Source organism: Eschscholzia californica, unplaced genomic scaffold, assembly GCF_041429995.1.
Source record: "Eschscholzia californica isolate CP2 unplaced genomic scaffold, dmEscCali1.0.p SCAF_1, whole genome shotgun sequence".
Lineage (NCBI taxonomy): Eukaryota > Viridiplantae > Streptophyta > Magnoliopsida > Ranunculales > Papaveraceae > Eschscholzia > Eschscholzia californica.
This window is the reverse complement of record NW_028238198.1, coordinates 69366615-69430970: the sequence shown is the minus strand read 5'-3', so window position 1 is coordinate 69430970 and position 64356 is coordinate 69366615. Positions and strand designations below refer to the sequence as shown.

Genomic DNA, 64356 nt, shown 5'->3' with positions numbered 1-64356 from the left:
TTTTTTTTTTGAAAAAAGTAAGTTGAAGACTTGAACTGAAAAAGAGCAACAAGGAAATAGTACGTACATTTCTTAAAAAGATAACAAAATACTTAGTTATATATGTTAGCAAGAATTGTTCCATCACCATAACATCCTCAATCTAAATTCAAATTGGTTGTGTTTATTAGCAAGAGTCACAAAAAATATCATGAAGTCGGTTGTGAAACAATGTAGCAAGTGCTTAAGTTGATAACCACAAAGCAATAACTTGACGGACACTAACTACTCAAACATATGCAGCATTTTAAGCTGTAGAAAATATTAATAAACCAATAGTTTCATCGGCACACCAAAAACATTTTCAGATCACGAGTTATATTTTTGACTGTTAAGACCAAACGTGAGTTTGTCTGGTACTTTTTCTTCAAATGCCTACATAATAAAAGACAACATTGGTGTTAATCAAAAACCTCTCCAAACTAATTTAAGGAACTCTATTTTTATCAACTTGATGAATGAAGAAACACATACAATATTCATGTCTAAATTAAAACAAAACTTTGAAACCTTAAACGCAAGTGATATGATGAATGAGAACTGAGAAGGGCCATAAAGTCTTCGTCATATGTTTGAGATAATCGTTGATTTGTCTTCCTCTATCTTGTAAGAAAGAATTATGTTGAGATATGGACATATCTCAATAAGTTAAAGAAAAATTAAGAATCTTGATAAAAGGGAGTTCAAAATGTTTTAAAAAAAAAACAAATGCCCTAAACATGACCCTTATACAATCAAAATAACATATATTTTTTTAACGAAAACACATATTTGACCAACATTAAAAGACGAAGATAACGTTGTCAAAATACCTATGATTAGAAACGGGATATACACACGAGAGCATACACTATATACGGATACAGTCTGAAATACATACCTCACACATAACAATGGAAGATACAAATGTTCATATACGAATCAACCTGCAAAAATGTGAACCGAAAGATAAACAAATATAGATTCGACCAAATAAACAAATAAAAAATTAGCCAAAAATTTGATTTTGTATTTTGCAATAAAATAAGAGGAGATTGCAATAAACACCAAAATCATAGAAATAAAAATAAGAAAAGATATGAAGTAAAATGTATAGAAGAAAATATGAATCAGCAGAGACCAAGAAATATAATCAAAGGTATCTTCAACACATGCGAAATAGAAAATAAGGTAATCAAATTAAAGAAGTTACTTTACTATTATGTTAATCCATCATCAGCGAGCAATAATAGACTCCGAAATAATCAATTGAAAATGCGGACCAAATAGAATAAATTATTTACCTTGTTATACTTTGTACTTGAACACCTTGAATATGTATACAAGTAACTCCTACTTGCAGTAGCTAGAGATGGTTGGAATAGAGGAAGGTTCTTCTTTTTCACCCTTCTGTCTAAAACCTCTTCCACCTGCTCTTTCTTCGTCGGGTATGCAAAGAGAGTTAAGAGGATTGTGTGTAAGGTTGACTCTCTTGCACTCAATTTCAGTTTTCTATTTCCAACATTTCCCAAAGAATGTCGTGAGAGAGTGGTTGGAATTTTTGGGTGGTAATTTTAGACCTCAATTTGAAGAGAATGAGTATGAAAGTTTTTGAAAACTTAAATAGCATATTGTTTTCGACTTTAAAAAGATAGGGAATGTTCAAACTAAGAAGTTACACACCACAACGGATACTGAAATATTACATTCAAACGAAAAACATCAATGATCAAACATTACCTTCCAAAGAAAATTGTGCATAAGGTAAAAGGCTGTGTCCACGTTGGATTCAACAACACTGATGTGGAGCAATTCCTTATCCCTATTTGTACCTAACCCATCTGCAAACATAAAAGAGAACAATAAGAGAGCAATTCCTTCTGCACAATTGAAGGATGTGAACGTAATGAACATTCTAAGCACCTCGGCAATCTTCATTATGTGATCAAATTTGAATTCTAATAGATAAATTACCCCTGGTTATGTAACGAATGGCCATAATATATGTTGTGTCCATGACCATGATAGAGGACTCCACATATTAAAACAGAAAGAGAAACATGAGGTTGCACGATTCATTTTTCAAGTTTATTATATCCAAACAGTTAGAGTCCCTCCGAACTGCATCATAATTCAACCTTTCTTATGTGCATTTAAGATTTGAAATACTTCTTCAAATGGGATGTATTTCTGGAAAAGAGAAACGATAGTTTATACCCAGAAAAAAAAACTGAGATAAACATTAATGAAGAATAAGAACCAAAGTTGGTATTTATAGTAGTAAGAAACAACCAATCAAAAGCCTTGATAGGGTTTTATTGCTTACATAACCGATACGGGGCTCAATGGAGCCATTTTTAATAAGATTCCGGCAACGTGCTTCCGCGTGGGTATCTGGTAACCATATATGTAGAGGTATAATCGGTGATTTGACAGCATAATCAATAAGAAACCCAAAATAGAATATTAAATCAAATGCTACAGGATACGATTGATTAGCTGATGTTTACATTGGTTCATTAGAACCATATAAACACATGCCAAGAACTCCCATTAAGAGAAAAACGAAACCTGAAGAAGTGTACAAAAGATGTAGGTAAACATGAATTAATTAGAACTCTCACATGATGAAAAAAAGTAAAAGATCGCGAGAAGAAAATGATCCATTTGACTGCTATACATTGCTAACATTAAGAAATGGAACAATCGGGAATCTTGAGTAACTGGCCGAGCCGCCAAAGTAGCTAAAGAGGTGACGAATCCCGTCACTAAACTGGGTCGTATGGAAATTCCATCAATCCCTAGCCTCTAGTGAAAATTTAAAATATTTATCTGTATATAATCCTGTTCTGATTGGACTAATGAATCATCCAATTGGAAATGATATAACCCAAAATGAACACAACCCAGACCACCAAAATCCAGAGAAAGATAAATACCAGTGAAGGTCTGGATTTCATCAGCTAAGAAGAAGACGCCTTTCTGCCATGATTGGATTTGTTGGCGGCCTTCATCACCTTCTGAGACTTACGTATAACATGTAAATAGAGATGGATAGAATGGTAAGATTAAAATCTCATTTATTTTGCATGCGGAGAAATAAATAAAGTAAAGATTAGTTAGACTAAAACTACGTATTTTTAACTCAAAATTGTGATATTTGATTATAACACTTAAAAATCAATCCAAAATTACATATTTAAATTTTTCGAATTACTTGATGCGTAGATTTTTTTCCTTCCTTCTCTTGATAAACTTCTTATAAAGGGAAAAACAATTACATAAGCAAAAAAGAAATTAAAGAAGGGAATAACCGAAACATTGATAATTCAAACCTCCATGAAACATTTTCTCAAACAGTTTGTGGCCAGATAAAGTGTAGTGGTCAAAATCCAATTAACCTGCAGAATTTTAATACTTTGATACATAAACGTATTCAATGAAATAGTTGAAGTAAGCGATCCTCCATCGTCCATCTAACCCCACATCTCTTTATCGTTATCATCCACACATCTCACCACTACCACCATCACAATAACCATTCATCAAACCATATTGAATTCAATGCATGTGATCCCAATCTATATCAATGGCTCATATTCCCTTTACTATGGTTAATTTATGACATCTTTGTTCAGGGACTTTGAAAAATATCAATTATGTAAGTTGGATGTATGCTGGATTTCAAATAAGTCTTTTCATTATTTGAAGTAATGGGGTTAACGATTCACAAAACAAAATTCCATACAAAAGATAGGATCAACTTAATTTGAAGAGACGATATTAAGTGTTCAGTATAAAGTTTAACTGGTTTTCAAACTTCATTCATGAGTAATGTATTTTTCTCCGAACTGAAATTCCACCAAGATAAAAAGGGAAATCGCATATTACAACAACCTTTGTAGTCTCGGGATTAACTTAGATTTTTCATTAGGATGAGTAAATGGTCTGCCATCTCCATCCTTGTTCTTTATTTTTCCTCAAAAGATCAAATACCCTACCCCTGTATTAAAGCATCATATAGTTCAAAATCCTAATTTTTTTCAAGAAACAATAACGATTCTAACTCAGCCATGGAGTCATAACTAATGAACATAGGACTCCTACATTAAGCTCAGTTTTCCTAACTCAATTCCCAAAACAGTATTATATAAAATCAGATAATTGGATGGAACAAATTCGTAACAAATGGAAAAGGTACAAAAGTTATATAAAAAAACAAATTTAACCATGAAATCTCCCCAAAGAGTTATTTGGTACAAAAATCACGTTTTACACATAAATATTAAAGTGATTGTAAAAATATTTATCGCATCTTTCTTGAAGATCAAAAGATCTTCAATTGAGATGTAAAACTGTACGAAGAGTTTATGTCTATTTATATACTTACTAAGGGGGGTCATGGAAAATTTGAACGACATTTTGTTTAGATAGGTAAAAAGTTCCCAATTACCCAACATACCTTTGAAGAACTTGTTTGATGCTACGGTAAGCACAACCTTCAAGGCTTGCAAAATGGTACTATAAAAGCATTCCTGAACATGTTAGTGTAGTTTACGAGATATGAACCTCTTGAAATAAGTAGGAAAGTATAAAATCAGATGATGAATTGGCAAAATAATCACTAACCATGTTAAAAATAACTGTGAAGAGTTGAGAACAATTCTAATGAAGATCGTAATGCTAATGGTCTGTGGTGAGTCATAAGATTCTCTGTCTTCAATGCAAGTCAGATTGGATGCAAGGCAATCCATGAACATACATAAAGACACTGAAAGGCAGGTTTTGCAACCTTAAAATTCTGTCTCAATGCAAGTCAGAGTGGATGTAAGACAAATTCCGCCTATGCTGCCTCTAATATGTTTTCAAGCACTTACTATAGCGGTAGTAATAGCTGAACCAATGCTTGCGTTATCTAAAGTATGTGGAGTTGGTTAGGAGCCCTCCGGAGTAGATTCAACAGCAACAGTAGTGTTACCTGGACTGAATTATAGGAGCTGAAGCACGGAAGAAAAATGAATCACCAGTGAGTCAATGACCGACAACTTAAGAATAATCCAAGAGGACCTAGAAAACATGTAGCGGTCGATACCTACCATTGGAAGAGCAAACTTTAGAGCAGTTAGAGAGAGAGAGAAAAAAACAATCCATGAGGGACAAACTCCATTACAAAGAGGTAATATAACTAAGCAAAAGTATAAGAATATACAAACAAAATACTGAAATACAATATTCACCAAAATCAAGGAAAAAAGAGCTTCGAGTCTATATAAGCAAGTCATATGTACAATCTGCAAAATATGTAACACAATGAAGTTTATCTGTATAAGCTACATCTACCATTTTAGTCATTGCTTGACGGTTTACACTTCAGGTTGATTGATCTTTTTTTATATATCTACAACAAACGCAAGCAAGAAAAAGTAGATATTGGGTAATAATCAATTCCAAACGAATTGGTAGCAGTAAGGCTCAAAGAAAGAAAAACACTAACAAACCAAATTTTAACTAAATAGTTGTCACTGTCACTAAGATATCAAACAAAATAACACTGTAACACCAAAATTACCCACCAAAATGATATGTAAACTTAGTAAGAAATTCGGAACAATATTGAGTGACTTTGATCATAAAATATTTCAAAGATCATAAAATAATTTAGATCAAATTAAAATTGATAGATAGTAAAGATGATTTACTATTTAAGGATGCTAGATGATATGAAGATCGTAATGTTAATGGTGAGTCCTTACATTTTATGGAGATGAATCTGTCCAAAGAGACGAATATCGTGCGTGACGATTGTAGACTTTACTTCAATCCATACCTTAGTTCAAAGATTAACTCATATAAACGGAAAAATAAATTCACACCTACATCTGCACTATGAAATATCATAGCATGAATACTCAACACTACCATCATCTTCCACGCTCTTCTAGACGAATCTGCACAAGAAGAAAAAATGTAAAACTCATTACCAACAAAATTTGTTGTCGGAATCAGTGAAAGGAATGCTTCAATAACAATCAAATAAATCAATATAATAGAACACAATTTATTATAATGGTCTAATTTGGTTGAGAATTTTCGTCAAACAACAGGAGGACACAATTCATTAAGCCAAATGCGATCATACAAAAGATCCGTTCTTTCCCATGGGAAATGAGAAAAAGGAAAAAACTTACGAGTTTGTTTGCAAATAATTAAATCTTTGAAAATCCTTTGATATTTCAAATTCTCAATATATCTTCCCTCTTTATGTAACCAAGTATTAGAAATCTCTCATAGATCATGGCTATAAATTACTTGTTCTAGACTGCAAACAATGAAATTAAATAAACATATAAATTATTTGTTCTACCTTCTACAAACAATGAAATCAAAATAAACATAGAAAACTAAACCAATTAGATTCAAATCCAAATAGATTAATAAAAAACTCTCTAAACCAGAGTTTTTACCAGATAAACATATAAACCAGCGTTAAGGAGTTGTGGGATTATTCTCCATACTTTGAACGAAATGAACCTATATTTTAGGGACTATTCGAGCTATATGAAAAACCAACCCCGTCAAAACTCAAAACAATAACCCACTGGACTCTTTGATTTCACTTGTATATCCAATTCCATAGATAATAGTAAAAAAGAAAAACCTAGACCAGAAACAACAATTTGAAATTGAAAACTGATGAGATCAAAGCCAATCTTACCTTCAATGTTGGCAAAGACATGAGAGATAAGGAAGAGAGACAAAAAATTGAAGATGATGAGACTCTATTACATTGAGTGTGTTGCAGAGAGAGATAGAGAAGAATAAAGTCGTGAGAGGTTTAAGGGGAAATGGAGGGTTTGGCAGCCAAACGGACATTGGGGGCATGGACGGTCAGATTCAAGAAGAGAATGGATGGCTGGATTAATGTATATTAATTTTATCCTAGTCACACTGCCAAATCAGATTAATGTATATTAATTAATTTTGTCCTAGTCATAATGTATATTAATTTTGTCCTAGTCACAAGGATCTGTTTTGTATAATAGATATATATATATATATAAAGAAAAATGTTACTACTAATATTTTTTTCTCTGGGGGATCAAGGGGGTGCGCCCGCACCCCCATGGATCCGCCCCTGCATGTTGTACTCAAATGAGTCAAAAGTCTCCAAACCATGTAATGCATTGGATTTAATTCCTACGTATGATGAAAGTTGTGGTTTTATCAAAAAAAAAAAACACCATACTTTTACTTATTTTATTGTTTAGGAGAATAAAATTTTGAGGTAACCTACTTGCAACAAAATTCGAACCGTCCAACTCGTGACTGGGACTTAAAAAAAAGAAATTTTGGGCTTATAGTCCAAAAAACGGGCCCTAAACACACATTTAGTCCCCTCTAATCCTATAAAGGGTTTGTAAACCAAAATATTAATGTAAATGGATATCTAGTCCATTTATATCCATCTCGAGAGAAAACACAAATCCCTATAATACATATTAAATCATAATACCTAAACTAACCTTCCTTATATATAAAAACTGACTTACCTTCAAAATTCTCAATTATCTTTTTCCATTTTTATCTCCCACCTTTTCTCTCCAATCACGTTTCTATTCAAAGTAACCATTATCTTCATTATCCTCCTTAACGGAAACCTGTTTATTTTCTCTCTCTAAAATCGAATCATCTAATAAACCTCGATTAAATTCAGGAATCTTGTTTCATCTTCATTAGAGCAGCTGAAACTTCCATCGTTTATCAGGTTTTACATTGTGAAAGTATTTGTTCGTACCATTGATAAGATCTAATAATGCTTCTCAGGTTAAAGTAACAGATTCTTTCTCTCTAAAATTAAACATAACAGATTTTGATTTTGTTCTCAAAGATTTGTTTACTAATTCATTAAATTCGAATGTTTGAGGTTTATTTTCTCTCTCTAAGATTTTCATTACTGTTTATAATCTTGATGTTTAATCTTTCTTTACTGATTCCTTCAAATCGAGTATCCAATTATCATATCATTTTTCTTTAGATTTAGGTTTAAGCTTCTTGATTTTCTGATATTTCTTCACATCAGATATTTGTATCCGTACAATTTTATGAACCAGGTGTTATTCCATACGGTTTCTCATAATAGAATATACAATATAGGTAGTTTACAATACATTTTCATACTTTCTAGTACATTACGCAAACATCTTCTGTACGATGTTTTTAAAACAGAATGTAAAATATATGTATTTTGTTACAAATTATACATATTTTATAAATAATATCAAAAACACCTTATAAATCTGCGTACATTATATATAATTTATTCAAAATTACGCATATTTTTTTCCCAAAACAGATGTCGTTTATAGTACAATAAATGTTCCAAAAATTATATGTAATTTATTGCACATTATACATATTTTTTCACATAACAGTGACCATATGATTCAAACTAAAGTTCTGTTTGTCTCCTAACACATTATGAAGTTTAACAAACAGTATGCATAATTTATCCCATTATACATGTCGTTTCTAGTAAATTATATGTTTTGTTGACAAATGTATATGTTTTCTTTTTGTAATTTTGCTATTACTTGTGGAATTTCCTACAGAATCATCCAATCTAAGTAAGACCATAAAACTAAAATCTGATGGTTGGGATAAAATATTTACTGAAGTTGGTCAGTTGTTTCCTGGTGGTGCAAAAACATTTCGATATGCTCTTCGACAATATAGTGTAACTGTTGTTTGTCCTGCTCAAGACTACAAATGGAGCATGGGCGGAACTATGTGGAGACCAGGCCGGGCAGCTGCCCGGCCTGGTCTCCACAAATATAACTAAATCTACCACTGATTACAGTGGTTTACTGTTAGCTCTAGTGGTGAGGCCATATGCTTCCAACCCACAGGCACAAGTTCAAATCTTGCTGCCTCCTCCCTTTGATCATTTTGAATTGGTTTTCTTTTTAATTTTCATTTTGGTTTCAAACAGGGATCCTAAATTAAGTGACCAATTGTTAAAAAAATCTTGTTTTTCTTAGGTAATCTAGTTTTGCTCGGATACACTCTCGTTTAAGTAATATTTTCTACTTCAAGTGTCATTGAATAATTATAACACGACGACTTTAGATTAATGAATAATAAAATTATGTGACTTCTTTGTTCATATTTTAGTACTCAATTGGATTATCCAATGTTACGTTAATTTGTAAATTTAAGTCAAAATATTACTTCTGTTGTTTTGTTTAGATTGTTAAGATAAATGTTGAAATCATGATATGAAAGGATGTTCTTAAAAGAGTTATTTTGTGTTGTATCTTGTAAGGTCATACGTATTATATGTAGAAGTTTACTTTATAGAGACTTTGGGCTTGCCCTCTCTAGTATTAAATCTTGGTTCCGCCCCTGAAATGGAGAGTACATGGGTGGGCACCATTTTTGAACCAGAGAAGATTTTGTCTTTTTTTGTAACAGAATGTAAACAATGTGTAATGTAAAAGAAATTATGTGTATTTTATTGAACATGACACACATACAGTTGATATTACGTTGTATACATAACAAATGATGGTTTCCTCGTCATAAATAACACATAATTTACGTATTTGTTTCATAATTTGTATTCGATGTGTATTTATGTATGAGTAAAAACGAAAACAAATGTTGTTGTAATGTCCCCGAAAAATATACTATTTCTAAATCTGAAAATTAAGTGAGAGAAAGTGATATATACGTTTTGTATATTAACCCCCAAATCACGCTAAATTGATCTCAGAAAATATATTCTTTCCAAATTTGAAAGTTAAGTGAGAGAAATTTGATTTGAATCGAAAAACAATTACATAGTAAAATATAGAAAATTGATTTGAAAATATTTGTGGTGATGGCGTTTCGTTTTGGTTAGGATTTTGGTTTCTGATCGATTTGGGTAATAGGAAAGAGAAAATTTGATTTCTAAATCTGTTTGCAGGAGAGAGAAATTATGATTTGTTTCTATCTGTTTTTTGCTAATAAATCCCCCAAATCATGCTCAAATTCGTCTTTTCAGATTACGTCACCATCCCCCCCCCCCTCCCCCCCAAAATTCAAAACGCGCGAAATTTGAGCGTGGGAGATTGACGCCACTCTGTTTAGAAAGTGAGGGTTTTTATGTCCATATAGTAAAAGGACTAAAAATCCATTTTTTGGGAAGATTGGACCTTAAACCCTTTCTGAACATTATTTTGGATTATATACCCATGGACCTAAAAAAACATATACCCAACCAACTGAACCAGTAGTGAATGTGGGAACTTGTGAATTTTGGATAGGTCATATCATATGTGATGTTGGGGGTGGGGATCTAGCATTCTAGCCTGAGAGCATCTCCAATGCAAAACTCATAAAAATCTCTATTCATCCTATGTGTCAAGTTCCAATTGAGTTTCTCATTCCTAAGAGCATCTCCAATGGGACACTCTAATAAACACTCTAAAAATCTAGTTGTCAAGTGTCAAATAAAGATTCTCTTTCCTAGTGTCAATATAGAGACACTCTACATTTGTTTGGTCTCCAATGGAGATCTCTAAAATCTCTTACTTAATACACATGTCCCTCTTCAATTCAATAGATAAAAAGTAGTTGAAAAGCAAAGTTTTCTATTGGTTGGAGTTATAAAGTAACACTTAGAGAGTCTCAAGTAGACACTCTCATTTTAGAGTTTCTCTCTCTAGACACTTTATAATAAATGTGTCCAACTCATAATAGAGTGTCTAACAAAGTGTTCCATTGGAGATGATTTTTTAACAAAAACTCCTAAAAGTCATATGTGGCACTCTAAGTGTTAGAGATTGAGTGTCCCATTGGAGATGCTCTAAGTGGCCTTAATAGAGATCCTCAATTTTTTTGTCTCCAATGCAAAACTCTAAACTTATCTTATTTACTTATGTGGCATAGTTATTTTTGTCAATAAATAATTAGTTATTTTAGAAAATATAGAAGACTCGATTTCTATGAGTTGAAAATCAAATATTGATGAGTTAGACAATTAGAGATATCTTTAGAGCGTCCTCTTGAGATATCTCTATTCCACCGTCGACACGTCATCTTAGAGATCCAAATAGAGTGTTGCATTAGAGAGGAGTTTTAAGAAAAAACTCTAAAAATCCTAGGTGGCACTCAGAGTTTCTAAGATTGAGTGTTGCATTGGAGATGCTTTGATAGTCTGCTCCGAAACCACTTAAAATTCTCTTACATTAGCAGTGAGTGAGCCCCTTTACCACCCTCAATATATTATATGTATATGGTAAGTTGGTCTACCCATATGGGATGAAGTTTACTACCCAAAGCGTCCAAGCCTTAACCAAAGATACACGTGACTGTCTAAGTCTGACCCCATTCCCACGGCTATGTGGCGGGACTACCCATATGGGACTTTCTTGTTTCGTTTTTTAACAGTAAAGGAAAACTTTCCTCTTATGAAAAGTAATTCTTCCTTCCCTACTGGATAAATCAATATATTTTGTTCAAGAAATTTCTATTACTATTTTGAGAAACTATTGATTCTTTCCTCAATTCCGAACCCCATTTTTTAACTGGTACATGTCTATATATATATGTACATTACTCTCTTCTTCTTTAATATCTCATCTTACTTAATAAAACATCTAAAGGTACGTATTTCTTTGATATTCTGTCTGAAATTTAGAGTTCTAAAAAGTTTTAAGTACTCTTATGTGGTTTGTGTTTTTGTTGAATCAGTTGTTTCCATGGCGTCCAAACGTATCCAGAAGGAGTATATGGACTTGAAGAAGGATCCTCCAACTTCATGCAGTGCTGGTAAGTAGTCATATCTACTAGTTGGTTTTCGGTTTAGGGTTTAGTGTTTAGGAGTATACGTATCGATGTGGGTTTTCACAATTCAGAGTTTATTTCGTCGTTATCAGGTCCGGCTGGTTCAGACCTATTCCATTGGCAAGCAACAATCATGGGACCTAGTGATAGTCCATATGCTGGTGGCGTATTCTTAGCTACTATTCACTTCCCTCTGGATTATCCTTTCAAGCCACCTAAGGTACTTTTGTCAAACCAAAGTCCATTAAAAGGTTGGATCATCATGGTCTGAAACGACATAAACGAAATTCAAATTTATAAAAAGTTACGTCTTAAAGGTTCATGATGCTTGGATACTACTATAGCTTTGTTCATATGAAACAAGATAAACGGAATGTCCGAGTAGCTAGGAAGCTCTCGACTTTAAGAACTCTTATTTTTCAATGGAGTCCCTATTACTTAGTCGGTATATCTACTTTGGAAGTGCTCAATGGGAAGAATTAGTTCTTTATGTCTATAAAATCGGCATTAATTGTTTAACCATTGGTTGAGTAAAAAATTGGGCTGGTTTATGTTATTTATCCATTTTTAACATGATTTGCGTCGTTTGAACCTTGGTTGGGGCCTTCAGCCTTGTGCTTATTTAACATGGATATGAATGTCAGCACTAATTAATGATACATGTACTTGTTATTTTCTTTTGAACTAAGGAATTATGAATACAGATTTAGAAAACCGTAACGTGTAGTAGCAATAAGTTCTTTTCAGCTTCTAGACGGATACTTCCAATGAATGTCACCATATTCGATATCAATCAATAAGGTTATAATTCACATTTCAAATTACACCCCTGATGCTCATATTTGGTATCCTCTCTACTTATCTTGATCTTGTTTTGGCAACTCTCACTACTTGACAATGAATCTCGTCCTCTCTAGTAGTCTAGTTATCATTGTCGAAACTGATTTTCAACTATGTATTTTTTAATACTTATTTACCGACCTTCACCTTTTTTTAATCGAATCATGTGGTACAGAATGTTCATAAATCTATTTTGTATCTGATAGGAGATCTGTGTTTGTCCAGGTAACATTTCAGACTAAAGTATTTCACCCAAATATTAGTAGTAATGGAAGTATTTGTTTGGATATTTTGAAAGAACAATGGAGTCCTGCTCTTACCATCTCAAAGGTTTGTTCTAGTCACTCTCTTTATTCCATTCTGTATTATTTCAAGTTCCCTTTTCTGATATGAGACACGAGAATAGAATGCATTCTAGTTGGATAAGTGGATTAATCAGCCGTATAACGTCGTAGTAAAATTAGCATCTTAATATGGCTGGACACCTCCGAGTGACTTTAACTTCGGTACAAAGGCATTTCCGAATGCCTTTTAATTGGTTTGGTGGGGTACCCAAGTGAAGTGGTTTGCCCACTTCAGTAGACGCATCCTAGGTTGCTTCCAGATTAACAAACTACGAAGCTTGGGCTTTTCGAAGTGAAAGGCGCTCAAAGGCCTATCTGATTTCCCTTTTCCAAATCACTTGAATATTTTTCCTCTGTGTGGTTAATGTTGGAACATACAATGCTCTGCCCTTTGACAGTAATCTGTAGTTTAAATCAGTTTGTGATATAATGAGAAAACTAAGAGATATTGGTGATTCAAATGATCTAACTTTGTGAATGTGTAAAATCAGGTACTGCTGTCCATCTGTTCCATGTTGACAGACCCGAACCCAGATGATCCCCTTGTGCCAGATATCGCCCACTTGTATAAGACCGACAGGCGCAGGTACGACGCAACTGCACATAGCTGGACGCAGAAATACGCCATGGGTTGAACCCTTAATATGTGAAAGAATTTATTGATGACATCTCTAATTAGAGATTGTTTACAAAACCTTAGCCTTTTTTACTCTTGAAATGGATCAAATTCACTAAGAATATATATAATTATTACTTTAATCTACAAAATATTGAAATTTAGATTTGGTGTTATTTTGTTCCTTAATACTCTCTTTTATTTGTTATATCTTAAATGGCAATTAACTATATTTTACAAAATTATAAGGTACTTTGAACTTGCACGAAAAAGGCAGCTAGCTACCTTGGGGAATTAAAAAAAAACTTCCGAGAATAAAAATTAGTTAATAAACAAAGAGCATATTTTTCTTTAATTCAAAAATTGACGAAATCAAACATTAATTTTCTCTTAATCTTCATGTTCTCCCCCCCGCCCCCGCCCCTCCCTGTCCCACTGTTTTATTACATTAGGTCTCTCTTGTTTTCTTTCTCTCTCATTATCTCTTTCGCTCTCACTAACTATCTCTTTGTCGTTCTCAGTCTAGATCTCTCTCTCTCTCTCACAATCTTTATCTCTCTTTCTCGTAGTCTCTATCTTTCCCTCTCTTTCTTGCGGTATATATAGATCTCTCTGTGGATATTACAGAGTTCGTGGTCACGAAACGTTTTGTGGCCACAAAGTGGTCGATGAAACATTTTGTGTCCACGAAGAGTTACGCCAGAAACCCTCCTCGAGCTTTGCTTCCGGCGAAGGAAACACTTCCCTTGGTTGGAACAATGTCTATGAGACAGTGACAAAAGAAAAAAAAAATTAGTAAAATAAAATTTAGTCATATATCGAGCACAAGTTACTTAAATTTAAAGCCAAAAGTTAAAGATCCAAACTTTAAAAGAAAGTCACATTTTAACTTAATGAAGACAGAAATTTTCGCGTCACCAAACTAGTTTTATTTTTTTAAGTAAAAATGTAACTTATTTTAGTGTTGTAAAATGGTACGTCCACGTGATTTTCATGTGGAGTTCTATCTTAACTAGACGTTAGAGTTTCCGATTGGACAGGGTTTGAAGAAAAAATTCTAAAAGCCTCACGGTGTACTATAAGTTTTAAAGATTGAGTGTTACACTCAAAATGCTTTTTTTTTGGAAATTGACTACGATGAACGAAAGTCATTATATTTGGCATTGATACATCAAAGATGTGATAAGCTCGATAACCGATCATCTATTATATTAAAACAGTTCAGTCAATTATCCAAGGGATAAGTCTGACCGTCCCTTTTATTTTAGAGATTTGGTTGGGAACACATCCGACGGATGATATAAAAACTAAAATAGGGAGGGATAAACAATTTTTACCCACGTATTTCTCTCCCTATTTATAAGTCAATTGTCACGGCCTTTTTGTCCCGTTAGGTCGACCCGACATATTATGCTCAAAGACACGGGTCGATAGTGCGGAATATCAAATCCTAACGTGCCGTGCGGCGTCATGTACTCCCTCCTAGTACACAACCAGCCTTCCCGAACATATTCGGAGCATCTCGACTATCAAGTCACCTTGGTTCCCAACCAATAATGCGGCATGACACCATTGTGTCCCAACCTACGAGCATAGCTCGAGCCGTCCCGTATAACGCTTCCTTGAGTCATAGACTCTCGCCCACTATAAAGGATACCAACATATGTGTGGAGCACACCAAGCCGCATATGCGGATCTTGGCATCTAGTCTCAAGCATCCGGCACCTATCTTCTCGGCTACCATCCGGACATTGGGCATAGGAGCATCCATCTCTAATAAGCTACCTCATGCCCAACATAGCACATCAAGGTTTGGCCCCTTGAATAGCTCAATCCTCCTTATGAAATATGCTAGCACGACGCACGCCTCGCCATGGCATGAGAACATGTACACGCCTTCCAAAGGAACCCGCAGTAACCTATCTCCAGGTACTGTCCCGAGCCATTTCCTATGACAAGGGAACCCGTGCAGTATGCTTCTCTTGCATACGCTAGGCCGGCCTCATGGGTTGCGCCACGTGGATGGAGCTTAAAGGGTTTTGGTGTAGGAAGAGCATTTTTTAGAAAAGGCAGTGCATTAGATAGGGAGAGCATTCTTTTTAGAATAGGGAGGGATAAACATTTTTTTTTAATATTCCAAATTTATACTTTGGTCCCTCCCATCAAACTATCTTGGACCAAAATAGAGAGAAGAGAGTATCCTCCTGTTCGACTAAAAACCTTCGAGAGAGAAGAGAGAATCCTTTTCGACCTAAACCCTAGATGACTAATGTTGGGTTTTATACCCTTCTACTAGTGTTTATAGCGGAATTAAGACATCTAATGTCTACACTAGTATTCCCAGGATCACATGCATAAACCTATGATAATCATTAATTAAAACTAGAAAGATAAATACCTTATTCGCTAGTTTTCCCTCGAACCTTTCCAATTGCTTATGAGAAGACCAAGAGCTTCAAGTGTAGCTCCTCTACTTGGGACACGAGCAATCAATTTGATCTCCCACCTTGTTGTATAGCTAGCACACCAATGGTGGTTGGAAAAGAAGAACACCTTCTTCTTTGACTAGATTGATAGTAATGGGAATTAGCTCACTTTCTCCTCTCTACTTGATGTGGTAGAGTAAGAAAGCTTAGAGAGAAATTCCACACATTATTCTCTGCCCTAAGAGTGTTTATATAGAACCCTAATAAGAATCCACCTCCTTTTAGGTTTCCTAAAACACCCTTTAGAATAAGATTTAGGGAAATAATCGAAAATAGCAACTATTGATATTTTCTCAATTACCTAAGGAGGAGGTGTCCAAACACCACGAAAATTGGCAGATATAATGTTTATTATATCAGAAACTAACCCTCCAAAATTCAGCCCAATCCGAGTCCTAGAAGTACCCAAACCGGTCTAGGCCCAAAAACCCTGTTTTTGGCCTTTTTGTACTATCTTTGCCTAATTCCTTTTTAGGCCTATGAGATATGTTTATGGGACACTCCCATGATTATATCTCACTCCCACTAGTCATATCCTAGATCAATTTGTCACTCTTATGTGTAACCCGTTGTAGGATCCGATCGAAGTTAGCCGCGAATTACTTCGTAATTCGACGATCGTAGTTGGTCTCTAGCTACAACTCTACGATCCCTAAATCAATCGGACTTGATGATCTTCCACATCAATTGTCCTATCCGACAAATTGTTCGCATTGTCACTTTGGTCGAAGGACATCTCCTTCAACTCCTTCAGACTCCCACTTGGACTTAGAACAAGTACAATGCTCGATTCCCATGTCACTTAGTATCCCATCTGATACGTCACGTCATTCAGACTTTCTTGATCTCGAGTACAACTGTCAAAACAAATGATTAACTTTTAATCCATTTGAGCACGGCCATGCATTTTCAGTTGTTGCTCGTCAAGTGGCCCGAGGACACTGTACCCTAACATGGTTAGGAGGACATAATCCATTCTTGCGCTCCCACTCAACTTCATGTCTATCCTGTCCTTCCCAGTATCCGCCTTTATAACCTCCTTTTACGGCGCGGCGTTTAACGGAACCAAAGTCAGACATTCCTTACATAAGATGAGTTGAGCACTCATGTTTTGAGGAATCTCTTCAATCTTGTCTTTGTGAGAAGTTTGACGATTTCATCATTCTTTGGATGAACTTCTCACGTTGAGGGTTATTCCAGTGTATAATCCCTATTATGCACTCACGTAGTCGAATCGAATACACTATTTCTATAGCCCATGAAACTGCGCTATCCCATCGACTCCCGTACTAGTCTTCGTGAGTCATTGTTGTCCATGCAATGACCTGGACTAGGGAATTGATAATGAATCACTCCAAGTTCACTTAGTAGGGTTTCATTCATCAGATCACGTATCTGACAAGCCTACTCGGAGCGTTTTCTTTATCGTGTGGACTGTCTCTTAAAATACCAAACCAAATTTTAAGGACAAAATAAAATTTCTTTTATTTTATTTATCGAATGTAAGTAATTAGGCACATAAACTCTATTATGAATCCAAATTACATTTGTTGCCATTCCCCAATGCGCTTTATACCAATGTCCCTCATGTGTGAATCATGTTTGGGCTGAGGTAACGGTTTGGTTAACGGATCTGCAACGTTATCATCCGTATGAACCTTGCAAATTACCACATCTTTTCTCTCTATGATTTCTCTAATCAAGTGGTACTTCCTTTGGATATGTTTGGATTTTTGGTGCGCTCTTGGTTCCTTGGCTTGAGCTATAGCTCCGTTGTTGTCACAATAGAGAGTCACGCCCTCTTCCATGCCAGGTACGACACCAAGTTCTATCATGAACTTCTTGATCCAGACTCCTTCCTTTGCAGCTTCCGAGGCCGCTAGGTATTCTGCTTCAGTGGTAGAGTCTGCAACTGTGCTCTGCTTGGAACTTTTCCAACATACCGCTCCTCCATTCAGACAGTAGACGAACCCAGATTGTGATTTGAAGTCGTCTCTATCCGTTTGAAAGCTTGCATCCACATGGCCTACAACTTTTAGTGTATCTTCCCCGCCATATACCAGGAAATGATCCTTAGTCCTTTTCAGGTACTTTAGGATATTCTTGGCGGCGTGCCAGTGCGCTTGGCCTGGATTTGATTGGTAACGGCTACACATGCTCAAAGCATATGAGACGTCTGGGCGAGTGCAGATCATGGCGTACATGATTGATCCTATTGCCGAAGCATAGGGTACTTTCATCATGTGTGCTAGCTCATCAGGACTCTTAGGACACTGATCTTTGCTAAGCACCATACCATGTGACATGGGAAGGAATCCTCTTTTGGAGTTTGTCATCTCGAACCGTTGAAGAATCTTATCTATATAAGTTTCTTGACTAAGTCCGATCATCCTCCTTGATCTATCTCTATAGATCTTGATTCCCAATATGTATTCTGCTTCCCCTAAGTCCTTCTTAGAGAAGCATTTCCGAAGCCAGTCTTTAACTGATTCCAACATCGGAATATTGTTTCCTATGATTAATATGTCATCGACATAAAGGACTAAGAAAACTAGGTCGCTCCCACTAACCTTCTTGTAAACACAAGATTCTTCTGCATTCTTGAGAAATCCAAATTCTTTGATTTTCTCGTCGAATCGAAGATTCCAGCTCCGGCTTGCTTGCTTGAGTCCATAAATGGATTTCTTAAGCTTGCAAACTTTTCCAGCATTTTTGGAATCTACAAAACCTTCGAGTTGTGTCATGTACACATCCTCTTCCAAGTGTCCGTTCAGGAAGGCGGTTTTGACATCCATTTGCCACATCTCATAATCATAATGAGCTGCAATTGCTAGAATGATCCGAATGGATTTAAGCATTGCGACAGGTGAAAAGGTTTCATCATAGTCTATGCCATGAATCTGTTTGTATCCTTTTGCCACGAGTCTAGCTTTGAAAACGCTAACGTTTCCATCCTTGTCAGTTTTTACTTTGAAAACCCATTTGCATCCGATTGGTTTTGCTCCATCGGGCAAATCGATCAAGTTCCATACTTGATTTTCTGACATGGAATCCATTTCCGATCTCATGGCTTTTAGCCATTTTTCGGAGTCGGGGCTCGTCATAGCTTGGTTGTAGGTACTCGGCTCATTATCTTCTAACAGTAGGATATCTGTTTTCTGAGATAATTCCTGGAGCCTTTGAGATCTACGAGGGGCCTGAGCAACTTTTGGAGTGTTCTCAACTAGTTGAGATGTCTCCTGCGAATTTGATTCGACTTGAGCGGGAGGTACTCTCTCGACCTCATTTTCCTCTTCCATACTTTGTGTATAGATAGGAGCCGCTAAACCTCTTAATATTTCTATATTCGTGTTTATTTGTTGCTCATATCGAATTTCATCGATATCTACATTTCTCCCACTTGTCTGTTTGGAAAGGAATTCCTTTTCAAGGAAGACACCATCTCGAGCAACAAACACTTTGTTCTCAGATTCGTGGTAGAAGTATTAACCCCTTGTCTCTTTTGGATAGCCCACAAAGAGACATTTGTCTGATTTAGGTGCGAGTTTGTCTCCTTGTAAGCGTTTTACATAAACTTCGCATCCCCAGACTTTGACAAAAGACAGCTTTGGAATCTTTCCAAACCATAACTCATATGGCGTCTTTTCTACAGCTTTTGACGGAGCTCGGTTAAGTGTGAAAGCAGTCGTTTCTAGAGCATACCCCCAGAACGTGTTTGGAAGATTTGCTAAGCTCATCATAGATCGAACCATGTCTAACAAGGTGTGATTTCTCCTTTCAGAAACACCATTCATCTGGGGTGTTCCTGGCGGAGTGAGTTGAGATACTATACCACAACTCCTAAGATGATCGTCAAATTCTTGACTCAAATATTCACCACCTCGATCGGATCGAATGGCTTTTATTTTCTTGCCAAGTTGATTCTCTACTTCGTTCTGAAATTGTTTGAACATGTCAAACGATTCGGACTTATGCCTCATCAAGTATATGTAACCATAACGAGTGAAGTCATCCGTGAACGTGATGAAGTAGCCATAGTTACCTCTCGCCGGAGTACTCATTGGTCCGCATACATCCGTATGTATGAGTTCCAAGGGTTCTTTGGCTCGGTCTCCTTTTCCTTTAAAAGAAGACCTCGTCATTTTACCCATTAAACATGATTCGCATGTGTCATATGATTCTAAATTATACGAACCTAGAAGTCCATGTTCATGGAGCTTCTTCATGCGTGTCATGTTAATGTGACCCAAACGACAATGCCAAAGGTAACTTGGATTTGAATCATCTGACCGTAGCCTATTGGTTTCTATGTTGAAGACTTCGTTCTCAATATTCGTAATATAGAGACCGTTGTATAGCTTAGCACTGGTATAAAACATTTCACCTTTGTATAAAGAACAACGCTGGTTTTTTATTAATAGGTGATATCCCTCTTTGTCTAATTCTGAGACTGAGATAATGTTTCTAGAAATAGAGGGTACATAATAGCAATTATGAAGTTCTAAAACTAGACCAGTTTCCAAAGGTAGACTGAAAGTTCCTACAGCTTTCGCAGCAACCGTTGCTCTATTTGCTACTCGTAGGACAAGCTCCCTTCCAGATAAATACTTGATTCCCTTAAGGCCCTGCACATCATAAATGATATGAGCACCACATCCGGTATCGAATACCCAGGATTGAGAATCAAATGTATTTGCTAAGTTAACTTCGATAACATAGATACCTTGGTCGGAATCGTGAGTTCCTTCCTTTTTCCTTTTGTTCTTCTGAATCAGTTGAAGTTCTTTCTTTGATTCAGACATTCCAATGCCTCTCCGGATTGCCTTAGAAGTTCCGTACTTCCTCAACCGTGATTTGTTTCGGGACATGTCCCTTAATCGACGGATGATTGTGTGCGCATCCATTTTCCTGAATCTCTTTTGAAGATTAGGCTACATGGTTGCCAACATAAGGCAAGTTACTGAAATTGATTTCATCCGGATACTTTTGGTCTGCTTTTGTTCCTCAATCTTTGAGTTCGCAGTTATTCTTGGAATAGGGGTATCCAGTACGCTTTCTTTGTTTGTAGATTTGAGAACACTTCTCAATCTCTTTTCCCAATCAAGGAAGTTATCCATGTTCAATTTGTCCTCATCAAGGATTGAACATAGGTTGAAAAGATTGATTTTTGCCATAGTAAAACTACATGAAACAGAAAAAAGGATTTTGCTAAGTATTACATTCGATAATTTTTGCAAAAAGTCCTAAGTTTTTGCCACATTATTCAAGATAAAACGTGTCCCTAGATGAATAATGCGATTCCGAGATCCCATCTCTCAAGGATTAAGCGGACTAGGGCCCTGCCCTTAATTCCCATTGATTTAGGTGAGTGAATACTTTCACTGATCATACCATATGATTCTCGGTTGATGGATTACATGTTTAGTGTAAAATCCATCATTTTGCCTCGAGTATCCAAGACTCTCTTGCTGATCTCGTTGAGTAGAGCCATTTAGACATGTAGGCCTCTTCTATAGGCCTACCCGCAATGTCCCAAGGTAGAGGAGGTACTCTGCGAAGGCCGACCCACCTTCCTCGAACAAGGGCGCAAGGAGTGTCTTAATTTGGATAGGCACTGTACTCAAAATTGCTTTTAGGGACTTTTACGCTAGTCTGGCGTTCGTTTTAGTGAACTAATTAGCCTAACTAACATCCACGACATAAAGCGTAAATAAGTAAGTAAATGCGCGCGAGAAAGTAAATCAAGCACATATGGATCCTAGTATGGCCCCTAACCTAGAAGATCTAATCTCCTTTGGTTTGCTTCTTGTTTCGCCTTTTTAGTTCGTCTAGATCTCCGTCTTTGAACCTCCATTGATTTCTCCCACTCGCCTTTGAATTTCTTCCTTGAGTTTCATCAATGGACTCATAAACCCTAAACTCTAATTACAAGACTCAAACGATTCGCAGATCGTGTAAACTTGAAATTAAAATTATTACAAAACATGCACCCATCCGTGCTCAAAACAAGAATAAGAAATAAATTCTATGGCCATACTAGTTTCCGCATTCACATCACATGCAATCATATAATATATTTCAAGGCTATCAATTATATATGCATGTATATCTGGGAGATACTTTTGTCGACATCCGTATGTCATGTACGCACCTTAAGTCTACATCAAAAGATTAGACTAATGGTGTGTCTTGGTTTGATTTTAAAATTTGATTTTAAAGAGAAATTCCGTTTGGGCCTTGAATGGCCCGGGTTAATTTCGGAAATATTTGGATTGGAAATTTGGGAGAAAATTTGGATAAAACTCCCACTCGAATAGTGGTCCCTTTTTCGTGGTCCGAAAAGCCTTGAAAAGACCCGGGACAAGTCCTAGACAAGTCCCGGCCCAAGCCCACAAAAGGGCTTGGACAAGGTCCGGATATGGCACGGCCCATAGGGCCGGCATGTCCGAGCCGAGGCCAATAGGCCTGATCTCGTCCTGGCCGGAGCCAGGACGCTAGTCCAAGCACCAGACGCGTCCTAGACGCATCTGGTGCTGGATCGGACCAGCATTAGGTGTCTCGGACTTAGTCCGAGACACCCAGGACCCCAGACGCGTCTCCAAGACGCGTCTGGTAGTAGCTATTGGACGCGTCTGGAAGACGCGTCCTGGTTAAGCTACTGGTCGCGTCTGGAAGACGCGACCTGGAGCAGCTGGACGCGTCCTCAGACGCATCCAACAGTAATCTGGGACGCGTCTACCAGACGCGTCCACCAGGCTACTGGTCCGGCCAGGAAGCTTCCTGGCCGGACCTATTGAGTTTCTAAAAAACTCAATAGTTTCCCCTTTTTTTTTTGTGTTGCAATTTTAAATTGCTTTTTCCAAAATTTGAAACACTTCTAAAATATTTCAAATCCTTTTTAGAACTATTCTAAATTTCCAAATTTTGTTTTTCACAAGTTTCCAAAAAACTTAAAACAACTCTTTTAATTAAACCAATTTGGATCAAAATTTTAGGTTTTGAAATTCTTTTCAAGAACAAATTTTGAAATCTTTTGACAAATACTTGAATCTTATTCAAAATTAATCAAAAATTTTGTGTTTTAAACACTTTTAAACACAATAATCTATCTAGAAAAGCATGGAATTGGTCCAAAACTTAGATAAGATAGGATTGCAAGAGGCTCTGACGCCACTGTTGGGTTTTATACCCTTCTACTAGTGTTTATAGCGGAATTAAGACATCTAATGTCTACACTAGTATTCCCAGGATCACATGCATAAACCTATGATAATCATTAATTAAAACTAGAAAGATAATTACCTTATTCGCTAGTTTTCCCTCGAACCTTTCCAATTGCTTATGAGAAGACCAAGAGCTTCAAGTGTAGCTCCTCTACTTGGGACACGAGCAATCAATTTGATCTCCCACCTTGTTGTATAGCTAGCACACCAATGGTGGTTGGAAAAGAAGAACACCTTCTTCTTTGACTAGATTGATAGTAATGGGAATTAGCTCACTTTCTCCTCTCTACTTGATGTGGTAGAGTAAGAAAGCTTAGAGAGAAATTCCACACCTTATTCTCTGCCCTAAGAGTGTTTATATAGAACCCTAATAAGAATCCACCTCCTTTTAGGTTTCCTAAAACACCCTTTAGAATAAGATTTAGGGAAATAGTCGAAAATAGCAACTATTGATATTTTCTCAATTCCCTAAGGAGGAGGTGCCCAAACACCACGAAAATTGGCAGATATAATTTTTATTATATCAGCAACTAACCCTCCAAAATTCAGCCCAATCCGAGTCCTAGAAGTACCCGAACCGGTCTAGGCCCAAAAACCCTGTTTTTGGCCTTTTTGTACTATCTTTGCCTAATTCCTTTTTAGGCCTATGAGATATGTTTATGGGACACTCCCATGATTATATCTCACTCCCACTAGTCATATCCTAGATCAATTTGTCACTCTTATGTGTAACCCGTTGTAGGATCCGATCGAAGTTAGCCGCGAATTACTTCGTAATTCGACGATCGTAGTTGGTCTCTAGCTACAACTCTACGATCCCTAAATCAATCGGACTTGATGATCTTCCACATCAATTGTCCTATCCGACAAATTGTTCGCATTGTCACCTTGGTCGAAGGACATCTCCTTCAACTCCTTCAACTCCTTCAACTAACACAACACTCATCTCCATAGAGAGTTTGTAATTCTTGCTATTGCTTGATTTCTCCATAGATTTTTAGGGTTTTAACTTTTAACACTAATTAAAGTAACATTTGAAGATTTCAAGTATCAATATTGCAATGAAGAATACAAACAAGGATGTAACTCGAAAAATATATAAGCGACATTTACATAAAAGAAATTTCGCTTAGCATAAATAAAAATCCATGAATACCAACTGAAAATTCCAGAGCGGTTGAAAAAATAGTCTAATTTCAGCCATCTCAGTCGAAATTTATTACTATTTTCAGCGGGACCGACCGAAGTTTGTTGTCTTTTTCAGCCGACCCTACCGAAATTTGTTGTCTTTTTCAGTCGATCCAACCGAAAATTCTTTACGAAATAAACGACCTAAAACCCTAAAACGTTTGTTTAACCATAGAGGAAGACAAGAAAATGATATTTCTTTACCAGAGACATATTATCTTCATTACAAATGTCTTTGTTTAAGTCGATAACTTCGTTTAAGTCGATGTCCTTGTTTAAGTCGATGGTTTCGTTTAAGTCGATGTCTACGTTTAAGTCAAATGAATCTTCTTTCTTGATGTAGGTTGCCTCCTTCATTAACGGTGGTTCCTCATCCATGAGATCTTGAGGCATCATTAAAAGCTCGAAACTAAGACTATAGTGATGGTAAACTTTGCAAGTTTTTTAATACTAATGGTGATGTTGATAGTAGTGACGATATTAGGGTTTTGGTTGTTTATGTGAGAAAAACTACAAGTGAATAAAATATTAGATTTATTATTAATTTTTATCTAAGTCCTTCTATTTTGGCACTATTTATTAAATGATCCTTATAACGCCCTCTCCAAACTAATTTAGTAAAAGAAGAGCAAATACATAAATCGACCTTTCTAAGGCATTGTCTTTACTAAATAGTGTTCTTCCTATACCATAAGTCAGCTTAAATTATGACCTGAATCCTAACTACATCATTTATATCCTAATAATCTCAATTCAAATAACAAAAAATTCCACCTTCTCTTGAGATTCGAACCTGAACCTCCAAGGCATTCTGGAGTTTATGTAAACACTTTGGAACTACTTGGGCTACCAAATGTTGACCTCTTAAGATATCTTTGTTCAACAGGTATTTCTAAAATTTAGCCTAGTTGTGCCCCATTATTACTCACTCATAATTAACACAAGACCATCCAACTGCTAACCTATTGACCTAAACTTCTTCCCGCCTTCACTCAGGATTTAAAAGTCCCCCCCAAATGAACCGAGTGTTCTGAAAACCTTGAGCAGTGAGAAGAGAGAATAGGTTTAGCGAGAGAAGGAATTAAATTGTAAGGGAGTTTTTGATGAGATTGAGCAAGGAATGATGATCATAGCTTAGCAAATCAGAGATTCCATTCAATGAATCCTCGAATTCGAATAAGAAGCTTACATAAGCTGAACCCATATTACTTTCATGGGCTCAGTTTCTCTACCCATACTAGTGAAGGATTTGGTGACCTAAATCAAAAGTTTCAGTTAATTTCAGATACCCATTATCAAATCTATAACCATCTCTTAAATACTTGTCTACAAGAATGCAAATTAGTTGAATCGTGTAATGTGTTCGACAAAATGCCTCAAAGACAAGCTCAAGCTGCAAAAACCTGCAAAATTATCCATGCCCAGACAGAGAAATTTGGGATTGGATTAGAAGGAAAGTTAGGAAATACTATTGTTGATTTATATGCAAAATGTGGTGTTATTGATTTTGCTTGGAATGCGTTCAATAGACTTGATAAGAGAGATGGGTCTTCTTGGAATTCAGTCTTGTCTATGTATTCAAGGTTCGGTTTGCCAGAAGAGGTTGTAAGGGTGTTTGGCTTAATGAGGAATTCTGATACAATGCCGAATCAGTTCACATTTGCTTTGGTTTTTTCTGCTTGTGCAAAATTGACTGATCTTCGTCTTGGTAGGAGAGTTCATTCAGACGTGATTAAGACGGGTTTTTCATTGAATTCCTTCTGTGAAGGTTCTTTGATTGATATGTATGCTAAATGTGACTGCTTAGTTGATGCTAGGAAAGTATTTGATGGAGTTGACGGACCTGATACAATTTCATGGACATCCATGATTGCTGGTTATGTTCGAGTTGGTTTTCCAGAAGAAGCTCTCGAATTGTTTAAAGAAATGCAAAGAGTAGGTGGTAGGCCGGATCATGTTGCATTCGTTACAGTAATTAGTGCTTGTGTAAGTCTAGGAAGGTTAGATGATGCAATCAATTTGTTTGCTCAAATGCCCAATCCTAGTGTGGTGGCTTGGAATGTATTGATTTCGGGTCATGCTAAAAATGGATTTGAAGAAAAATCTATCAATTTCTTTCGGAACATGAATCTAGCTTGTGTTAAACCTACACGATCTACATTAGCAAGTGTTTTAACTGCCATTGCCAATCTTTCGGCTCTTGATCAGGGGAAGCAGGTTCACACGGAAGCTATCAAACTTGGGTTAGATTCTAATTTTTACGTTGGAAGTTCATTAATCAATATGTACTCGAAATGTCAGATAATTGATGCGGCAAGAGAAGTTTTTGATGCAGTAGATGTTAGGAATATTGTGTTATGGAATGCTATGTTAAAAGGCTATGCAAAGAATGGCCAGCCTAACAAAGTCATGGAAATTTTCTTCCGAATGAGGAGTTCTGGCCTAAGACCTGATGAATTTACCTACACCAGTGTTCTAACTGCAATTGCTTGTTTGGAAAGCTTAGAAATGGGTAGGCAACTTCATTCATTCATAATCAAGAACAACTTGGACTTAAATTTGTTTGTCGGAAATGCATTGGTCGACATGTATGCAAAAAGTGGTGATTTAAAAGATGCGAGATGCCAATTTGAACTCATTCCAGAGAGAGATAATGTTTCATGGAATGCCATTATTGTTGGGTATGTGCACGAAGAACACATGGATGAGGCTTTTAAAATGTTTCAGCTGATGAGATCTGATGGGTTTGTGCCTGATGAAGTTTCTTTGTCTAGTATACTTAATGGTTGTGCAAACCTTCAAGCAATTGAACAAGGAAAAGAGGTGCATTGTTTCTCACTCAAATTGGGTCTTGACATCAATATCTACGGTGGAAGTTCCTTGGTTGATATGTATGCGAAATGCGGAGACATGAGAGCTGCAAATAAGGTACATAAACAGATGCCTGTACAGACTGTTGTCTCCACGAATGCTTTGATTGCAGGATTCGTTCAGCACAATGACATGGATGAAGCTTTAAATCTGTTTCAAGAAATGCAGGGAAAAGGATTGAAGCCATCAAAGTTCACCTTTCCAAGCATCTTGGCTGCATGTGATGAATCTTCGAGATTGAATTTGGGGAGGCAGGTGCATTGTTATACGTCAAAATCCGGAGTTTTACATGATGATGTCTTCTTGGGTGTCTCTCTCTTGGGAATGTATCTAAATGCTTCAAGCAGTGAAGATGCAAATAAGCTGTTCTTGGAGTTCCCCAAGCGAAGAAGTGCAGTTTTATGGACTTGTATGATTTCAGGGCATGCTCAGAACGGTTATAGTGAGGAAGCTCTTCACTTTTTCAAGGAAATGCGTAGTGATGACGCCGTACCCGATCAAGCCACTTTTACCAGTGTCTTAAGCGCTTGTTCTGGTTCAGCTGCTCTTCAAGATGGAAGAGAGGTCCATTGTCTAATTTTCCATATAGGTCTCGACTTAGATGAATATACATGTAGTTCTCTTGTGGATATGTATGCCAAATGTGGGGATATTGAGAGCTCAAGTCAAGTTTTTACCGAAATGTACAGTAAAATAGATGCTATATCGTGGAACTCAATGATCGTTGGATTTGCCAAAAATGGGTACGCAGGAGATGCACTCAGAATTTTTTATCAGATGAAGAACGCAAATGTGGAACCTGATGATATCACATTCCTTGGTGTTCTCACTGCCTGTAGTCACGGAGGAATGCTATCAAAAGGTCGTGAATTTTTCGATCTTATGACAAATTATTATGGGATCCAACCAAGAGTAGATCATTTTGCCTGCATGATTGATCTCCTCGGGCGTGGTGGCCATCTCAAAGAAGCAGAAAAGTTCATTCATGACCTGCCATTTGAACCTGATGCTGGTATTTTTGCCACATTACTTGCTGCTTGTAGAAAACACGGGGATGAAGTGAGGGGACAGTGGGCAGCTGAGAAACTTATGGCGTTGGAACCTCAAAATTCTTCACCATACGTGCTTCTTTCGAATATATATGCTGCATCTAAGAACTGGGATGGGGTTAACACAGTTAGGAAGTCAATGCGAGAAAAAGGAGTGAGGAAATTGCCTGGGTGTAGTTGGATTTCAGTGGGAGCAAAGACAAACTTATTTGTCGCAGGAGATAAATTTCATCCCAGTTCAAACGAAGTTTATGATCTTCTGAAGGATTTGACTGCATTGATGAAACAACATGGTTATGTAGCAACAATTGAATCTGTTATTCCTGAAGACGACTAAGTCATGATCTAGTCATCCCTCTGTGCTGAGATAAAGAGTCAAATGTCTAGCCGGTTTTTGGTTTATTCTTGGAGTCTGGTGGAAATCAATCAACGGAAAAACTCCCACTGGTTTAAGAAGAAGACCAATCCAAACATTTGGGTAATCACAAGTATTATGTCATCGTGTGCATGAAACCAAAGTTTATTAGGGCATTACTAAGCTTTTTCAATTTCGTTTTGCTGCTTGCGGAAGAGGAACCACTACAAGCTCTTGATTTCATCTCTGGTTAGAAAGCTAGTGGTGCTCCATTACTGCGTGGATGTCGGGGTGTGCCAGGTAAACCTCTTTATCACGCTTTTGTAGTTTCTTTTTTGTAAGTGGGTGTGGTTTCCACATATAAAGCTTAACTTGCTAGTGATAATTAATATGACTGAATGTCATATTCAGGGAACGATCACTTGCCTAGCAGCAAATTTGTATCCTTAAGCTGACAAGGAAGGTGTACATGTTTTATCTTCACCAACCTAAACCGAGAGATGGACCTAATTCACATTTCTTTGCCGCAACCATGCATGGGGTACAACAAGGTTAGTTTCAATACTGTGTGATTATTGTTGTTATAAGAATGTCCAAGAACTAGTTTTGATTCTTGGTTGTGCATAAAAAGTTATAGGTATCCCCTAATAGAGTAAGAGAAATACGTAAGACCTGCACCATCTGCACTAAAAGGCGTGGGGCGAGTAAAAGGATATAACCATGTTATTAAGAGGGAAGAACTATTATTTTTTACTAACATAAGGGAATTGGATATAGGACTCGTCCGAAATCCACCTTGTTGCCATCCACAAGGGTTTCATGAGGATGAGATCGTCACAACTTATATGAAGACTAAGATTGTGTCTGGTAGCATTTATTTTTCATGGAACCGTATGAAATTTATAGAAATAAATTAATTTCTTTTTTGTTTGTGATTTTATTTCTATAAAATTGTAGGCCTTTTAAGTTTAAGTTGTGACAATTTTTCAAAGATTGTTTACGAAGACCTGGTGCATACACGTGTACTACAATGGAAATCATTTTTTTTTTATCAAATATACATTTCCATTGGTTTCAGGTTTAAATTAGAAACAAACATACCCTAATGTCATGGTAAATGATAAGTCAAATCCCCCAAAAGAAGATTGTAACTGATGGTTCAAAAAAAGCTAATTTCAGTTAAAATAGTTTGAACAAGAGTTCCTTAACCTCTCTTCTAAATTTAAACACTAAAAAGATGTATGTGTAATTATTGCGAGATTAGTTTTAAAGAAAAAAAAATCACAGAGAACCCTTCTTTTTAAGGAATTTACTTTTTATTTTTAAATTTTCTATCAGGATCAATTTCTTGTTCTAGGGTTCTTACAATTTATAAATTCCTAATTAGAAATATAGGTTGCTTGCTTGGCTTCACAACACAGAGATCTAAGGTAATGTTGATATATTATGGGTAATATTTCTTTTTGTTTTTGCAAGTTCTTTAATGTCCATTGAGATGAAACCTTATTAGAGTTTGATTTTCAGCGTCGAGGTTACTAATTCATGGTAATTTGGGTGAATTTTGGTGTAGAGTGAAGTGGGGTCTCTTCAAATTATCGCAATTTGAAGGTAAATGTTTATCTCTTGAAAACTTCATGGATTAATGCATCTAATAGCTTTTTACATGCATTTTAGGTTTTTTTCCTTCTAAAATCAAAACTTCATGAATTTATCTAGATCCTTGAATTTGAATCTGAATTTATGGATCACTTTGAAGGTTTTAGGCATTACTGAGAGGTTACGCTGTTTCACTTGTTAGGTTCCTAAAACATAAGCATCATTTTCTAACCTAATCCGTCTACCAAATTTAGCGAATTTAAATGTTTATTAAATATTTGATGGATATATTGGAATTATTTGGTAAACATAACATGTTATTACTCTGAAATCTGATGAAATTGATTGGATTTTTATGTTCTACAGAACATGAATTAGTGTTTAGTTTCTAATTCAGGGTGTTGGAAGATTTGGTACCCACTTTGTGTTTCAATTATTCATTGACAATGAAACTAACATGATTTGGTTAAATTTTAGATCAGATAATCTTTTCTTTTCATTTACCTTCTTGTAGTTAAACGCCATCTTATTTGTTTTTGTCGTTTCATGTACATTATTTGATCAATGTTATGTTTCAGAGCCCCTACTGTATTTCTCGTGTTCATCAGGCTCTGCTACATAAATATCAATGGGACTTTGCAACTGCAAGGAAAGTGTAAGTTCTTCCACATACTCGTTGACATGTATATCTTGCCAATAATTGCAACTTCAAGTCCTACTTTTCTCCTAAATCTTCAACCTAATTTCCGCTTATGTCTGTAGTTTCGAATCCTGACTCTGCTGTAGTCTATGATTTCATTTAGTTAATTTCAGTACAAAAACCATTCAAAATTCAGGTTTCCAATACGTAATTTTGTTATCTCATGCATTGTTTTCCTGACAAACACTATACTTGATTGGAACTTGCAGTATAATGAAGAAGATGAATGTGATGATCAAAAAGTAGAGTTTGGGGGTGGAAAAGTGCAGGTTGTATCTACCAAAGAAAGTTGGGATAAACATTTAGCAGAAGCAAACAAGGATGGAAAAATAGTAAGTGTTTTCGAACTTGTTATTTGGTTTACCTTGCTATTTTCAGTTTCTTGATGTTCTTGGAGTTGATTACCGTTAAATTTTACTTCGGAATTGAAATCTTTTCTTTTTAAACAGGTTATAGTGAACTTCAGTGTCTCATGGTGTAAACCCTGTAGAACTATTGCTCCAGCTTACTGCGAACTTTCTGAAAAATATCCTTCACTTGTATTCCTTACAGTTGATGTCGATGAACTACCTGTAAGTAACAAGTACACCCTCGATATGATTTGGTTTTAGTTGAGTGAAGATAAATCAAGCTTGCTTTCAAAGATAACTAAAGTACTGTGTTTTTTTGTAAGTCAGATCTGAAATCTTACTCGAGGTCTGTATTGACTCGAGCGAGATTTGACTGTTTGTTTTTATCTTACTCAAGAACTCTGACTATTATGAATGACTAAGTTTGGGTTGATTTTGGGTACTTTTGATTCAGACGATACATACGAGTCAGATTCAGATAAGGAGAAAAAAAACACCACCTTAGCTTTTCAAATATGAACCTTAATACTTTAGTTGTGATTGGTTTTGATTTATCTTTGATTGAATATGGGTTCATCTGACAAAACGAGCCCAAGTTTTATCCTTGCTCATATATTATCCAATGGGTTTGCAGGAAGTCTGTTCTTCGCTAGAAATTCGAGCAACTCCAACCTTCTTCTTCCTTAGAGATGGAGAACAAGTAGCTAGACTTACCGGAGCTAGCAAAACAGATCTTCAGAAGAAGATTACCGAAGTCACTAACTCGCCAAAGGAAATATGAGATATTTTTCATGCTCTCAGAAATTAAAAAACAATACCTCAGACATCCCTTTTCTTCTTTTACTTCGATAGTTCGAATGCCAAGATTCGGTACTCCATATTCTTTCACTCCACAGTTTTAGCTCAAGTTCTTGATTTGCAGAGCTCACCTCAATGCCCAAGATCACTTGCTATGTTCGGCGGTCCATCTATGTAAAGAATGGTAATTGTTGTTTTCTTTATTCGTTTGTCCGATCATCAGACTCGACGAGTCAGTATGTGAAGTGGTGAATGAGGAAGTCATTTACAAAAAAAATTTGGTTCCGTGACAATTTCCCAAGTTCATGTGTATTTGTTTTGGGTTGGTGTTATAGAATTCTATGTGAAAATTTTAGCAGTACTTGTGAACGGTTTACTAATTTATGAAACAATATCTATATCAATGATTGCTTACAAAATGCGATTCCAGACAGTTGTTCGCAGATGTTCAGACTTCAGAGTAGGCGAAAAAGAAAATTAGAGGGAAGTGGCTGGCCGAACAGATATGAGAAAGATATAGATGAAGTTGGATAGTGCTCAAGTCATCAAATGTGATTTGTCTAATTATAAAACAAACATTCGGACCGAGTTAGATATTGTCCAAAATAATTGTGAGTGAGACTCTTTCACGAGTCAGATTTGATGAGTTAGAAGTAAAAGAATAAGAAAGAGAGCAGGATTGGATCTGACTAAAGCAAGCTCATCTTTAGTCTCATACTTGAATAAAGTGGACCTCCATTATATAACTCAAAGAAAAAGATAAGAAACCCAAAAGGAAAAAGAAAATCAAGCTGTCCAAAACCAACCACCCTATTCTCCAACTCTACCCATTTGGAATCTTTGCACATGTTATATTCACCCAACCCTCTTCATTCACATTTGTCCTTCCTCTCTCTTCATTCTATATCATTATCTTTCTCTCTAGAATTTATCATCCACTAGGGTTAGGAAACAACAAATTCCAGACAGACTCTGGTTTACTTTCCCGTGATTGAAGCTTGAAATGATTCTTATCCACCTTTGCTTCAATTATGAGAAGCCACATCGGATTTCTGCCTAGAATATATCTGGAATTTTTTGTTCCTTAGCATTTTCCTTTATCATCCCACCACGTACAATAGTTGACTTGGAATAGAAAGACAAGAAGAGGAATAATTCAATGTGATTATATTAAGATTAAGACAAGGGGTATTAGACTAATAAAATTTGAGTTTTCACAAATTACAATTTGGCATGATTTTCCAAAAACATAGAAAATATATCCTTACAAATTTGAAGTACAAGAATATTATTACACTCCCAAATAACAACTTACAAAAAGAAGAAAATATAGTTAATAAATGAAATATATGAAAAGCAATAAGTTCGATAATATTTTATAACCGAAACCAAAACAGAGATCTTATAGATTTCAGTCGGCAGGGAAAGTAACTCTGTTGATATCGATATCTCATCGTCCTTTAGGGTTCATGATCTGTGAGAAAACAGCACTTGGTGTTAATCCATCAGAATCTTCACTAGTAACACTCCTTCCTCCAATACTCATTGTCATTCCACTGCTTCTTGAATCTGTTACATTTCCAAATGAAGCATCTGGATCTTTATTCTTATCGTATTTGCCCCCGGTAAATGGAGTTTCCTCGCTATCCATATCGCTGCATTTAATTCCTCCACTCTCTTCCATGCTTTCCTGTAATTGTAGTGCAAATTCTAAGTTCCAGAGAACATCACCCATTGCTGGTCGATCGGTACCATTATCAGCTACACATTTCTCAGCTGTTTCTGCAAATTTCTTGAAGCATTCTGGTGCTATTTTACCCTTCAAGTAAGGATCGGTTATTTGATCGAGAATTCCCTTCTTTTGGCAATGTAAAGCCCATTCCGCCAAACTCACTTGTTCTTTTGCCAATGTTGGATTTAATGCTGGCCTTGCGCAAAGGACTTCAAAAAGGACAACTCCGAAGGAGTAGACATCTGATTTTTCTGTTAGTTGTTGCCTTCTGAAGTATTCGGGATCCAAATACCCGAAACTACCCTTCACGACAGTACTGACGTGAGTGTGATCCAATGAAGGTCCTGTCTTTGATAGCCCGAAATCGGAAACCTTTGCTACCCATTTCTCGTCTAAGAGAATGTTGGTGGTTTTCACGTCTCGGTGAATGATGGTGTGTTTGGCACCAGTGTGGAGATAGTGTAACCCTCGGGCAGCTCCAATGCAGATTTCGAGCCTTTGTTTCCATGGAAGAGGTGGTTTTTGAGTCTTGTAGAGGTGCTCACGAAGTGTTCCGTAAGCCATGTAATCATAAACAAGGATCATCTCAGAGTTATCTTCACAGTATCCTATCAGAGACACTAGATGACGATGACGCAGTTTAGAAAGCATCTCAATTTCAGTCTGGAATTCATGAACACCTTGGTCAGAGAGAGGATTCCCACGTTTAATGGCAACTTTAGTGGTTGCACCATCGATTTCTCCCTTGTAAACTTTTCCGAACCCACCAACACCCAAGATTAAAGATTCATCGAAGTTGTTTGTGGCAGCTTTGATCTCAGCAAATGAGAAGTGCCGACAAAGATTTGAAGGAAGCGAAGAGGCATAGCTTCCTGTGGTGTTTGTCTTCGCGGAACCTGCAGAATGTGAATTTCCATAGAGAGACAGAGGAAGCCACCCAGGTGGCCCGTCACTGGCGTTAGACCCACCTTTCTTCTTCTTGTATACGACAAAAATAATGAAACAAAGAAGACAAAGACCAGCAATTCCTCCGATAACACCTCCTGCTGTAACTCCAGTTTTGTTCTTTGATTTACCAGATTTAGATGGTGGAAGGGAAGGTCTTATGATTTTCTGCACAGGAGCAGGAATTGGGTTTGGTCCAGCAAGGTTTCCAGTAGTATCATTTACTTTAAAGATCTCCAACCCATTTAAGATAGCATTATAAAAATTAGACTTGGAGGCAGTATTCGGATGTAATTCGAGCCATAAATCCTGCTGGGTACTTCCTCGAGGAGGGCCCACAACAAAATCCTTATATGTAGGAATTCCATCTCCTGTCCATGCAATCACATCAGCTGCATCAAAGGCAGTCTGGTTGTTGAGGTAGATATTAAACACCCTCTGATTGATCTTGGTTATACCTGGCTGAAACTCACAGAAATGAAGCCTAACAAGGTAGAAGAAACCTGGGTCAATCGTAAAAAGCCAAGTCAAATTGAAATTCACGTTAACATTTTCATCCGGTCCCATTAGTCGAGCAGTTTTGTAAACATCTGTTGGTGCAACATATGGAGGCATGCCTGAAGGGTACGTAATTGTCTTGTTTGGGCTAGCAGAGTCTGTAACACCGAACTGTGCCCCAAATACATAAGACGAATCATCAGACCAAGATCGAAACAACCCAGTATCAGCAACAGGAGAGATCTCATTTCCACCCACATTTAACCTTACAACTTTCTCAAGTACAGTAGTATTATCAATGAAGAAAGGAGAATCTAAACCAACAATATTAACACCAGTAATCGAATTTGAATCATAGATACTCGGCATTGAAATTACCTCAATCCCATTCACAAACGCAAACGAATTTGAGTACTTTGACGATGGGGTGAATGTTAGGTTAACTCTACCGCTCTCTATGTTGATCGAAAACTCTTTGACAATGAAGGCGTAATTCAGAGCTGCAGTAGTCTGTGCCACACTGAAGTTTCTAAGAAGTGTATAAGAACCAGCGGTAACCGAAAAGATGGCATTAGACGCATTAAGACCAGCATAAAACGACGGATAGAAATGGAGACGAACGAACTTCCGACCAGAACCAACAGGAATACTGTAAGTAAATTCAGATCGGAAAATTCGAGCAGTCATGTAAGGAACTTCAGCAACAGAAGGATCTTGAGTAGCAGCACGAGACGTTAATGTATTTGCTTCAGCCGCTGCAAATTTAGAACCATTATCGCCTTCCCATGTCCGACCATCAATATCTTGTGCTTCCGAGGTGGAACCACAATTCAAAAGGTTGTTATCAAGTGGAACATAAGAATCATTCGCAGCGGAAATTTGATAGATCAAGAACGAAAAGAACAAGGAGACTAGAAAAGGAAAAAGACATTTCGTGTTGATTTTCTTCATGGAAATTTGAGATTAGATTTTCTAAATATAGAAATTCCTAACAGAAATTTTCTACGAGATCTATTAATGAGATAGTTAATCCGAGAATATAGGGTTTCTATTCCACCAAGTTCAGAACTTTAGCAACAAATGGATCATCAAAACCAGTTCATCTCTTAGTCAACTAAGATCAAACTCATGTAAAATCACTGAAATCAGCTCAAGAACTACACAAATCTCTCCCAAATGATGACCTTTATCATCAAATCACACCAAAACCAGCTAAAATAGTGCAGAAAACACAAATTTCAGCTTAAAAATCACGGATTTTAAGCCATTAAAGAGCTTTAACAAGCTTCTAACAAAGATCAAACAGATGCATGAAGACCATAAAAAGGGGAATATTTACCTTCGAATTTTTCGGAACAAATCCAGGTGATCGAGAAACTAGGGTTTGATAGTTGAGTAAAATCCCCCTGTGATTGTAAATGAAAAATGAACCACTCAATCTGAGTATTATTGTCCAAAAATGTCGTCACAATTATAAATGACCTTGAGATTATTTATAATTACGATAATGCCATTATTCTCAAAATTATTAGTGGGAGACACAAACACCGCATAAAACGCGTTAAGTTGTATACAACTACGCGCTCCGCCGTTCCTTTCAATTTTTATTTTTTAATTTTAGTTTGTTCACCTGCGGGTGAACAAACACATTGCTTTTTAACTGTTGGATGTTTTCCACCGTCAACTTTGATATTAAAATGAACGGGTGAGATTTGGTTTATTCTATAATGAAGGGTGAATAAAGAAATCAATTCATTTTTTTGGATATTTTAATTGAGAGATTTTTGCCGGGTATTAATTAGCTAAAGTACAACTGTATTCTGTTGGTGATGACATTGGGACTGGAAGTAACTAAAATGTATTAATTAGGTGCTAACTACCGAGTCAGAATTCGGGTGGGTTGATTCCCCAGTCAGTTCTGAAAAAATTAACGACATTAATAATATTACTACTGATAGTGTTGACATAAACATCAAGATTTTGAAAGTCCCAAATTTAATTGAAATGGAGTGAAACTCATGGTTATTGAATGAGTTCATTAAAGATATAAATAATGTACAGTAATAAGTTTGTCGGGTTGTAGTCATCTTTCATGTTGCTTGGCTTTAGACCTCTTTTATTATTGGTTTAACTTAGGGAGTTATCGTGATGTATCAGTCTTGTAACGACTAACGTAGATCGTAGTTCGCATAGAAGAATTATTTCTATGACTGACTGTCTACACAATATTAAGTAAAAAAAACTATCTATAAGTTTTTGAGCCTTGCATCGGAGATGTCTTATGAATAAAATAGTGTCATGGAAGATAGATAATCTCAATTGAGTATCCAGACTGGTTAATTAGAGTTTTATTAGTTTCGCATTGGAGATGCTCTTATAAGTTAGATTTCAAAGTAGTACTAAAATTCAGAAATGAGAGTTGATTTAGACAACAAAAAAGACAAACACCACTTAAAAATTATGTGAGAGACGTGATAGTCCCTCGTTTCAAACTTAATGTATTTTTTGCTAATAAGTTAATTAACTTTTGGACTTTCTTCATCGAAAAAATTTACTCATAGAATAATGCACTAAATAAATACACAAGCCAAAGAGTTCTAATTTAAAGGTACAATTATTAAGACTGCAATTATGCTCCTACATTTCAATTTGTAGACTATAATAAATGTTCTTTTCCATTGTGTTTTGTTTTTTATTTACTCTTCTCATTTTGGTGGAGTACATTTTCATTACAAAAATGAGTGAAAAGCCAAAAATCTAAACCTTGCTAAGAAAAGAAACCCATCTAGAAATAATGATGTAAAAAACTCACGTGTTAACACTTTTTTAACTGTTGACAACGTATATAATTGTTAACAAGACAACCATATTTTTTTCATAATCCCCTTTTTACCATTCTATATATGTTGACAACATAAATAAATATTTTGTTATAAACTATTGAAAACATGTATAATTGTGTTGTCATAAACTGTTGATAACATATACAATAATATCCTGATTTGTTATAAAATGTTGACAACATACATATTTATGTTGCTAACAACATATACAATGCATTAGCCAAAATATTATTTGTCCATTAATAGATTTGTTAAATACAAAGGATAACATGCATAACATTTTATTTTTGCAAAAGACAAATAAAAAAATGCATTAGTCTAATGTTTCTGTCAAAAGCAAAACAAAAAAAAAATGTGGAAATAATTTTTTTTCTTTACAAGACAAATCGAAAAATGTTTTAGCCAAAATGTTAGTGTCAGTCTGTGTTTGTCACATGCAAAAGACAAAATGCGAAACATTTTTGTAAAATTATTTTGAGTAAAAACGAATTTGTTTAGAAATTTACAAAATTATTGTACTTTCACAAAATAGATTTTTTTTTTCAGATACTATTTAGATTTGGGCTTGGTTTTCTATTATACCCTAAATTCTGAGTTTTTAAATTACCCTCCCTTTTTCTTGTGGGGACTGCCCCAAATTTTATAGTGAGGAATATGTTATCATGCACAAAAAAAAAAGTATTTTGTAATTTCCTTAGATGCAAAGAGAATTTGAGACATGTAACTTTTTTTTTATTATTAAATTTTTTTTTTTTTTTGTAGTTTTGGACTATATACTCATTGAAATTGGACTTCTTAAACAAATAATATTTTCAATGTTGCAACAAAAAAAAAGACTATGTTCACTGGTTCTTGGAGTTTGTAAGAAAGTATCGAAATCGAATTATACATGTAAGATACTCGAAAATCTAGTTTATTGTACCCCTGTCATAAGATGTAGAACATCAATGACTCAATTTTGACTACAATATTTTTCAGTAATATCTATTGAGTTATGTAACTTTCGCTATAAGCAACTATATTATGATAAGAAAAAATAAAAATGACATTGTTATTCCGGTTTTAAATTTTTACTGAAAATATACAACGTTTAATAAAGTATTGCCAGCAAATTGAGATACTTCCCCATCGCTTGAGAGAGTGTCCGAAGACTGAGCTATAAGTTAATGTTCAAGCTTAGTAAATGTTAAAGTTTTTTGTGTGAGTTTCTGGAACCTCAAACTGAAACAATATCGATAACTGCTTAGATATAGAGCATCACAAAATAATACATATCCTTGATGAGACACCCAATAAAGATAAAAGGAAGCAATACATATCCTTGATGAGACACCCAATAAAGATAAAAGGAAGCTGAAGCCAAATTACAAAGGCACAACAAATTCCTAAACCCAGTAAAGAAACCCATGTTTTTTTTCTGTTGAAACGTAGCAAAGAAACCCCTCGTAGATCACTTCTAATAAATACAAATAAACAGCCTAAACACTTGACTAAAGATAAAACATTTGCCAAGTTCAAAACATTTAGACAGATTATGAATAAAGAAAGGAAAAAAGAAAAGAGACCATTGAACTAAAGATAAAACATTTTAAATGTAAAAAGTCAAAGGTTGGACGACAATTATGAATAACCAAACCCCTTGTACAATTAGACAGATGAATCCTAGCTGGGGGCAGGAGGAGAAAACCGAACTCCGTTTTTTTATTTTTATATTCTTCAACTATTTTGTTTTGGGAGGTGTTTTTAACCCTTCCTCTACTCCCAGCTTTTGACACTCTTTTTTTATTGAAACCATCTGTGTCTCTCAAAATATGTTTTGTTAGAGATTGAAAAAGCTTTTGGCGGGGAGTATGTATGTGTAGGCTTGGAGGAGCCATGGCCCCCATCCCTTAAAAGGGAAATAATAGAGTGACTTAGAATTTGGTACTTAGAGGATGACATGTTTCTTCACTTGAAAATAAAAGCGGTCCCCACGATAGTCAAACTTTGAAAAAACTTTGTCTTTTAGTGTTTTGAAGTGTACTCAACGTCATTATGTCATCCTCTAAGTCACCCTCTAAGTCATTGTAGCATCTCCCAAAGCTTAAAATTGCCCATCTAATGACATGAGATCCTTTCCCATCTATCCTTTAAACTCTATTAGCCCCTCCCTTTACCTCTTAACCCAATTGTCCCAACCCAAAACTTAACCCCAACCAGTACCGGCCCTGACTTTTGGGGGGCCCTAGACGAATGTTTGGACAGGGTCTCTACACTTTAAGTCGAAAATATAGAAAAGTTGACATTATTTTAACGAAATTTATAATTGTTAAAATTATAAAGAAAACTAATACTACTTAAACACCGTTCTTCTTGCATTTTTCGATGCAAAATCACTAATCACATTCACATTTTCATCATCAATCAAACTATCATCATCAACCAACACTTCATTTCGGTTATTACTCTTCGGTTGTTTTTTCTTCACGAATTTATCCATAACTCTCGTTTGTGATTTAACTAAATCTTGATCTAATTTATTTTTCTTTCTTTCAGAACTGCATAAATACTTTCTTGGAGCCATAACAATCTAAATGAGAAACAAAGAAAAACTAAATGAACAAAAAAACTTTACCTCTATGTAATTTGTGTGAAGAAAAATTAGAAAGAGCAGATACTAAATTATAAGAATATGTATCTAACTTGATTTTTGTTCGTTTATTAAAGTCTCTTTTAAGCTTCCATGGGTAGTTACTAGTTAATCAAGTTTTAATGTTACGTCTCTTAAATTTCTTATTAACTAGGGTGTTTTAATGCTACTTTACTAACTCCATACTCAAACAAACTTGATGTATATTTACAATACATATAATATAATAATAATATCTATATATATTATGTTATATAAATTAGGGGCCCTAGGCGAGCGCCTGGGTTGCCTAGGCCCAGCCCTGACCCCAACATAAATCCCTAACATAGAATGACCTAATCTTACTTCCTAATTTCTACAATCCAAGATGCTAACTATCTATATTTGAAGTTTCAATTGCTTTTGTTTCGAGTTTCTATTATTTCTAAGTTTTTAATTGTCAATTCATATTGATTTTAATTGTGAAGAGAAATCAACTGAATGCATCCAAACTTTGATCTTTCATTACCCAAAATCAGTTGTCTCTCAAATCGTAATTTAGAAAGCGGATATATATTAGAGAAACTCTCTCTCTCTCTCTCTCCCTCTCCCTCCTTCTATCCCGTTACAAGTTAATTACGTAATTGATTTTAGTAGCTTTGAATAAAATTGATATTTGTGTTTAATCTATATGACCTATTTGTATATAAATTTCTAGTAATAATTTTATGACTAGAATGGTTCGATCTCTCCCTAATAAAAATTGTGGTTTCGTCTCTAGCTTTTGGCTTTTGGTACCAATATAGAAATTAACAATCTGAAAATTAAGAGAAACTGGATATATTAGTTATTGGGAGATTTGTTGTTTGGACCCCTTTCGTATAATTGACTTCCTGTGTGGACTCCCTTTTTCCAGTGTTGTATGTTGGACTCCCTTTTGGCGGAATCACCCGAGAATATTCCGTCTCTAAAATTATACTTTAAATAATCTCCAGTTTACCCTTATACAATTAATATTGCATTTTGGACTCCATAATTTATTTAACTCATCTTCTTCTTCTTTCTTAGCTCACCCTCTTTCTTACAAACCCTAATCACTTGATCTCCGGAATATCATTCTTTGAAGGAATTTAATTTGATTGGAGTACTTTTTTTTGTAGAAGAATAAGGAATTGATTTTGTTTAGAGAGAGAGAGGAGGATGATGCTTGAGAGACATTTGGAGGTTAATTTGAAGTTAGTTGTTGAGTAGAGAGAAAAAATTTAATGGTGTGGGCAAAACTTCTTCAAGCTTTATAAAACCGACATCTTGAAAAGCAAATTGGATGTATCATGTATGAGTGGTGTTTTTTTAAACTCTATTTGATCACCAAAATATTCCCATTCCCACTGTCATGCTTGCAACAGAAAAAAAAAAATTAATGCCCAATCACATAAAAGACCTCCACTTACAGGTAATTAATTCTTTAATGGATGGTATTGTTTATAATTGGAATTCATACTGTTAACTATTTGAATCATATTTAGGGTTTATGTAAATTTATGGAAATCTTGATCCACTAAATCAATGGAAGTTTCAACATTGATGATCCCCACCACCATAAGTAGTGACTCCACCCGTTGTAAAAAATCCTCCTATTAGAAAAGGGTAAAATAATTTTTTCGCCTCTTGAATATTTATATTTAACTTTTTTTTTTTTTTTTTTCTGAAAAAGAGAGTTCAAAATGCAATATTGGAAAAAAGAAGTCCAAACAGCAAGTCGATTAACGAAATGGGGTCCAAACAACAAATCTCCCTGAGTTATTTCATAATTTTATGGAGAGAACCTTTTCATTCATATCTTGCTTGGAAGACGGGAAGAAAGATGTAATTATCTAAATCATAATTGTGGTTTTTTCAAATGGATGTATTTAGGGGATTGACCAGATCACTAGACATGCCTTCACTGTCTAAAACTATTAGGGTGGGGGTTATTTAATCCCCCATATTAAAGGAAAAATAAGATGGAAGACAATTTTCATTAAAAAAGACAGGTGATTTTGACATTGGCCCAACTATATTCCAAATTTGTGAAAACATCCAAAACTAATCTAAATGAAAGAATTGCCCCAAAATGGACTTCCGGTGCTCTTTAACCACCTAGAGGAAGGAAGGTAAGTTTTAGGTTTTAACAAATTGGCAAAGCTTCCAAAATCTGCCAGAAGGAAAAAAATATTCTCCATTGACAAAGAAGTTTCCGCACTCAATAGGAACACTAAACTCATAATATGGGGAACAAAACCTACTAACAAGAAAAAGTAACAAGATATATACTATGGTTCGTGCCATACAAAATTAACTTCGCCAAATTTTGTAAACTAACATTTTTAGAACTTAACTAGTCACTATGATCGACATACTTTGAACCACTCCTCTTGGAAGCGTTAATTGTCGAGATCCATGATATGAAGAAGAACTTAGAAACATCTTCAAATTTGTACCTAAAGAGGGTAATAGTGCAGCTCATTCTTTGGCTAAGTATGCTTTGAGAACAAAGTAAGCAAATTATGGATGAGACCTACTCCACCTATTTGTATTAAGGATGTTATCCGAAAAGATAATCATCTGATGTTGAATATTTTATCAAATGAATAAACAGGCCGAAAGACAATTTCAGCAAAAAACAACAAAAAAGAACTAGTTACTATGAGCCCGCTATTCCTTCAAAAGTAATAAAAATTGTTCTTTACAAGTTTTAAAATCCGTCTACAATTTTTTCAAAGAATAACCTAGATTTCACTTAGACAAAGATCGTTTTTTCTTTAATTATATCAAAACAAACATTAAACTTGTATCTTGGGAGAAATAAACAATGACTATGATTAATAACAATTAAATATAAAAATGTGGGTGCTGCTAAAAGCACCAGCTAAAACAGTTGTAAGCAGGAGGAATTTGTTTTGACTCGGGTCAATGGGCATTTATAGTGTTTGACAGGTGCTTTTAACAACACCTTATATTTCTTTGCAATCACTATCATGACAGAACAAATGGAATCAGATAAATAAATATTCACATTTTTCCTTCTCTAAATCATGTCCGTGTAAGGGTTACATTTTCGTCTGGGACTCAAACGGGGTAGTTGTCTGCAGAGTGTCACCCCCGTTACAATACTAACTCTCACTTGGCCCTTCTAGGGGTGGAATTGGGCGGGTATGGGCGTCCATGGGTGCATGAAGCATTGGGCCGGGCACCAAAATCCAATGGCTATTAGGGTAAGCGGGTTAATCGAGCGGGTAATTTTGAAATTCGCCTTGCCCATTACCCGCCCAAGCCCATTAAGAAGCTCAGGTAATTCGAGTATGGGCGGGCGGGTAGCGGGTAGGCTCATGACTTGAAAAAACTCACTTCTTCCTTCTTTTTATAAAGTCTCCAGACACCTTTCCTAATTTTAAAGAGACAATGTGGGATTAAAACTAGACGTTATTTGTGTTGTTCTTTTTAGAAATTTAATCTCACATTGGAAACTAATGAAGAATTCTCATGAGATATAATATAAAATTGGGTTAATTCCGTTTTGACCCTCGATTTGTGACCAACTCGCCGTTTTGGCCCCTATAAGTGTCCGACAGTCCGTTTTGGTCCCAAAAATTTCCTAATTGGCCACAAATTTTTTTCAACCTCCCAAAAAAAATAAATTCGGCAGTCCGTTGTGACCAACTCGACGTTTTGGCCCCTATAAGTCTCCGGCGAAAGGTTGTCGGCCGGAATAAAAAATTTTGGTCGGCCACCTTTACAAAAAGAAAAAACCTTTCTCTCTCTTCCTTTTGTTCTTCTTCTTCTTTCTCTCTCTTCCTCTTCTTCTTGTCTCTCTTTCTCTCTCTTCTTTTCTTCTTTTTTCGCTCTTGGTACAGAGAGCGAAGAATAGGAAGAAAGAAAGAAGAAGAAGAAGAGAAGTGAGAGAGAAGAAGAAGAGGAAGAAAGAGAAATAAGAAGAGAAGAGAGAGAGAGAGAAGAAGAGGAAGAGAGAGAAAGAAGAAGAAGAAGAAGAGGAAGAGAGAGAAAGGGAGATTTTTTTTTTTTTTTTTGTAAAGGTGGCCGCCCGAAAATTTTTATTCCGGCCGGCAACCTTTTGCCGGAGAAGAAGGGTGAGGTGGACAGAGGTGATGTGGTAATTGTTAGATGAGGTGGACAAAGAAAAAAATTACAGAAATGCCATGGGGGTAGAATTGGAAGGTTGAAAAACATTTGAGGCCAATTAGGAAATTTTTGGGGCCAAAACCAACTGCCGGACACTTATAGGGGCCAAAACGGTGAGTTGGTCACAAATCGGGGGCCAACGAAATTAACCCTATAAAATTATCCCACTTCTTGCTCTCTCAAAGCCAAACACTACTTCTGTAACCTACTAGGAATTCTCTTGGGCCAATGCAAAGCAATGCATTGCGTTCGTCTGATTGCCCTTAAACATATTGTTTACCATCTCAACTAGGCCTAGCAACATGAACTGTTGGGCTTCATCAACCCAAAAAAGTTGATGTAATTGGTTGGTTATCATTGAGTGACGTAAAGTGGGTGCGGGCATGGACGGGTGCGCGGGTAGAGGTTTTAACCCATGTCCGTACACCAAAACTTGGCGGGCTGGGCGGGTTGTGCCCGAGATGGGCGCGGGCGTCCATGATCCTCGTTGAGCTCGGATGCCGTGGGCGGGTTTGGGCTCATGGGCAAAATTCCTACCTCTAGCCCCTTCCCCCGGAAGAAATACTTGCATTTTTACCCTTTCACAACCCCAAGTCCCCAACTCAAGCACATCAAGTCGAGCTGACTGGAAAGCAAAAATCATCTTGTTTTATACATCACCAAGGTATATACTTTTCTTTTTAATTACTACTTCGATTTTAGGGCTTTCGCAAGATTTCAATCTAGTTAGATTATAAATTACAGGGTTTATAACTATCAAGAACCCCAATTTTAGGGTTTCTGATTTGAGTTTCTACAGGTATATTCTTACGTATTAGATTCTTTTCTTTGTATATATGTGCAAAGACATCGTTATTCTCTTATCCCTTGTTTACCATCACTTGAGTTTTAGTTTGGGAGTTTGATTTATTTCGATTTAGCCCTAGTTTACTGGTGTTTGAAGCTGCAAGAAAACGAGTTTGATTTCTCTGTATTTAGCCCTAGATTTATTATCTAATTGTTTGAGTAATTTGGTATCTTGCTGAATATTTTTCTAACCCCGCCTTGTTTTGCAAGCTTAGATTTTGTCCAAGTATTTCTGTGAATCTAGATTGATATTGTGTGATATTTCTGTTTTTGTTGATCATTTTATCATCTTCGAACAGCCATGGCAGAGGAAACACCTGTTGTTGACGTAAAGGAGGAAGTAGCTGAAGTAAGTTTCTGCTCCTTTTACTAAAATAATTATTAGGGTTTTCTGTACGATGTCTATCGCACTAACTTATTGTAATATAACTTAGATTGGTACTTTGTCTTTTGGTTGTTGCTAGATTTTAAGATTACAAACATATATGGACGTGATATGATTATTGAGGATAGTGTAAAACTGTAAATACACGTAGCTGTAGGGGCATTGGACCCGTAATAAATAGTCATTTTAACCTTAGCTGGAGGCCTTTCGTTTGGGCTAGTTATTTTCTAATAATGAAACCCTTAAGGTTGGTGGAATAATCTAGTTGATTGAAGAAATAAGGCAAAACCAACATTGTTCCTGAAGAGACCTCTCTATATAATTCTTATTTGCTGGCCTGTCTCTCTTATTCCTTGGAGTAACGTGCATTAATATTAGATAGTAGATTCAAATGTATAAACTCATAAAGCTCGGTGAATTTCTAAAGAGATAAGGGGATGTATATTCCCACTGGGTGCTATACTGCTATCATTGTCTAAGGAATGCGGGTTCTTAGTGGGTTCTACCTTGTAAGTTATTACTAGTCTAATACACTGTGCACTATTTTGTTGTAGCTTGCACCATTTGATCCTACAAAAAAGAAGAAGAAAAAGAAGCCTACAGTCCAAGATCCTGCAGATGATACCGTAGACAAGTTAGCCGAGAAAACAGAAACTTTGTCAGGTAAATCAGTATTTTAAATAAGAAAGTCTCATGAGGTTATTTATTTTCTATATTTCTGTGATAAAATATATTTGTTGGATTTTATTTATTATTTTTAATTTTGATTTCAGTCTCTGATGGGATTGAAAATACATTTGCTGGTAAAAAGAAGAAGAAGAGACCAGTAAGTTGGATAAGTTCTCATTTCAAGACCATCTTATGAAGTTATGTCTGTCATTCTTTTACTGTTAGCGTATTTAATAATCATCCAGCTTTGGCGTGTACAGTATCTCAAGTTTAAAGTCTCTCTGAAGCATTACCTTCTGACGTTTTTCGGTGAAATCATGTCTTACGTTTCGTGTTTTTTTGCAGGTTGAGACAGATTTTCTGAAGGATGAGAATGGAGACGCAGGAGAGGATCTGGATGGTAATAAGTCCTGTCAATTCGAACTTCCCTTAAACTATGAATTAACACCCCACTTGAAATTCCCGCATCTTACAATCTTCACTGCTTAGGCTATCATGGAAACTAAGATGTACTTTTGGTATCTTTTAGATAGCATAAGAGAGGATGAAGAAGGAGAAGGTATTGTTCTGCAAGCACAATATCCTTGGGAGGGAAGCGACCGTGATTATCATTATGAAGAGGTGCTTTTCATAAGAAATTTCTGAATCTGTAATTGCAAGTACAAACTTGATCATGAAATCTTTAGTTGTGATTGTCTAATATCTACACACAAAAAATAAGCGTATTGTGGTTTCTTCATCCTTGTCAGACTTTGTTTATATTTGCATGACAATGCATCTTCAGTTATTAGTAGAATACCATAACCCTAGGTACATCTCTAGCTTTTGGTGACTTGGAAGTGCTTTGAAATAACTTGCATGATTTAGCTGAAAGACTTCAACAATTTGCCTTCATAGGTAGTTTATTTTCTATTTGAAAGTGGTATTGTGGCAAAGCTTGAGAGTAAAAACAACAATAACACGTAGGTAAGTCGGGTCTTTGGTGTCAACTAGTATATACATGTTTAATTTCATGAAGATTTTTAAATAGTACTGAATAATATATAACTAGTAGAAGATGTTCTATTGGCATGAACTGAACTTCCAATACGACATCTTTGGCATGTTTCATATTTTCAGCATCTTTGCTTGTTTGTTAAACAAGTATAAGTGTGTGATGTTATCTAGTAGATCATAATGTTCGTTGCTTTTGCTTAATGTGCAGCTTCTCGGTCGTGTTTTCAACATTCTACGAGAGAACAATCCAGAGCTTGCGGGTGATAGACGTAGAACAGTTATGCGACCACCTCAAGTACTTCGTGAAGGAACAAAAAAGACTGTCTTCGTTAATTTCATGGATCTATGCAAAACGTACTCTCATATCCCTAATGCCTCATTTATTCTATAATTTTGCTGTCTGGACAAGCATACATTGTTATCTTTGTCCATAGCTTGCAAGTGAAAACTTTCATACTTGCCATGACTAACAGACAAAGACATGATTGATTATTTGATGGCCGCTTTGAAAATTCATGCTCTTCTTTCGGGTCAGTGACTAACTTCTATGTATTGGAAATCGGTGTTCTTTGATCAGCCCGTCTCTCCACTCCCCTCCAGAAAAAAAGGCAGTAACTTCATTTTGGTTTTGGTCCAATTAACAAAGTGACCTAGTCTATTATCTACATATACTCGCACTGCATTGGTGCAACAGTTTTTTTTCCATACCATCTGCTATAAACATGTTGTGTGCTGATTGCTGAAAGCTAAACCAGTGGTTCACGAAGTTTTTTGTTAAGAATCTGAGATCTTATTCCCAAATTTTGAACTCCAAATACTTAAAACAGGCAATAGCAGAATTCAATTGAGGGAATTATTGTAGAGCATTATCTTACTTTTTCCTTTGTGAGATCTATCCTCGTATGTTATTTGCATCTTTAGTTTTAAGTTTTATGACTATCTTTTACTATTCTTTTGGTCTACTTATCTGATACCTAAAACCAAGGCTTGAATACTTAATATCCAGGATGCATAGGCAACCAGAGCATGTTATGACTTTCTTGCTTGCTGAAATGGGAACAAGTGGATCTTTGGATGGACAGCAGAGGTTGGTTGTTAAAGGAAGATTTGCTCCCAAGAACTTTGAAGGGATTCTGCGAAGATACATCAGTAAGTCTCTTTGCCTTCTGTCTTTAGCAAAAGGGCTATTTCTTCTATTGTTCTCCTCTTGTTTTCTTTTTCCAAAAGTTGAGTTGTTGGGCTTTATTCTTGTATTTGCAGTTCTTCAATGTTCATTGATATTGATATCCACTATAAATGTCTTTCATGAAATTAGGACTCTTGCTAATCCCTAACTCCTAATTCTTAAACCCTGAAGAATGCCTAAACATTCTTTAGTTCATGAATCTTTGTTTCTTTAGAAATTGAACAGTCTATTTGCTTGTAAGCTAGCAACTCAAGTTGTTCCTGTCAGTTGATTGTGGAGGTTTAACACACAATTATAAAAATGCTCGATCAATCTCGCAAATGGGGTGTGCTACTATTTTGCAGTTGTTTCTAATTGCATTACCATATTAACCTTGCAGATGAATATGTCATATGCAATGGTTGCAAAAGTCCAGACACAATTCTGTCGAAGGAGAATCGTCTGTTCTTTCTCAGATGTGAACAGGTAAATATTACATGAACACTCGTTTTTTGAGATTTAATGACATAATTTAAAATGGATAGGCATGAGCTCAGGTAGTAATCTTTATCTCTTCGATTGACCTCAAACTTGAACATTGAGCATATCCCGTACGGTTGATCAGATTACCGCAACCCAATTCTTGGCATCATTTGGATTATTTATTAAAGTCGCATATTGACCACATCACCAATTTAGACTCCTTTTCGTATCCGATGAACTTTGCAGATATTCAACATCATTTATGTAATGGTGGTGTTATTTAAGCGCTATTATTCATGAAAAGAACCCTCAAGCCTGTACGAGGCCTCTTCAGTCTTCACAATAAACTTCGCATCTTATTTTCTTGTCCTTGTAAATGTAGTATTGAAATTCAAATGTGTATGCATGTTCATAGTCTGGCGGCAAGTTCTTTTGATATGTCAATATTTAATATATTCTTCTTGTCCTAACACAGTGTGGTTCCGGGAGGTCAGTCGCTCCTATCAAAGCTGGTTTTGTGGCTCGTGTTGGGCGTAGGAAGGCTGGGACCTAACTGAAAAAAATCTTCTGCTGGTTTCTTCTACCTTGTTAAAGAAACTATCTAGCTCCTTGTCATCGATTTTGGGATTTACTAGGAAGTTGCTACCTATGAATTTTGGACCAGTTCTTTTAAATTTGTTTCCTTTCAATTTTTCTCTGGTTGAAGATAGTGCATGTATGAGAAGTCTAATGTGATGGTGAGCCATGATTCAATTAGGGCTTTACCTTTGGAGACCTTGATATATAATAGTCAATGACAAAAGTGTTTCTTTCCCCAAATATTCTTAATTTCCATTTTGTTTTATCACTAATAGAATTGGTCTTGGGATGGGTTTTGATTTATTATATTAACCTAAATTATCGGATTTTGGTAGAACAAGTTGATGAAAGTTAGTGGTTGCCAGGATGTTATTACGAGTCAGAGTAAGATTTTAGGGCCCAGGTTCTGGTCGGCCATCCAAGATTTTCCGTGGAAAATGTTAGATGCTCCCACTCCCCTCTTCTCTTCACACAGTTGCAGGTGAAGGCTGACTGCACCGGTGATTTTTCAATAAAATTTGAGTTAATTCTTATTTGGCCCCCTACTTTGTGACCAGCTTCCTTTATGGCCTCCTATTTTCTGTAAATTCAAATTTGGCTCCCTATTTTAATGTAAATGTCATAACTACCCCTCTCATTAATATATTTTTAAAATAAATTTAATTATGAAATATCTCTCTCCACCTCACATCCCTCTCCACTACACGTGTCTCTCCACCTCACCTCTCTCTCCACCTCACCTCTTTCTTCTCCGACGAAGGTCGCCGGCTGGAATATTTTTTCGGCCGGCGACCTTCAACATAAAAAAAATAAAAATTTAACCCTAAATTGATTTCCCCTAAACCATTTCTTATCGAAACCCTAATTTCTCTCATCTTTGTTTCCAAGAACCCCTGAAAACCTTCAATCTATGACTCCATGAAGATCCATATTCCCCCCTTTCTTCTCTCTCTCTATAATCGCTGCACATCAATGGACACCATTCACAAACATAGAAAAACAAGAAATACTACTTCAGCTAGAGAACCATTATAAGAAACTCAAACACATTTGATATCATAAATCAAAACCCACTATTTCAAAAAGAAAAACCAAAATTAGTTTATACCTACAGGATGAGATGGGGATTGAACCACACCTCATCGATGGTGGGAAGAAGTTTATTGAGGATACCAGGTCTGAGATAGATGAGGGTATTGGCAACTAATAGGGCAGCCGTTACAGGAGGCTTCCTCTCTGATCTGTAATACTCGTTTACCGTGTGTAGCGCCAGTAGTGTATCATTCCTCTCGATATTCTTCTTCCACCTACTCCATCCATTATCCTCTCTCTCTCTATATAGGAATTTCAGACTCTCTCTCTCTAAGAATTTCAGACTCTCTCACCTTCTCTCTTTCTCTCTGAGAATTTCAGATTGAATGAGTAGTCTTTGGAACCTGACCATTTAATGAATATATGCTTCCTTTAACAACAAGAAATGAGTAGAAAATCAAAGAGGGAGTTCAACATCGGCTTGAGAGAGAGAATGGGAAATAAAGACTGGTTAATAATAGGAACAAATCTTAATCTGGTGGAGGAAAGAGAGAATCAAAAGTTGGTGATGTTGGGGAATTCGAGAAACACACAAAAGGGATAGGGATGAAACTTCCTGAGAAGATGGGTTATAAAGGAGGTGGATTGGGGAAGAACAAACAAGGTATTGTTGCTCAAATTGAAGCCAAATTACGACCTGAAGGTATGGGAATGGGTTTTAATGATTACAAAGAGGCAAAAAGCTTACCAACCCCAATCTAGAACAACCTGAAGAAACGAAATCTTTGCCTGGGATTTCTACAACTAATCGAGCGAAAGAGAAGCTCTGGTCGAAGCATAATCGAACTAAAAATAAGGATTATACTACAGCTGAAGAGCTATTAGCAGCAAAGGAAGATCAGGGTTTTTAAATGGTTCAGAAGGTGATTGATAGGAGAAACCCCCTTCGTCCATGTGTTGAGTCTTGAAAAATTTCAGGGTTTTGAGTTTTGGAAAACCCCTTCGTTCTCCATTCCAAATCTCTCCATGTGTTCGTCCATATGTTGATATTCGTCCATGTTCAAGAACAGACCTTGCTCCGGCGAAGGGGTTTCCCCTTCACCGGAGTGTTTAGAGAGAGAGAGATGAGAGTTTTTCTTTAGTTATGTTTGAAGGTCGCCGGTCGGAAAATTTTCCGGCCGGTGACCTTCATCGGAGAAGAAAGAGGTGAGGTGGAGAGACATGTGTGGTGGAGAGGGATGTGAGGTGGAAGTGAGGTGGAGAGAGATATTTCCTAATTAAATTTATTTTAAAAATATATTAAAAGGAGGGGTAGTTATGGCATTTACATGAAAATAGGAGGCCAAATTTGAATTTACAGAAAATAGGGGGCCATAAAGGAAGCTGGTCACAAAGTAGGGGGCCAAACAGGAATTAACTCATAAAATTTCTTTCCACTCGAAAGCCACCTCTGACCTCCACCATTATCCTCTACTGGCTTACACTTGTAAACCAAACGACAAAAAGTCCGGAAACAGTTGTTATCTGCTACAGTTCTGGTTATGACAATAATATTATTATTAGGATCATTGTTCTCGCTTTGTGCGGACGTATGGTGGGAGTTCTACTGCTGTCATCTTACTGTTTCCTACAGAAAACACAACCACGTAAAAGAAAGAACGCGACCACTTTTGTTTACTAAATGCTGTCATTTTTCTTGCCAAACTTCAAATTTTCTTTTATCTCTGCGGCTTTTCAATCTATCAAGATCTGTTTGGACTAAGGAAACTAGTTATTTCAAACAAACAAAATTTCATCCTTCACCACATGATACATCTATAAACACCTCTGTAGTTTTGCCAGATGCTACCCATTTCTCACCCTAGTGCTTACTCGATCTGCTGTTTCTTCCGGCCATGGCCAACAGCAGCGACTAGCGAAGCTAACAACTCTACCATTCTAAAGCTATTGGTATTGCCGGAATGGGATTCTCCACAGATGCATATGACCTCTTTAGTATTATTGCTAAGCACTAAAACCTCTAGGACGACTTTTATTACTATGACACATCCACTGGTAGGCCTGGGGATCTCCTCGAAAACGTGAGTAACGCCTTCAGGGGAGTTGCTCTATGTGGAACTCTAGCTGGTCAATTCATTTTTCAGACGGCTTGTAGATAAAGTTGGAAGAAAGAAGGTTTATGAGATTACTCTTGTTACTATAGTTGGTTGTGCAGTTGTTTCTGGTCTTTCTTTCGGCTAAACGGCTCAGTGTGTGATGGGTTTTCTCTGTTATTTTAGGTTCTAACTTGGGTTTGGAAGCGATGGGAGTTATCCGCTTTCTGCTGTGATTATGTCAAAATATGCAAATCAAAGTACTAGAGGAGCTTTTATTGCTATGCTAGGAGTTGGGATCTTGGTTGCAGGAGCCGTGACAATGATCGTGTCTAAGGTGTTCTGGCTTGCTTATCCAGCTGCTAAATTTCAGGCAAATCAAGTTTTATTGACCCAACCTCAAGGAGATTTTGTCTGGAGCATTATACTCATGTTTGGAGCCATCCCGGCTCTTGTCACATACTATGGGAGAATTAAGATGAGAAAGGTTGACACCCTTGGGTGCCAGTGATAAAAAAAGCTACAGCAGATATGGCAAAGGTAACATGGCATACAAGTAGAAGAATCGAACTCGAGAGTATTCTCTGAACCAAAATCAACTTATGGATTATTTCAAGGCGTTTGTAAAGAGACATAGACTTCATCTGTTTGGAACTTCTACTAGTTGTTTCTTGTTGGATATTGCTTTTTATAGCTTGAATCTCACTCAAAAAGGCGTCTACCCAGCGATTAGATTGCTCCCGAAAGACTCAACCATGAACGCTACCAAAGAAGTTTTTTTCAGTACCAAGCGATGTTTCTAGTCGCCCCTATGGTTCCTGGATATTAGTTCACAGTTATCTCCATCGATAAGATCCGTCGATACTTAATCCAACTTGGTGGGTTTCTCATGATGTCATGACAATAGTTGGAATTCGGTACTCACAACTGAGAGGAGAAAAGGAAAATTGCCCTGCATATTCAACAAAAGACTTCTGTAGAGGAAGCACTAATGCCTTCGCCATTCTTTACGGGCTTACTTTCTATTTGCGAATTTCGATCTCAATAGCAGAACCTTCTTGTCCCAGCAGAGCTCTTTCGGCCAACTTACCATGGGATTTCAGCAGCTTCGGGCGAAGCTGGTGCAATTTCAGTGCGTTTATAGTGCAGACGTATACTTTACATGAAGAGTCAAAGAAGATCAAAAAAGCAATCATAGAGGGGTAGCTGTGGTTAATCTGATAGGATTCTACTTCTCTTTCTTGGTGCCTAAAACAAATGGTTGATCACTCGAAAAAGTCTCTGGTGAAGATTGAATTACCACTACAAATGTTTTTTTTTAACTTTTGTTCAAATCTAATTCGTCTGGATCTGACTTGTTTTCACATGAATACAAAAGTCATTTAAGAATATTTTAGATAATGGACCCTGGATTCAAACTTATTTTATGTCGACTCTAATGGATCCAAAATTGAGCTGCGTCAACCATTCAGGAGAGTCAGACTCACGAGCTAGAAGAAACGAACAATCAAAATCAGCTCGAGTCACACCATTCAGACGAGTCAGATCTGTGTTACAAAGAACCACCACCTTAGTTGCTAAACTGAATTGTGAAAAGATACAAAAGAGAAGGAATGGCAACTATAATAGTAAATGTGAGATAAGAATGTCATACCTTGATATGGTCCTTATTGTGCAGTTACGTGTGATTTCAAGCTTTCGCCAGACAGAAGCAAGTGTGGAAGAAGTTCCCAAACATATCAAAGTTAACCAATCTTAATGATCCTAAATACAAACGATGAAAAAAACAAGTATATATTGCAGTAGAAGATCGTACAAATAATACTGATCGATCGGAAAATGAATTGTTGCATTATCAATATTTCAACAAAAAAAAAAAAACAAACAAAAAAAATAAGCACAAAACTATCTGTTTAAATATATATATATATATATATATATATATATATATATATATATATATATATATATATATCATAATCATAATCATAATGAGATTTACTGATTCTTCTTCCTTGGTATGTGAGAGGACATCTTACAATTGTTGTCTTTCATAAGAAACCGAACTAACTTGCAGATATTCATAACTTTCATCTGCTATTTTCTTTGATTTTACAAATGACGAGGTTCCCCGGAGCTCGCTCGATGGTAGATGATCTTGAGCTAGAGCAAGAATCATGTCGACTTACATACTGACTAAGTGAGAGAAGATTAGCCGCTCTTGTCTGAAAGAACGCCTTAAGGTTGCCCTTGACAGCATTGAAATGATACATGAGTCCAACCCGGGCACCTCTATATGACATTTATATCTGAAATTTCCATTGTATTTCTCGACAAATTGACCCTTACTTGAATATGAACCCATAAACATAGATCGATAAGAAAGAAGCAAATCGAAAGAGAAGGAAACAGATTAAGATGAGACTACCAAGAAATTCACTACTTGCTGAAGCTTAGTTTTGAAAGAACAGAAGCTGCTTGATCACCTCCCAACAAGAAATATGGATGTCTTAGAGCAGCAGCAGCTGATAATCTCCCTCTTCTAAGGAATCCTCTTTCAGAGATAAGCTTGGTTGCCAAATCCCATCCTCTACCAGAGTCAAGATCGAGAAGCCCAAAGTCGGGCCTTGACCGTGTAACTTCTCTCCATTTCTTTAAGTCATATCCAACATTCTTTATTTCAGAATTAAAATTCCTTAAACCAGCTGATGATCTTAAGGTTGGAATCGCCATTTGCAATAATGTAATCCCGGCCGAGTACATATCAAACAGATCCGGACTGTTAAGCTGTACCAACCATTATAAAATACAAACTAGTTTAAGCACGGTACGATAAAAACATTCTTAGCTATTCTAGACAAAATCTATGATACACATCATCAAGATACAAGATGATTGGAGCAGAAAGCTGAAGTTTCTCTTCTCACAGCAGGAACAAGGGTTTATCAATTTTTCACAATCTCGACGATGAGAAGTTATGCTACAAATCTACTTAATTGGGCATAATGATGGTCTTTCCGAAGTAATTTTGAGGACATTTTGCTTTTGGTTCCTATCCTCCAAAGGCGAGCTCAACTATCGGTATCAATTTTATAATACTATTCGAATATCTGGTTTTTTCAGTGGAGAGATTCACATATTTCCGCCTAAGTATAGTGGGCTACACAACTATCGGTATCAATTAAGAAGTTGATATGAGTCCAAATTTCCTAGAGCTCGAAACCTGTGACTGTGAGCCCATCTCACTTGGATAGCACTAAATGCAAGCTGACTACAACATGGACTAAACACACAAATAGCTAAAATATCCTCAAAGTAGTCTCTCGAAAGGAAAGGTTAGAAACTATACCTGCCAAATAATAGGAGAAAGTAAAGCGGCTATGGGTTCCGGAGGAGGCTTGGGTGTTTCCTCCGGAAGTACATAGAGTTCAGGAGGACAATAGTCTGGGTCAAGCAAGGTCCGGTCCGGTACATAATTCTTGCCGATTCTGAGGTCTGTGGCTGCACCAAAATCTATAAGCTTGATTTGTCCTTTCCTTGTCACAACCAAGTTAGATGGTTTGACATCTCGGTGAACGATACCCGTGTCGTGTATTTTCTTCAAAGACGTTATAATTTGACGCATTACTTGCTTTATAATCAATGCATTTCTTTCCATGGATCCTTGTCCTTCCAAGACTCGTCCAAACATAATCGACTCCAAGTTCAAAGGGAAGTTTCGGTCTTTCATGTAATCAGCTAGGTCTCTATCTCCCTGGAATATAAAACTTCTCCAAATAAATTAGTGTCCCCAAATACATACTCATATATGCATATGTAATGTGAATGGAACCCTCTGAGCAAACCACTAACATAATAGTTAAATTTAACATACGTAGATGAAAATGTCAGTACAAAATATACCTCAAATTTCCATACAAGCCATTTGCCACCCTTAGTAAATTGAGAGTTTGTTTTGTCGGCAATAAAACTTCCAAGGAAATCTGCACATGTTTCAGGAGCTGCTCTCGACAATCTGTAATTAAACCATTCCTCAAAATCACCACATTCCTCAGCCCCTTGAACTCCAATTTTCACCTGTTTCATTACCAAACTTGGCCATTTTAGTTTATGTATATATGTGAAATCTGTAAAGGCGACGATCAAATTCATTCGTCTTTCTGATTTTCTTATAACTTGGTTTAGATAACAAAGCACCAAATTCTTTAAGTACTTCAAAATCAAACAATGGGTACCTTTTTCAGAATAACCTTCTCCTTGAACCTTCCATCCAACTCCAATGCTCTACCTCTTTTCTGTACTCGATCTTCGATACTCACATTTTTCGGTACGATTACACCTGAATAAACAACACCAAAAGAACCTTCTCCTAATTTATTACCAACAACAAAATCAGTTCTCTTTAAATTCCTTCTACCAAGAAAACTGTCAAAACCAATTTGCAGAGGAGCTAGAATATAAGCATCAATGGCACCAATAAGAACACCAGGTCTAGCAGTTAAGTAAACAAAACTTAATCCACCAAAAATCAGAAACCCCCATTTCTCTATTTCTGGTAATTCCTCGAAAACACTCTCAAATTGTAAAAACCCAGATTTCAAAAATGGGAATAGAACTAATGATTCATCAAAAAGATGAAGAGTGTTGTTCAATACATCTCCTGAGATGCTACCCAGAGATGCATTGCAGCAAATGGACTTTCTAGTGATAGAAACTTGGGTTTTTGAATGAAGTTTTGAAGGAGAAAGCCATGAAAATTTAGGGTTTTGTTTCAAGTAGGTTGTAGTAGGGGAAGGAAGAGAAGAAGCCATTTGAGTAGTACTGAAAGAAGAAGAACCACTCTGCTGATGAATAAGGATTTTAGAATGAATTAAGATGAAGCTACTCAAAATGTCAGCAGAGGTTGTCCTTCTGCCACGTGTCAGCAATTTATTTATCCATGGTGGGTATGTCATGTGTGGAGAAAATTGCTGAACCGTGTAGCTTTTTTGTTCTTTTTATTAGGGTTAAACTTGGGCATCAAACTCCATTACAGAATTGAATTCATTTCTTCCCAAAAGAATATAAATTTTTGACTGCTACTTAATATCTGTAATATATCTGATAAAGTATTTTGTCGTGGTCAAATAACATGTAAAATATATAACAGAAAAATAAGAAAGACAAATATCCAACTAGTGTCATTGATCATGCCCATAATCAAGTTACATATATAAATAGAAGCTGAAAAATTCCAAGACACTAGTTTTTTCAACTAAAATGTGATCAAACTTAAACAACCAAGTAGATGACCTCGAAGTATCTAACACTATTACTTTCGAAAAAGAGAGCAAAATGCTAGGTTACCCAAGACATGTCTGTCCTATACGTTAGGGCGGAAGCTGTGTTGGGTAGGAGGCCTTACATAACTGAAACCCTTGAAGTATATGTCGTTTGGTTTCGGGCTGTTAGCTGGGGAATCTGACAAAGGCATGTTTGTCCAGCACTTATCGAAGTTGGCGATACATTGTTGCCCTACTACTTCAGGGAGGAAACTTGGTTGAATTTCTCGGGCTTCCAATTTCTTCCAATTAATGGGTTTGAACCAGTTGTGACGTTTTATCTCTTCGCTCCCAGTAGTTCCGCTGCCTAGGCGTTTGTTCACTTCCTTCTGCAGAAGCTGATACAAGAAAAAAAAAGAAACACGAGGATGATTAAGATAGAGGATTAGAAGAAATATGACCTCAAGAATCAACTTATTTGAGAAATTAATGAAAATGCTGAATTAGTTACCCCTTTCAAGAGGGAATGTGCTTCACTAGTCAAAAATCCAGGAAGCTTGATCTTATCCTTGACTATCTTCTGCTGAATCTTATCACGACCACCACCACGGAAAGGCGTCTGCAAAGTAAATATACGAAATTAAGATATAGGAGAGACAATGAAGAGATGAATATCAATAACAAGTCGATGTAAAATCTATTTATCATAAATGCTGTTAAGGGCTTCCTTCACAAGGGAGTTGCAGTTGAGGATAATATCAAAAACTAAAGAAGATATCATGAATAATAAATTACGATTAAGAGAAGGTTGGAAAACTAATGCGCAGAGTTTGGTCTTGTTAGATATTTTGTTTCGAAGTCCTTCTGTCTATGCCTTCCGATAATCAGGTTAGAAATAAAGAAGCTTTTGAAAGCACTCCCTCACAAAAAAAGAAAAGCACAATTCAGACTTCAGATAAGATCACTGACCTTCCCAGTAAGCATCTCAAACAATAAGATACCCACACTCCACCAGTCAGCAGCCTTGTCATGACCCTTACCAAGAACAATTTCTGGTGGCATGTATTCTAAGGTTCCACACATCGAGTTTGATCTTGTATTCTCTTCAAATTGTTTTGCCAAGCCGAAATCAGTCAGCATTACCTATCATCCGAGCGAGTAAACCTTCAGCGAAGATCAATCTAATATGTATTACAAGTAAGATAGTGGGAAACGAAAAACAGTGAGAGATAGAAAAGAAAGTGGGTCTCACGTGACCATCTGCATCCAGCAGGATATTTTCTGGCTTGAGATCTCTATGCATTATTCCATTGGCATGAAGGTGAGAAACAGCCAACACAAGCTCAGCAGTATATATGCGAGCAAGATCCTCTCTGTAATGAATGAAGAGTTAATTATTTAAAGAATTAAGCATCCTCAGAATAAGCTAAGCAATCAATGATAGGTACCTGAAAAGTCCTTGGCGGTATAACTGAAAAAACAGGTGACCTCCATTTACAAAATCCAGCACAAGGTATAGCCTATACTTGGTCTGCATGAAAGAAAAAGTTCGACCTTAATATTCATTAAGAGGAATCTGCAAGGTTATCTAAGAGTTTACTATTTTTAAGTACTTTTGGGTTTGATAGTCTCCAGGGTCCTCCCAAAGAATGGGCAAAAACATCATAGAACCTCGAGTCCTCAGGACCTCACAAGAAACTCAATCAATTAAGATATCACAATAACTAGGCATTGTTGTGAGATTTTGACAAATTTATCACGAGACCAGATATGCAGAACTAAATCTTCTGCCGTTTTTTAAAGAACTCAAGAGATGTTGCCATATTGAAAATTGAGATGTTTATAGAAGTTAATGAAAGAAGTAAAGGATTAAATTACTTGGAAAGAGTATCTGAGCTGCACGATAAAAGGATGATCAACTTTTGTTAATATATCCCTCTCTGCCTTCATGTACTCCCCGTGATTCTTCTCCATAATTTTGTCCTTGCGCATTACCTTCATTGCATATATTTCAGATGTACCCTTCTTCCTGACTTGAAATACTTTTGCAAATGCACCTTGCCCGACTACCTTCATGATATCAAAATCTTCGAGTCCTACACCCTTGATATCGGTAGGTTGATTCTCTATATGGTCGATTGGTGTCCCCACAACATTCTCACTGACAGGAGTTTCTTCAATTTGTTCTAGTCCCTCTTCATTGAGACACTCTACAAGGTCCAAAGAATCTTCCTCATCATGTAAGGTGAGCTTCCCAAGCTTCTTCAACGATTGACTAACAAATGATGATGGGCCCACCAAAGAATGTGACCGACAGTGAATGACCTCTGGTTCATCGTAAACTAGCTCTGTTGGTACAGAACTTTCAGAGTTCACCTCGAATGTGTCTTCTACGGGTGTAGGACCAAATACGTCAGAAAAATCAAACTCTACATAATCCGAGTGAATATCAGGAGGACCTACTGGAAGAAGCAACTGGCTCTGGAAGGACCTGGACGCATGAGTCTTTGATGATATGGAAATTTGGGAAGTAACCATCTCTCCAAATGATAAAAATAAGGAAGTATTCGGCTTGGCCAAATATTACTCGGTTATATAGATGGGTTTATCCGAAAGACTCCAAGATTCGAACAAATGAAGGACTTCGGTCGACGGCCTTAAACAACTGGAAGTTCAAGTATGCAATGGGTGTTCCAAGGAATTGACAGTGTAGGCAAACCAAAGTCCAGGAAAGGAAGTCCTTCTTGTTTCCCGAGTTACAGGAAACGATAGATGCCAGAGTACTTCTTGAATTCATGAAGGTGAATCAGTCAAAGCTGGAAAAAGAGATACATTTATGAGTTTAATCACAATTAGAATGCAAAATAAATCCGTAAATGAATTGAAAATAAACAACAGTAATAGTTTAATCCATGATTACCAACTAAACTCATTCCTATCTAATCCACCAGATTAAATAGTCTAATTGAAAGACTCTAAAATTTTAATAAAACTGAGATTTCATATAAATAAGCCTAAATCTCACCAATATATTGATGAAAAACCTATAATTGGTGAATTTATACAATTTGGCTTGTGACAAATTAGTCAAATCGACAAGGATGTAAGCATGTCGAAATTAGACAACATAACAAACCAGGAATTTCAAATCTGATTTAAACAAACCTAACCCTTCATTATCAACCAAAAAGTACATCATCAAACAGAAACCCTAGATCCGATAATAGATCCATGGAAAAAAAACCCAATTACAGAATCATAAAAAGCTTCAATTTTTACATGCAAATCTAGAACCAAAAACTAACTAAACCAAATATAATATAGATTAAAAAAAGGAAAACAAAAAAAAACTCACGATAAATTCTAGAGAGAGAGAGAACATCAAAGAAGATGAAGAACTTACGTTTGAAGGTTGGGGGAGAAGCAGCCGAAAGGGAGGGATTTTCAGATCTCTTTCAAGAAATCACAAACACTTTACCTTTCCCACATATATATTCTAGAGAGAGAAAAAAAATTTCATCTAACTTTTAACCCTTTTGTGTTGTTACGTATCTCGAGGTGAATTTTTATCCGTTGATTTAATAACTAAATGGCTAAAAACAATGAACAAAACAAAATCTCAATCAGAAAAGGAATTGCAGTTTAGTCCGAATCTCAAGAAAAGAGATGCCTATTGGACGAGAGAATATCGTTCCATCTAGTAAGAATATGCCCCTCTTTCAACAAAAAAAAAATAGTAAGAATATGCCCCCAAAAGTACCTGGCCAAATTAAGTGGGCAGCTCCATCGGCTCCTAGCCTAAAATATTACTCAAACAGACTAAAAGCCCCCGAAAATTGTTTTTGTTTTTTTTTCTTTTGCACAAAAAATTGATTGTTGAGACACCCGAAAATTGTTGTTAGCACTTGAGTGAGGAAATTGACCAAGGTTAATCTCTTTTGACCATATAAACATGTGTTGGCACCCGATTATAAAGTACACGGATCGACCAGTCAGAAAACCTAAGCAAAGTTCGAAAGGTCTCGAACTGATAGCCATTGCTTAAGGTTTGGGACTGACCAGTCTGAGACTCAGAGAAAGTGCTCAGACTGACCAGTTCAAACCCCTCCAACTAGTTTATTTTGGGGTTGCTATCCTATTCAACCTTAACTTTACTTCAAGACAAATTTTAACCTAATTAGATTGTTCAATATTACATCTAATTTGAATATTGTTCAACGTTGGATCTGGACATAATTTTGTTGGAAAGTTTTATAGATCCTCCCCAATTTTGTTAAAAGGCATCCCCATGAACCATTTCACTTGATAAATAGTCATTGAAGGGGTCTTTTTAACAAAAAATGAGGGGGCCCTATAAAATCACCCCCATTTGTGTTTTAAGGTTTAATGTTTTGAAATTACTTGTTTTAGGGCTTTTTATTTCAGATCATTATGAAGAAGAAGAAGAAAATGGTGATGATACGAAAGAAAAAGAAAATGATGGTGAATTTTGATTATATCATACTTATTTCGATGTTTTAGTATTTCATGGTGGTTTGATGCTTTAGGATTTCGTGGTGATTCCTTTAAGTGATGATGAAGGAGAAGAAGAAGAACACAGGAAGAAGAAGGAAAGATAAGGAACAGTCAAAATGGGCGTCTGGCGTCGTATCCAGGCCGTTCTCGACGACAAGAGCGACCCAACGCGAAGAGAAATTTCACAAGGTGCCTTTAGACGCGAATATTACTAACGATCTGAAAAAATCCCATTTTCTTTACTTTTTTTCATTTTTTTTTTCATTAGTTTGATTTCTTTTCTTGTATTTTCACCAAACTCTTAAGATTTTTAATGTTGTAATAAAACTATCTTTGTAATTCGTGTTTGAAGAAAGAGACTGAAACAAGGTTTCGAAGAGATCTTTATTTGTTTTTAAAGATCGGTTCTAAAAGTTCTAACATTTTCTTTATACTTTAATTAGATTTAGTGTTTGAATGGTACTTTAATTAGATTAGGTAGATCCTTGAAAAATATAAAATGACTAGACTTCATGACCCCTCCAATAATAAGATCCTAACTAAAATAATCTATATAACAAAACATGATGGTTTCAAGCTGACTAGGACAAAATAAATGTTGTTGACTAGGATAAAATAAATGCATTCTCATGCTTATTGGAATAAACCTAGTAATGGCTACTGTTACACAAACTGAAGAATCATATATTCCTTCAAATCATTACATTTTTTATGCTTATAGTTCCCTAATTATTCTTCAATAATTCTGAAGATTTTATATTGTCTGCTAATTCTTCATATTATTCTGTTCTTTGGGTTTCCTGCACTGGTAATTGGATTGTCTTCTCCAATGTAAACTATTCCTCTTTTTCTTTTCCCAATTTCAATTGTAGTTGCTAATAAAATGTTTGTTTTTAGAGAAAGTGACTCACTGCTAAGAAAGTGTTTGCTAAAATGTCTAAGTGAAGTAATTTTATAACTAACAATTTTCCGTATCAATCTTCCAATGTTTGTTGCTACTTGATTGACGTTCCTTAACTATAGAGAATAACTTTCAGTGATTCAAATGAAATTGTTTCTTCTTCCTGATCTTGTATCCTTCCTCATATTAGCAACTACAATGACTAACTTAACTGAAAATTGTTTAACTACTCAAGGGATTCTATCAGTATGGCCAATGTTTGTAAATTTATTAAAAAGTTAAGTATTAACTGGTATGAGCAAAATTACCTTCAATGAAACCTGAAAACTGAGTTAAGATGGTATAATTTGATCGTTGTAGATA

General features: G+C 36.2%; 7 protein-coding genes and 1 pseudogene across 8 annotated transcripts; 5 read left to right on the top strand and 3 right to left on the bottom strand.

The window, feature by feature from the left end:
* The first annotated feature begins 11727 nt into the window (after positions 1–11727).
* LOC147568653 (ubiquitin-conjugating enzyme E2 28-like) lies at positions 11728–13836 on the top strand. Its single transcript, XM_086655060.1, has 4 exons — positions 11728–11832; positions 11940–12067; positions 12913–13017; positions 13523–13836. Exons 1-4 carry the CDS (start codon positions 11763–11765, stop codon positions 13664–13666), a joined length of 447 nt encoding a protein of 148 aa, XP_086511186.1. The 5' UTR covers positions 11728–11762; the 3' UTR covers positions 13667–13836.
* An 11568-nt stretch (positions 13837–25404) lies between these two features.
* LOC147568652 (Pentatricopeptide repeat (PPR) superfamily protein) lies at positions 25405–30414 on the top strand. Its single transcript, XM_086655050.1, has 4 exons — positions 25405–29119; positions 29231–29370; positions 30207–30249; positions 30344–30414. The coding sequence occupies exon 1, from the start codon at positions 25703–25705 to the stop codon at positions 28799–28801; it is 3099 nt and encodes a 1032-aa protein (XP_086511176.1). The 5' UTR covers positions 25405–25702; the 3' UTR covers positions 28802–29119; positions 29231–29370; positions 30207–30249; positions 30344–30414.
* Positions 30415–31043: 629 nt separating this feature from the next.
* On the top strand, positions 31044–32246 carry LOC147568651 (thioredoxin H4-1-like). The gene is made up of 4 exons (XM_086660620.1): positions 31044–31070; positions 31325–31447; positions 31565–31687; positions 32100–32246. The coding sequence occupies exons 1-4, from the start codon at positions 31044–31046 to the stop codon at positions 32244–32246; spliced, it is 420 nt and encodes a 139-aa protein (XP_086516746.1).
* A 1169-nt stretch (positions 32247–33415) lies between these two features.
* FER (Malectin/receptor-like protein kinase family protein) lies at positions 33416–36854 on the bottom strand. The gene is made up of 2 exons (XM_086655053.1): positions 36778–36854; positions 33416–36650 (listed from the first exon to the last, which is right to left on the bottom strand). Exon 2 carries the CDS (start codon positions 36387–36389, stop codon positions 33714–33716), a length of 2676 nt encoding a protein of 891 aa, XP_086511179.1. The 5' UTR covers positions 36390–36650; positions 36778–36854; the 3' UTR covers positions 33416–33713.
* A 7079-nt stretch (positions 36855–43933) lies between these two features.
* LOC147568649 (eukaryotic translation initiation factor 2 subunit beta-like) lies at positions 43934–50431 on the top strand. Of its 2 annotated transcripts, XM_086655048.1 has the most exons (11): positions 43934–44006; positions 45612–45732; positions 46214–46263; positions 46854–46962; positions 47073–47125; positions 47314–47368; positions 47498–47589; positions 48173–48318; positions 48971–49113; positions 49530–49615; positions 50088–50431. In XM_086655048.1, exons 3-11 carry the CDS (start codon positions 46216–46218, stop codon positions 50163–50165), a joined length of 810 nt encoding a protein of 269 aa, XP_086511174.1. In that variant the 5' UTR covers positions 43934–44006; positions 45612–45732; positions 46214–46215; the 3' UTR covers positions 50166–50431. The 2 variants fall into 2 exon arrangements, with proteins under 2 accessions (XP_086511174.1, XP_086511175.1); XM_086655049.1 differs by lacking the exon at positions 43934–44006 and having other exon boundaries at positions 45730–45867.
* A 2726-nt stretch (positions 50432–53157) lies between these two features.
* On the top strand, positions 53158–54702 carry LOC147568648 (low affinity inorganic phosphate transporter 8 pseudogene; annotated as a pseudogene).
* Positions 54703–55094: 392 nt separating this feature from the next.
* On the bottom strand, positions 55095–58373 carry STN8 (Protein kinase superfamily protein). Its single transcript, XM_086655045.1, has 4 exons — positions 57552–58373; positions 57220–57393; positions 56666–57070; positions 55095–56103 (listed from the first exon to the last, which is right to left on the bottom strand). Exons 1-4 carry the CDS (start codon positions 58269–58271, stop codon positions 55756–55758), a joined length of 1647 nt encoding a protein of 548 aa, XP_086511171.1. The 5' UTR covers positions 58272–58373; the 3' UTR covers positions 55095–55755.
* Positions 58374–58470: 97 nt separating this feature from the next.
* LOC147568646 (serine/threonine-protein kinase AtPK2/AtPK19-like) lies at positions 58471–62371 on the bottom strand. The gene is made up of 7 exons (XM_086655047.1): positions 61981–62371; positions 60456–61393; positions 60026–60108; positions 59830–59950; positions 59547–59720; positions 59089–59196; positions 58471–58975 (listed from the first exon to the last, which is right to left on the bottom strand). The coding sequence occupies exons 2-7, from the start codon at positions 61113–61115 to the stop codon at positions 58679–58681; spliced, it is 1443 nt and encodes a 480-aa protein (XP_086511173.1). The 5' UTR covers positions 61116–61393; positions 61981–62371; the 3' UTR covers positions 58471–58678.
* Between the last annotated feature and the right edge of the window lie 1985 nt (positions 62372–64356).

Coding starts and splice junctions, on each gene's coding strand:
- LOC147568653 (XM_086655060.1), top strand. CDS start 11,763: ATGGCGTCCAAACGTATCCAGAAGGAGTATATGGACTTGAAGAAGGAT. Junction 12,068..12,912: donor ATCCTTTCAAGCCACCTAAG/GTACTTTTGTCA, acceptor GTGTTTGTCCAG/GTAACATTTCAGACTAAAGT. Junction 13,018..13,522: donor CTGCTCTTACCATCTCAAAG/GTTTGTTCTAGT, acceptor GTGTAAAATCAG/GTACTGCTGTCCATCTGTTC.
- LOC147568652 (XM_086655050.1), top strand. CDS start 25,703: ATGAATCCTCGAATTCGAATAAGAAGCTTACATAAGCTGAACCCATAT.
- LOC147568651 (XM_086660620.1), top strand. CDS start 31,044: ATGGGACTTTGCAACTGCAAGGAAAGT. Junction 31,448..31,564: donor CAAACAAGGATGGAAAAATA/GTAAGTGTTTTC, acceptor CTTTTTAAACAG/GTTATAGTGAACTTCAGTGT. Junction 31,688..32,099: donor TTGATGTCGATGAACTACCT/GTAAGTAACAAG, acceptor ATGGGTTTGCAG/GAAGTCTGTTCTTCGCTAGA.
- FER (XM_086655053.1), bottom strand. CDS start 36,389: ATGAAGAAAATCAACACGAAATGTCTTTTTCCTTTTCTAGTCTCCTTG.
- LOC147568649 (XM_086655048.1), top strand. CDS start 46,216: ATGGCAGAGGAAACACCTGTTGTTGACGTAAAGGAGGAAGTAGCTGAA. Junction 46,264..46,853: donor TAAAGGAGGAAGTAGCTGAA/GTAAGTTTCTGC, acceptor ATTTTGTTGTAG/CTTGCACCATTTGATCCTAC. Junction 49,616..50,087: donor TCTTTCTCAGATGTGAACAG/GTAAATATTACA, acceptor GTCCTAACACAG/TGTGGTTCCGGGAGGTCAGT.
- STN8 (XM_086655045.1), bottom strand. CDS start 58,271: ATGACATACCCACCATGGATAAATAAATTGCTGACACGTGGCAGAAGG. Junction 57,394..57,551: donor AGAAGGTTATTCTGAAAAAG/GTACCCATTGTT, acceptor GTAATGAAACAG/GTGAAAATTGGAGTTCAAGG. Junction 56,104..56,665: donor TTTCTCCTATTATTTGGCAG/GTATAGTTTCTA, acceptor TGGTTGGTACAG/CTTAACAGTCCGGATCTGTT.
- LOC147568646 (XM_086655047.1), bottom strand. CDS start 61,115: ATGGTTACTTCCCAAATTTCCATATCATCAAAGACTCATGCGTCCAGG. Junction 60,109..60,455: donor AGCTCAGATACTCTTTCCAA/GTAATTTAATCC, acceptor TCTTTCATGCAG/ACCAAGTATAGGCTATACCT. Junction 59,197..59,546: donor TTGAGATGCTTACTGGGAAG/GTCAGTGATCTT, acceptor TTTACTTTGCAG/ACGCCTTTCCGTGGTGGTGG.